This window comes from Dipodomys spectabilis, unplaced genomic scaffold (genome assembly GCF_019054845.1).
Source record: "Dipodomys spectabilis isolate Male_0828 unplaced genomic scaffold, ASM1905484v1 ptg000076l, whole genome shotgun sequence".
Lineage (NCBI taxonomy): Eukaryota > Metazoa > Chordata > Mammalia > Rodentia > Heteromyidae > Dipodomys > Dipodomys spectabilis.
The window spans coordinates 1,183,328-1,255,416 of NW_024870753.1; the positions used below are offsets into that span (position 1 = coordinate 1,183,328).

The 72,089-nt window shown below is 42.3% G+C and overlaps 1 protein-coding gene across 1 annotated transcript; it reads left to right on the forward strand.

Annotated features, from left to right (window-relative positions):
• The first annotated feature begins 25,871 nt into the window (after positions 1–25,871).
• Positions 25,872–39,085, forward strand: Fdx1 (ferredoxin 1). Its single transcript, XM_042682927.1, has 4 exons — positions 25,872–26,176; positions 29,653–29,777; positions 35,826–35,955; positions 37,983–39,085. Exons 1-4 carry the CDS (start codon positions 26,016–26,018, stop codon positions 38,095–38,097), a joined length of 531 nt encoding a protein of 176 aa, XP_042538861.1. The 5' UTR covers positions 25,872–26,015; the 3' UTR covers positions 38,098–39,085.
• The last annotated feature ends 33,004 nt before the right edge of the window (positions 39,086–72,089 follow it).

The window sequence follows — 72,089 nt, forward strand, 5'->3', positions numbered from 1 at the left end:
AGGTCTGTGTCTCCAGAGATGCCTTTTTCTCCACCAGAATGAATGGTAGGAATTCTGTCACCAAGTTGGTGAGACTTGTTGATAAGGTAGGCTTCCCTAAATTGTTTCTTTCTGAAAGAGAGTTTTAGAACTCCAGGCTCAAAGTCCAGGAATCCCAAGTTAGATTTGGCCACTTGCCCCCATATGACAAATGAGACCTGGTGCAACGCAGAGAAATGATTTATTCCTGAAAGCCATGGAGGGGGGGTGGGGGCGGAAACAGCACTTTAGTACATATTAGACATCTTCAGCAGTACAGACATTGGCTTCTGGTTAAATAGTGAGAATTGAAGACAGAGGATGGGAAGGAAATGCAGAATTAAAACAGTCTTAGGTCACAGGTATGGTAGGGTTGACCTTTAGCTCAATCTTTGTTCATAGAAGTGATCCAGAGACATTGTTATCTAACTTTATGACAGGAACAGAAAGGGACTAAGCCGCTCTTGAGTTCTGGGCTGTTTGCTTTAAGATAATAAGAAGACATGGGCCGATGGAGGGGCAGTTTGCCCTCCACACAAGATCATTATCACTGAATCTTCCCTTTCCTCCTGGAAACAAAGTGTGAAGAAATTGCAGCAAAGAATAGCTCAGATCAAAGGGCACAGCTAAAGTTGGGGGACTTTTAGTTGATTCGGAGGACCTAGCCAAAGCATATTGTAAGTCTTCTAACTTACCACGTGGACAAAATGTTTATCTGAAAGAAGAGAATGGATAGAGGCTGGGAAAGGAGGAAAGAGAACAGAGGGAAGTTGGGTAATGTGTACCAAAATCATCAGACAGAGTAGTACATGCCAGTGCGCTGTGGCACTGTAGGGTGACTGCTGTTTACAACAACCTATTTTATATTTTATGAAGAACTAAAAGAGAAGAGATCGAAGGCTCCAAATATGAAGAAATGTTAAGGAGATGGAATGCCAGTTGTCCTGATTTATACGATTGAATCATCATCCTGCTTTCATAAGTATGTACAATTTTTATACAACAATTAAAGATAAAAGAACCTGCTGCAGAGTCTCCCAGGGAGAGGCGGAGGTCAAGGTGCTTTTTGAGTTTGTATGTTTCACCTCTGAGCTTATTGTAGAGATTTAGAGTTTCTTCAGTGACTTCTCTCAGGCCACAAGACCCTGACTAGGAGCCTTCCCTGTGTGATTGCTTGCTTTCTAAAGGGCAGTAAATGTCCTGGCTTTTTGCCTGAGGGCAAAAGTCTCAGCTGCCAAGCTCTGTTTACTCAGGTCATATGAAAGGGGCCCAGCTGTCCCAAGGCACTGAATGCAGCTGAGTAATGAGGCCACGGTTAATTGCCCCACAGTGTATGATTGCATGTTGATGGGTGTGGAGACTTCCTGGGTTCCCAAGAGAAGATGCATGCTCTTTTCTTAGATCCAGACCTGTAGTTACTCCTGTTCTTGCTCATCCATCCGTCCATCTGTCTGTTTGTCCATCCATCCATCCATCAGTCCATTCATCCATCTATCTGCTTTGTATATTGCAGAAATCATTCTTTTTTTCCTTCCTTCCTTCCTTCTTTCCTTCCTTCCTTCCTTCCTTCCATCCTTCCTTCCCTCCCTCTCTCCCTCCCTCCCTCCTTCTTTCCTTCCTTCCTCTTTCTTTCTTTCTTTCTCTTTCTTTCTTTCTCTCTTACCTTTCTTTTTCCTTTCTTCCTTTCTTTCATTCCTTTCTTCCTTTCTTTTCTTTCTCTTTCTTTCCTGTCTTCCTTCTCTCCCTTTCTTCCTTCCCCTCTCTTCCTCCTTCCTTCCTTCCTTCCTTCCTTCCTTCCTTCCTTTCTTCCTTTCTTTCTTTCTTTCTTTCTTTCTTTCTTTCTTTCTTTCTTTCTTTCTTTCTTTCTTTCTTTCTTTCTTTCTTTCTTTCTTTCTTTCTTCCTTTCTCTTTCTTTCTTTCTTTTCTCATTGCTGTTATTATCTAATTATTTTTTTAAAGACTTTTCTGTCTGGGTGCCTATGGCTCCCACCTGTAATCCTAGCTACTCAAGGGGTTTGAGATCTGAGGATCAAGGTTCAAAGCCAGCCTTGGTAGGAAAGTCCATGAGATTTTTATCTCCAATTAACTTCCTCAAGAGCTGGAAATGGAGCTGTGACTCCAGATCTATCTAATTGGGCAAAAATGCTCAGGGACCATGACCAAGCCCTAGATTGAAGCTTAGGACCTGTATACAAAAAACTGTTTGGTTACATGGATCAGACTTGGAAGATGGAAAGGGAAATGCTCAAGCTCACCACTACTCTGTGTGTCTCTGTGTGTGCATTTGCATGTGCACGTGTGCATTTGAAAAGTCATAATAATGCATACAGTCAAATCCTTTTGAGACAAGATGGATTCATGCAAATTAGTAATAACCTCTCTGGCTTTCCTAGTTGGTTCTGATGTTTTGCCCAGTTCATGATTGTTTAAAAATATTAAATAATATCAGGAATTGCTATCATAAAATCTGAAAATGAAGACATTTAAAGTGATATTTAAAAATAATTTCGCAAGCTAGGTGCCAGTGGCTCATGCAGGTAATCCTAGCTACTTAGGAAGCTGAGATCTGAAGATTGCAGGAAAGTCCAGGACACTCTGAAGTCTCCAATTAACTGCCAAAATGCCAGAAGTAAAGCTGTGGCTCAAATAGTAGAGCGCTAGCCTGGAGCAAGAAAAAGCTCAGGATGAGCACCCAGACCCTGAGTTAAAGCCTCAGGACCAGCACACACACACACACACACACACACACACACACACACACACACCACACACACACACACACACACAAATTATAGAATAATCTTCCACACACACACACACACACACACACACACACACACACACCACACACACACACACACACACACACACAAATTATAGAATAATCTTCCTGAATAGGAAGGATAGTTTATTGTTGTTAGTGTTTTCTCAATCCCTTTATCTTGAGATTTGTGTGTGAGTACATCTTTTTTTTTTTTTGGTCATGGTACTTGAACTCTGGGCCTGGGCACTGTTCCTTAACTCTTCAGCTCAAGGCAAGAGCTCTACCACGTAAGCCACAGAAACACTTCCGGTTTTCTTACTGGTTTATTGGAGATAAGAGTCTCACAAACTTTCCTGCGTGGGCTGTCTTTGAACTGTTATCCTCAGATCTCAACCTCCTGAGTAGCTAGGATTATAGGCATGAGCCACTGGCGCCCAGCTCAATTCTTGAGTTACATATGAAGATTTCTTTGTGTATGTTTTGATTGAAGCATTGTTTTGTAAGGAGTATTGCTCAACTTACAGATTTTATAGCCACAAGAATGTCTTGTGTTTATTATTTATTTATTTATTTTAGTACTAGGAATTAAACCCAGAGTCTTGATCATGATCTGCACATTTTCTACTCCTCCTCTGCCACTCAGTGAAATCCCTGGGCCATTAGTCATTTAGATTCTCTTTCTTCAGATTTCTACCCTTAGAAATGCCTTCACGAACTGCTTAACTGAAGACAAAAGGAGCCATAAGATTTTTTTATTGTAAAAATATAGAACTCAATCTCTGATATGAGCATTGTATTCAAAGAAGTAACTCTTAAGGTCAAATCTGGATTCTCCTGTTCGCATGAGCAAATGTTTCAAATTCTTCTTTCTTCTCTTCTCTTCCTTCTCTTTCCTTTTTTTTTTTTTTGTGTGGTGTTTTGAATTCAAGACTGCAAGCTTGATAGTCAGGCAGTGTACCTTAATCTTTACTAAATGTTTTTAACCTCAATTTTTAAAAAACTTATGTTCTTGTCATTATTTTACCCCGTAGGACCTGATGATAATAGAAACACTTATCTCCATATAATTTTCAATTTCATCCAGATATCACTTATATCCATATCATTTTCAATTTCCTCAGGCCTAAGAAATTATCAATGACAAAGATCAGGACTGGTGTTTAAAAAGCTCATATCTGCCAGGGTGGCTCATGCCTATAATCCTAGCTACTCAGGAGGCTGAGATCTGAGGATCATGGTTCAAAGCCAGCCTTGGCAGGAAAGTCTGTGAGACTCTTATCTCCAATAAACCACCAGAAAACTGGAAGTGGTGCTGTGGCTCAAGTGGTAGAGCACTCACTTTGAGCTGAATAGCTGAGGGACAGCATCCAGGCCCAGAGTTCAACCCACGACAAAAAAAAAAAAATATTGTAGTAAATTTGGTGGCGCACAAAGAACAGTACAAATTCACCTGTTCATTGTTCCATTACCCTAGTTAACCAACAATTTGTTAAATGTTTGCCTGGTCTACTTTATAATCCCTTGAAGTTTTAATTTATTTTTCTTGTTGCTGCTTTTTGTAGAATAGCTATTTTTTTGTGAAATAATTCTGGGGAACATTTCTGGGCCAGATGTTTTGTAAATGTATACTGTTTTTTAAAAGAATGTTTTCCTTATGAAAGGAAAATTGAGGCATCCACAGGTTATTGTTGATCTGATGCTAAAGGTCAGTTAACTGAAGATTACATATATATATATATATATATATATATATATATATATGTATATGTATATATTATGCACTTGCTGCCACCTAAAGGAAGGATGCTGAAAACACTGAAATGACATTAATAAGCTGAAGTATGAAGAGAGCTTATCCTGTGCTTTTTAACAAATCTTTACCAAAGTTTACTTTTTTCTCCTTTAAAATTACTCACTTTAATACATTGATCATGCAGTTCCTAGTACACATTTTTGGTTTTGGTTTTGGCAGTACTGCAGATTGAATTCAAGGTCTAGTTTCCACCTCATGGTCTCATTCCTTATCTGCTTGGAGACGTGTTTGGCTTTTCAGGAGACTCAGATCTTTGCATTCCTTTCTCAACATTATCCCTACTGTGGCAGGTAAGTTACTTCTCATCCATTTGTTCTCCTTCTTCCAAATATATAATCCTTTGATAAAATAAAGATTTGTCAAAATGCTCTTCTCTTTATAATTTTATACCTTCTTCCTGCCTTCAGTTATTGCTTGGTAGAACATGGATCATCTGGGGAAGAGAGGTTCTCTGGGGCTATTGTGACAAAATGTCACAAAATTAGTGACTTAAAACCACAGAAAACTATTTCATCACAGTTCTAAAAGCTAGGACTTTCACATCAGTTTTGCTAGCACTAAATCAAAGTATTGGCAAAGCCATGAGTCTTCTGAAGCTCTAGAGGAAAATCCCTTACTCAACCCAGCTTCTGGTGTCTGCTAACATTCCTTCGTCTGTGGCCACATCAATTCAGTTTTTGCCTCCATGGTCACAATACTTCCTCCTCGTGTCCTGGGTCAACTCTCCTTGTGCCTCCCTCCTATAAGGAAGGATGCTGTGATTGCACCTTGACTTCACCCAGGTGATCTACCATAGCCTTTTTACCTCAAGATCCTTAACTTCATCACATCTGCAAGGTATTCCTTGTCAAATAAACACAAGAGCTGGGGATTCAGATGTAGATACAGGAAACCCTTTTTTTTTTGACAGTCTAATCACATGTAAAGAAGATAAATGTGCTGGACCACTCTGCCCTACTTACTGTCCATGTTTGAGGTTCCTTGATGTACATTTTGAATCTTTGATCCAGTTGGAACTGATTGTGAAACAGAGCATCCTTCTTACCCTAAACACCCATCCAGTAAATATCTGGCCTCCTCTTCACCAAGATGAAAGAAAGATGACTAGTGTTTAAGCAGTGAAAATGAAAAAAAATTGCTTTTTCTGCACTAAATATAAGATTTGTTTTATGTAAACAACAACAAAAAAAGAAAATAGATTTAAGTTTGAGGAGTTGCTTTGGCTCATTTTGAAGTCTGATGAGTGACATGCCCTGGATACAAAAAGAATGAAAACTACTGATGGCTGACAACACCCCAGCTCCAGGCACCAGGCTGACACATTCCAAGCACTTGACATTATTTCTACAGACAAGCAACAGTGGGTGGACTGTGTGGTTAGGAAATGATCACCTTTATACACTTTCTGGCCTTTCCCTGCCTTACAGGGAGCAACGTGACACACTCGGGCCGTCACTGTGACACATGCAGCAGTGGGTGGTAAGAAGAAAGTCCGTGATGGCCTTACTCATACTTCCCCAGGGCCCACAGGCCTAGCTGCTCCTCAGACTGAGCTTAAAGAATATGCAGTGTTCAGGTTTTCCTCATTTGTGGCATTCCCAGAGCCAATAGCTCATTGCTTTCATGAGAGTTTCTATCTATGCAGTGAATAAGGATTTTTTTTTCCATCTTATTTAAGAACTATTTAGAGTAGGTTGACGAACTTGTTTTATTTATTTATTTTTGGGTCCGGTTGTGGGGCCTGAACTCTGGGCCTGGGTGCTGTCCCTCAGCTCTTCAGCTCAAGGCTAGCGCTCTACCACTTGAGCCACAGCGTCACTTCTGGCTTTTTTTTTTCTTTTGCTTATGTGGTGCTGAGGAATCGAACCTAGGGCCTCATGCATGCAAGGCAAGCGCTCTACCACTGAGCCACCTTCCCAGCCCCGAACTTGTTTTAATGTATTACAATACAGTTTCTTGAGCTTCTGTGTCTGCCATCATTACTGTTTCAGTGCTAAGACATACAAATAGAATAATAATATTTCTGAAAACTTGAGGCTTCAGGCTGGATCTCTTATTTCTTATTTCTATTTTCTTGTTAGTTTTAGTCTTAAAAAATGTTATTGGGGGGGGCACTGGTGGCTCATGCCTTTAATCCTAGATATTCAGGAGGCTGAGCTCTGAGGATCATAATTTGAAGCCATCTAGAGCAGAGAAAAGTCTGTGCGACTCTTATCTCCAGTAAACTATTCAGAAAAGGCCAGAAGTGGTGTGTGGCTCAAGTGGTAGAGTGCTAGCCTTGAGCACAAAGAGGCTCAGAGACAGTGCCTTCTATGCCTTGAGTTCAAGCCCCAGGGCCAGAAAAAAAAATTTTTTAATTTTTTTTTATATTATCTTGCTCTGTTGCCCATGCTGGCCCCAAACTTGTGGGCTTACGGGATCCTCACGCTTCACACTTCAACTTTCCCAGGATTGGTATTTTGGCCTAGCTTAGGTTTAGTCTTAATCAAGATGATTATATCATTAAAAGAAGAAATGCAGCTTTTTAAAAACCCCTTTATTTTGTTGAACTGGAGATTGAACTTAGGCCTTACTCTACTATGTCCCCATCCCAAGAATGATGAAATTTGAGTCATATTTTATCCTCAAGCACTGACGTAACAAACTGATGTTCAATTTCATAACATAATCTATTTCTTTTATATATGGATCATTGACATTTTGGTTTTGTTTTCTTCCACCCCAACTTCCCACCTGCCAGCCACACATAAATACATATAGCTCAGACATCCTCCTCTTCATCCTCTTCCTCCTCCTCCTCCTCTGCCAGTACTGAGACTTGAATTCAGGGCCTCATACTCTTGCTTTGCTTTTTTACTTAAAACTGATGCTCTACCACTTAAGCCATACCTCGACTTCTGGCATTTTGCTGGTTAATTGAAGGTAAGTCTCATAGACTTTTCTGTCCAACCTGACTTTACTGCAATCCTCAGATCTCAGACTCCTGAGGATTACAGACATGAGCCAGCAGTGTCTGGCTTTAATTACTTTCATACTTCCTAGCATCCTTTTTTTTTTTTTTTGTTGGTTGTGGGACTTGAACTCTGGGCTTAGGAGCTGTCCCTCTGATCTTCGGCTCAAGGCAAGCACTCTACAACTTGAGCCACAGTGCCACTTCCAGTTTTCTGGTGGTTTATTGGAGATAAGAGTCTCATGGCCTTTCCTGCTGGGGCTGGCTTTGAACCGTGATCCTCAGATCTCAGCCTCCTGAGTAGCTAGAATGACAGGTGTAAGCCACTAGTGCTGGCTTAGCATCCTTTGTTAAAGTCTTACTCTCCTCTATTTGTGCAGCACCAGCTCTTTCTTCTTGTCACAGAACAATAAAGAAGAACTAAGAAAGGAGTCAGTGAGTGGAAAAGAGGTTGTGGACAAATAAGAGAAGAAGGTCTGCAGAGGAGTACTGGATCTTAAAGAAAGGTCTTACATCTTTTTCCTGTTTTAACATTTGGAGCTAACAGCAAACACCACACTTGATTTTGAATTATCTGGAGTGCCTGAGTCCATAGGAATAAATAACCAACAATAACAGAAATTAGGGCTGCCATCAATTTTCTTACATCTCTTTCTCCCTCTTTGGCTTGCTCCTTTGTAAATACCTTAGCACAACGCACACTTGATTGGTCCACAAGACACTCATTTCTGAAAGTTGCTAAGGTGAGAGGAAGGTTCTTAGAATCAGAAAGACCACATTTCAGGTCCTGGTTTGGCTAGGCAACCTTGGACACATTTTTTTTTAACTTCCTTCAGATTTAGTTGGTTTTCATAATAAACGTTGCTCTTATGAGAGGTGAGTGAGAAAATGTATACAGAAATCCCAGTCTGGTGCCTGGCACTTCAGACACACGAAATACCAGCAGGGGAGGTCAGGGGAGGCTTCAGTGTTCTCTGCAGAAAGGGGATGCCACCCGTGCCAAGAGCTGTTTAAGGCAGAGGAAATTGGGTCACTGGCTCAGAAAGAGATTGAGTTCTACTTTGCATCTGAGGCCAGCAGTGCAAGGTTCCATCGTGTCTACTTATGACCCATGTCCTTCTATAGCCCTGGCCACTGAGAAGCGGCTAGCCTGTGACAGATTTTTGCACCCGTATCTGCTTCCTCATTCAGTCAGCCTAAATTCAATGATCAATCATTATCATCACCTCCTGGAAGAGATCCTACTCATGAATAGCCCATCTCAGTGGTACTTTTTACCCACTTAGGTGAAGCCTCCAAACCCTGCCTCCCTGCAGCCTTCCACCCTCCTCCACACCTGCATCTATGGAGTATTGTGCAGAATGACTGACAACCTGCTAGACTAGTAATGTGAGGGTCTGAATGTTGGTTCCTCTCTCCATTCACTGAATTTGAATCTTTCCTAATGTGAGGGTCTGAATGTTAGTTCCTCTCTCCACTCACTGAATCTGAGTCTTTCCTACCCAGGCACTGGTGGCTCATGCCTGGAATCCTAGCTGCTCAGGAGGCTGAAATCTGAGGATCGTGGTTCAAAGCCAGCCCAGATAGGAAAGTCAGTGAGACTCTTAATTACACACACACACACACACACACACACACACACACACACACACGCATGCCAGAAGTGGAGCTGGGTCTTAAGTATAGTGGAACACTAGCTTTGAGCCAAAAAGCTCAGTGACAGTACCCAAACAGTGCTCCAGGACTGACACAGAAAAATAAAAAGAAAACATAAGAAAGAAAAAGATGCCATATATGAGGATGCCAAGCGTGCTGGTGCCCTGATCTGAGATTCTAACTTCCAAGACTATGAGACATAAAGCTGTAATTATTTATAAAGCACCCAACCTAAGGTATTTTTATTATAGTAGCCTGAATGCACTAAAGGTGCTGGTTTCATTCACTGCAAAGTCAGGGAAGTCCTCATGCTGCTCAGCCACTTTTGAAGTCTCTAGGTCTGTCTCTTCCTCACTCTCCCAGATCCAGGGTGACAGAGAGGGGACGGTGACCTCAGCTTCCCTGGGCTTCTCTGTGCCCTTCCATCACACTCCATGCTTCAAAGCTCGGGAAAAGTTCCCTTAGTCCAACTCCCAAAGCCTACTTGAAAAGTAAAGGGCACAAATGAGACTGGGTGGCTTCAAGAGCTTACCACAAAGGAGTGAGGGTACTTAAGACATGACCATTGTTTTTTGTTTGTTTGTTTTTGTTGGTCGTGGGGGCTGAACTCTGGGCCTGGGCGCTGTCCCTCAGCTCTTCAGCTCAAGGCTAGCACTCTACCACTTGAGCCACAGTGCCACTTCCAGTTTTTTTCTGCTTATGGGATGCTGAGGAATCGAACCCAGGGCCTCAGGCATGCAAGGCAAGTGCTCTACCACTGAGCCACCTTCCCAGCCTAGACATGACCAGTTTTTATTGGTGGATGGGCAAACCATTAATTTCTGTGTCTGACATTTGCTCTGATCAAGATGTGTGTGAGGACCTTTTGAAGTAGCAGAGCAGAAGATACATCTAGGACCTGTGATCCAACAGATTAATTCAAGAAAATGTTATTAGTGTCACAATGATTAAATGAGCCACAGAATTTAAGTACTCCCATGTATCTGATTATTAATAAGTCACAGTTATCTGGTGACATTAATGGGCATTCTCTCCGCATCTCCCCCCCTCCCCGCTTAAGGCCAGTGCTCTACTGCTTGAGCCACACTTTCAGTTCTGGTTCCCCTCCCCACCCCAGGTTAATTAGAGATAAGAGTCTCAAGGATTTCTCTGTTCTCACCGGCCTCAAACAGCAATCCTCAGATCTCAGCCTCCTGAGTAGCTAGGATTGCAGGTGTGAGCCACTGGCAATCAGTATTCTTTTAAACATTTTTTTCTCTCCTTCAAATATCTGCCATAAAATCACACATCCTTACAACTTCAGTTAATTAGTCTTTTATTTCTAATCCAGAGAGTATCACAAATCCATCTTCAACCCATGTTCTTTTCTTCCTTTCTTTTTGTTTTTCTTTGGTGGTAGTTGGGCTGGAACTCATGATCTTAAACTTGCTAGGCAAATAGTCTGTTACTTGAGCCATCTCCCCAAACCCTATTTTTTTTATTTTTATTGTGAACATACTGTACAGAGGGGTTCCCCAAACCCTATTTATCGTTCATTCTTTTTTTTTCCTTCAGGTAGGTCTTGTCCCTGGGGAGGGTCTTAGACCACGATCCTCCTATTTATGGCCTCTTGAGAAGCTGGGATTACCAGTGTCCATCCTCTGATTTATTTTCTAAGGTTCAAAGTTTTATACATCAGCAAAAACAAATCCTTTGACTTCAGATCAAGATCCAGTTTTGTGTTCTTTCGGTTGTACATTGCTTCACCCTGTTGTTTGCTTTATTAGTTCACTTCAGGCTAATTCTCCTCTCCTTATTCAAATCAGCTGGGAAGGTCTCTGGCAGGCTGCTTACCGGACTCTCAGGATTTAGAATCCATCCTGTGTAGCATTCATTCCTAGTTGTGTAAATTTGCCATCGTCCAGTGGCAATTTTTCTCTCTACTTTGGCTCCATCTAGTGGACCACACTAGCCAGTGCCACCTCAATTTCATGGCTTACTAATACGTTTTTCCTTAAAATTATTGTCTCAATCTGTTCAGGCTGCTATTACAGAATACCATGAACTAGTTGGCTTATAAGCAATAGAGTTTTATTTCTTTCCCACAGCTATAGGTGCTGGCATGTCCAAGATAAGATATCAACAAATTTGGTATTTGGAAAAGGTCACTTTTTTTTTTTTTTTAATAGATGACTTCTTGTTCTGTTCTCATATGGTGGGATAGGCAACTGAGGTACTTTGGATCTTTCTTCTTTCTCCCTCCCTCTCCCTCTCTCTCTTTCTCTCTTTCTTTGGGGGGGGTTGTATGAGGAGGGGGAGGTTCAAACTCAGAGCAATTACACTTGCTGGTCAAGGGCTCTATCACTCCAGTCCCACTTTTACATGGGTTAGTATAGTCATGTGTCACTTTGTGCCCTGGGCCAGCCTGGGCTGCAGTCTTCCCCCTGGTATATCTTTGCATTACTGTGCACCTAGCCGTGGGGCAGGGGTGGGAGGGAGAGGGAGAGGGGGCAGAGATATGCACTCTTCAGCTCAAGGCGAGCACTCTACTGCTTGAGCCATAGCACACTTCCAGTTTTCTAGTGGTTTATTAGAGATAAGAATCTCACAGAGTTTCCTGCGTGGGCTGGCTTTGAACTGTAATCCTCAGATCTCAGCCTCCTGAGTAGCTAGGATGACAGGCATGAGCCACCGGCACCCAGCCACATTTTCTTTCTTGAAGAACAATTCTAGAGTTCCTTAACAGTATTTACTCCTGCTAGTAGGGCCTTTCAGAAGCTATGCCCTTCCGTTCATGTCACTGATCCTTAAATGGCTGTTTTCAATGTGCAAAGAAAAAAAGAAAATGCTTCCCCATGGGGTATTTGTTACCTTTCATAGGAACACCTGGACTGACCTGGCGCTTGGGTGTTGGTGAACACATCATTTACACAGCTTCCCAAATCCGGTTCCATGGTCATAGAAATGTGGTCCACAAGGGAATGTACAAATCCCAAATACTTGGAATGAATTCTATTTCTAATGGTTTCCCTTTGCTTTGACTCTCAAGTCCAGGGATGATTTTCCTCCATTCATTCATTATTCATAGCAAACTGGTATTGGCTGAGCATCTACCTCCTATGGGCTAATTTAGGAATTGTGAGTTTATTAACGCAGCTACTCTCCTGGAGCAAATATCTGGGGGCGGGGCGGGGGGGGCGGGGAGGAAGGGCAAGGTTGCTATGAGAACATAAATCAGATAAGCAAAGCCTCAGTATGTGAGAAGGCTGGTTAGGTGTTATGAGAACAGGAAAGCAGGGAGGGGTCATTAGTTGCTTTTTTTATGCTTTGCAAGCAATTCATGAATGACATGACATTTGAAAAGGTACCCAAAGAAAGTGGGGGAGTGAGGCCTGTCTATGAATATCAGGTGGAGCTATCCCCAAAATAAAACTGACAGGGCTTGCTGAGGGGTTCATTAGATAGGAGACCATAGGAAAAGAGTTCTCAAGCATGACTGCTAGATTTTTTTTTTGTGGGGGGAGGGGAAGCTTAGAAGGGGAATGGATGGGTGAGGCCTTGGGTTCAATATCTGACACCAAGACAACAACAATAACAGCAACAACAATAACAACGCCATCAAAGAAACAAAGTAAGACCCAGAAGATAGAGCCATTAATTGAAGTAGAAACAACTATGGTAAAAGATAATGAAGAAATGAGTCCTTCTGTTCATTTGCATATGTTAATTTGAAGTGCCTGGTTAGGTATCCAGGTGTACAGTTGTTGAATGGGTAGTGGGAAAATCAGATGCGGTAGACAGAGTCCTGAGCTAGTGATACAAATTTATGCTTTCATAACATACAAATCCTTAGGTGTGTTTTATAGCCAGAAACCAGTCTGAGATTCCTCAATAGGAATAAGGAATAAACAGAAAGTTAGGATGGGTCCCCGGGGACATTCCAGTGGTCAGAGCTGGGGATGGGAAGACAGGCGGATGAAAGGAGCAGAAGAACCGGAAGTGCAGTCTGTGAACACAAGGTAAGGAGTGTGATGTTTGTATGTGACATGACAAATGCTCTGCTGATGTGAGACAAAGATGGGAAACTGACCGTGACATTTAGCTGCGGGGGAGTCATCACTGACCTTAACTGGCTGATTTCAGTGAAGAATGACGTGCAAGTCTCAAAGGAATGGCTTAAAGGTGTAATGGGAGGAGAGAAAGGGAAGACAGAGTTAATATAACCCTTGACTTTTTCCATAAAGAAGGACAGAAAATGGAACAATAGTTGGAGGGCTTTGTAATATCAAGAAAGTGTGTGTGTGTGTGTGTGTGTGTGTGTGTGTGTGTGTGTGTGTGTGTGTGTGTGTGTGTGTTGAAAGCCAACTTTACCAGGTACTGGTAGCTGATGACTGCAATCCTAATCACTTAGGAGGCTGAGATCTGAGTTTCCTGGTTCAAAGCCAGCCTGGGCAGAAAAGACCATGAGATCCTTATCTCCAATTAACTACCAAAAATGCCAGAAGTGGAGCTGTGGCTCAAGTAGTTGAGCACCACCTATAAGCAAAAAAAGCCAAGTGGGAATGTGAGGTACTGAGTTCAAGCCCTACAACCCACACAAAATGAATAAGCAAATGCCAAGTTCATTGATGTTTAATTCACATAGATTAAATGCTCACAGTTTAAGTGTACTCATACAAGTTTTTGGTTTTTTTTTTTTCTGTCAGTTGTGGGGCTTGAACTTACAGCCTGTGCACTATCCCTAAGCTTTTTTGCTCAATGCTAGCACTCTATCACTTTGAGCTATAGTGCCACTTCCGGTTTTCTGGGGGTTAATTGGAGATAAGAGTCTCAGGAACCCTCCTGCTTGCGCTGGCTTTGAACTGTGATCCTCAGATCTCAGCCTCTGGAGTAGCTAGGATTACAAGCATGAGCCACCAGTGCCTGGTCTCATATATAAGTTTTAACAAATGTATACCCTAGTGACCACTACTCTAGTCTCTACACAGAACATTTCCTTTTCTAGAGTACTCTCTTACTATTTTTCTGTCATTATTTCATCACTCATAATTCCAGATAACCACAAGTTAGATTTTGCTTCTTTTAGCTCTAGACTTAGCATATTGGAATTGTGCAGCATGCATTTTTTTCTACTCTCTAGCTTCTTTTGCTTGGCATAATGGTTTTCATATTCATTCTGGCCATATTTGTTAGTCTTTCGTTCCTTTTTTTTATTGCTGACTTGTATTCTATAGTTTGGACAAAGGTATTCCTATATGGACATTAAGAAGAACCATGTACAAAACTGTGAGGATTGCATTTCATTTCCATTGGGTATATAAATGTGTATATTAAGAATATATTCAAATTGATACTATGTATCTTTAAAGTAAGTGTTTTAAGAGAAATGGAATATTGCCTTATCAGTCTTTAATTTTAGCCAGTGTTGTGTAGTATATCATTGTAGTTTTGAATTCCCTGATGAATACTACTATTGATCATCTTTTCAAGTACTCAGTTTTGTGTGTGTGGTGGGGAGGGGTACTGGACTGTTACTCAGGACCTTGAACTCTTCTTTACCTTTTCTATTCCAGGTTTGTGCTACCACTTGAGCTGTATCTCCACATCCAGGATGTTGCTGGTTGATTGGAGATAAGAGTCTCACCGACTTTCCTACCTTGTCTGGCTTTGAATCAGAATTCTCCTATCTCAGCCTCCTCAGAAGCTAGGAGTATAGGCATGAACCACCAGCACACAGCCCAGAGTTTCTTTGTTGTTTGATGAACTTGACAGCTTTAAGAGTACTAACCTACAGAAGGTTTCTCAACTGAGGTTCCACTGTGGTGATTTTCATGATTAGTGCTGTACTTGGGGTGTGTTTTGAGTATGCACCCTAAAGATTTGTGCAATGGCCACCTGGTCTCAGCATGGTGGTGATGTGAGGCAGAGGAATCTCTAAGAGTGGGGACCAAGTGGGAGGTTATGAGGTTATTGGGAATGCAATGGAAGGAAAGGGTCAATGCTGGACTCTCACAGTGAGTTAGCTCCTGAATCAGCCGTTGAGGAAGGATAAGTCTGGGCCCCAAGGCCCTCTGATTTCCTGTCTGACTGGGATCTCTTCCACTACCTGCCTCTGGTATTGTTATGTCATCCACCATGAAACCCTCATTAGAGGCCAGGTGGATACCATTACCTGACCTTCAGCTCCCAGCCACCCAAAGTATCAGCTAAATAAACACTTCCTTGTAAGAACCCAGCTTCAGGTACGTTGTTACAGCAATAGAAAGGGAGCTAATGTAGTCAGTCTGGGGTTAGGAGACTTAGGAAGAAGATTACAGAATTGATATGTCATTCCTCTCACATCATATTCATGGTATACATATCAACAGGATCTCACTATTGGTGCTGGAGTAGGTTCCTTGACTGAGGTTGTATTTCTCAGGACTCTCCTGTAAAGCTATGTCCTTTGTGTCCCCTTCTCACCTGTACTCTTGGGAACAAACCCATTATGAACAGATGTCTCTGAGAGGTGAGAATTGAGCCTCTTCTCTTGAGGGCAAAGTATCTTTATAAAATGACTTGGAATTCTCCACAGGTGAGATTTGTCTAGTTTCTACTCTATGTTTAATTACTTATTTTGACCAGTATGGATATCTATTTTATGCTTTAGGTTAAAATCCATTGTTTATTTTACTGTTGAAATTGTTCTAGTGAAGAGAAAAGAGGAGAGGAGAAAAAAAGGAGATGTGAAGAAGAACAAGAGGAGGAGGAGAGGAGAGGAGTGAGGAGAATAGAGGAAAGGGGAGGAGAGTTCAGGAAATTGTTGATTTCCCCATTGGTAACTTTCTTGGTTGGCTCCTGTGACACATTTACATCATTGTGTGTGTGTGTGTATGTGTGTGTGTGTGTGTGTGTGTTAGAACTTGCTCAATTTCAGGTACTACAAGTTATTTATCTTTTGTGTATTCCCTCCCTACTCCTCAGGGCAGGCATTTCTTCAAGGATCCCTGGTTCTTTTTAAATTAGAGAACGATACTGGAGATCATGTAGGTATTTTACTTATTTTATGATGGGCTGCATTACCGGTGTCAGGAATAAGAGAATATTGCTATAGGTTCTACAAACAAAGGATAGTGGAATATTATAGACAGGTGTGAACCAGTTAACTTTAATAACATGGATACAAACATACAAGTCCCCAAACATACAAGTTTCAATTGAAGAAGCAATTGAAAGTATGAATACATATATATTGATGTATATAAATTGTTATAAAAAACCCTTTCCACAAAGAAAACTCCAGGCCCATATGATTTCACTGGTTAATTAAACATTAAAGAAGAAATAACATGAATATTACACCAGCCTTGTCAAGAAACAGAGGAGTGAACACTGCCTCAGGCAGTTTATGATGTTGTAAGTCTAACACCATACCTGACAAAAATGTAAAGTATCTTTTCTCTCTCTAAATACATACATATAAAATATAAATATATAACTAGAACATGTAATGTATACATTATATAAATATAAATATATTTGAGAAATTCTTTTTCAAATACTGGCAAGTAAAATCCAGGAATAGAATAAGAGGATAGTATATCATGACCAAATGGATATTATTACAAGCATGTGAGGTTCACCCACATCCAAAGACATATGTCAATATATCAATGCATCTTTTCTCTGGAGCCACAATTTCATCTGTGGTTGCTCAATGCCTGGAAAGAATTACTTTTCTTTGGGTCCAGATGTGTAGTGATGGCAAAGGGGCAAATTAGGCCAACGCCCTTTTCTCTATAACTGCCAGAAATGAAAACTCTGGAATTGGCTCCTTGAAAATGGACCATTTTCATGTGAGTACATTGATGGAAATGACTCAGTAGACAGTGAAAGATGGAAGGGGATGGAAATGTTAATTTTGTGAACAACCCAGACTTTCCCATCTCCTTTCCCCGCACCCCCCCCTTTTCATACCTTGTTTGGGCAATTGGCCATTTGTAACTTTAGGCTCTTGGGAAATAGAGATTTTTCCTGTTCACGCTCCAGCTACTGCCCTCTACCTTCTGGGACTTGGTTTCTTGTTCCATATTATGGAACGCTTGTGAGAGTCAGCCTCCTTTGGCTATAAGGGCACACCTTGGCCATCTCACCAAAACACATGAAAGGAAGAAAATCTTTAGAGCTGACAGCAACGATCTTCTGATTTAAGATCAGTGACCATAGATAGCCTAAGCCATGAGCTCATCACTCCTTTCCTTTTCTGATTTACTTTCTGAACTTTGAACCTGGTAGGGCCATAGCACCATCTAGGTATGATCTATCATTTTTTTTTTTCAGATGTTTTCCACATCTGGAACTTCCTCCTTTTATCTTCATGCGATACTGAGCTTGAGGACCTTACTCTTTGACTTCTTAGGCAATATAATCTGGTGCTTTGCCAACTGCAATCTTCTTGGAGCTGGAGAATTTTGCTAGTATTGATTGCTTAGATATCTACTTAGTTCCTTTCCTAACTCACCTCATAGTTACAGGCAGGGTAATAGATCATATCCCCCAGGCTATTGCTGGTCATTATATCCTGAAATCAAAATGATTCTGGATATCACAGTTCCAGATTATGCTTTCATGGTACACATTTTTTATGTTAAGGCTAAGCTGTATTTGATATTGCAATCTTGAAGTGTCATCAATTACAAAGCAACTGTCTTTGCATTCCAACTAGGGGACGGAAAGCACAGAATTTGCCAAGCGATTCCCTCTTACCTCATCTCATCTGTACCAGAGTGGCTTGCTGCCTCTATTGTAGAACACATGGAAATCTGGCATGATTTTCTTTTAAAATGTTGCGCCTCATCAAACAACCAAGTTTTACATTGGAATATGAATCATGGCAATGATTCTTCAATGTTGCATAAAGAAGAATTTATAAATAATATGATACACATTTATCATCGATATAGGAACAAGATCAAAGCTTTCAGAGCAGAGAAATGGCATTGCTCTTTCTTAATAGCCAGTTGAGAAGCAACAAAAGGGGTAGAAATAGAATTGGCAAAATGAAGGCATTAAAAACACAAGATTAGGGGCTGGGAGTTTAGCCCAGTGGAAGGGCGCCCACCCGGCGCATGCAAGGCCCTGGGTTCGGTCCTCAGCCCTGGAAAAAATAAATAAATAAAAACAAAAAATAAAAACACAAGGTTAGTGCTAGAGGCTCAAGCCAACCTGAGCAGGAAATTATCTGAGACTCTTACCTCTAATTAAGCACAGCAAACCTAGATGTGGAACTGTGGCTTTTGTAGTAGAGCATTAACTTATTAGTGGGGACAGCACCCAGGTCCTGAGTTCAAGCCCTAGACAAAAATAATAATAATAGAGAAATACATACTGAGATCATTAGTTATGGTTATGGGATTGTGATAAGCAATTTAACATTTTGGGCTTCAGTTTCTTTTCTTTAGATTTGGACTATCTTTTTTTTTTTGTTTTGTTTTTGGGGGGGAGGAGTCCAGTTATGGGGCCTGAACTCTGGGCCTGGGCGCTATCCCTCAGCTCTTCAGCTCAAGGCAAGCACTCTACCACTGAGCCACCTTCCCAGCCCTGGAGTATCTTTTTAAAAAATCTAAAATAGTAATCATCTGAATTTATAAAACAAATGAACACAAGGATTTGGGGACAGATTACATTTTCTTCCTGGGGTGCATACAGATTAGTTATACTGAACTGGCCCTCCATGTTTCAAGGAGTAATTGCAACTTTAAAATATTATTAAAACATTCAACAGGTGATGTATTCCCTTAGCAGTGTACCATGGTATGTCATGATAATGACTTTAACTATTGTTAAGAAAAATACAGACTTCTAAGGGAAAGGATAAAAAAGGTTTCAATCATTTTAAGTGGTAAGAATAATGCTAAAGCATAGTCTTCAGGGTTTTAACTTAGCTTGTTATTTTTTGATGCGCAAACATAACTCCTTCACATAACATACCTTAGTGTTCCACAGCTAGCCACCCATCTGCACAGAAAGCTCTTCTTCCCTCCTCTTTCCCCACCCCCTCTCTTTTTCCCTTTAGCTTCATATTACTCAATTGTGGGGTGTAACCACAGTTTACTGAGCTAATCTTCTAATCAAGGACAACTGAATTGTTTAACCTAACATTTTGCAATTACAGAACATTTTGCAAATGCCTAAGTCTATGCAGGTATCATTTTGTCCTACTTAACTTCTATATGGCTATTTAGAAGATAAATTCCTGGGGCGGGGGTAGGGATGGGACTCCTGGGTTAGAGGGTAAATTAATTTTTAATTAAGAAAAATATTATGGTATTTCCCTCAATAGACATTGCACCATTTCTCCTACTGACTAATCATATACAAGATTGCCTCACCAGCATAATGAGCTGTCAAACGCTGGGCTCATAAATCACTGGGAAGATACAATGGTATGCTTTGATTTTATTTTGTAGGAGGATAACTTTGAAAAAAAAGAGTTGGAAATTTAAAATGTCCATCACATTGAAAGTAAACCACCCTGCAAAATGGGTTTTTCAAGGTAGCTTCTAAATCTAAAGCTTTGCCGTGGATAATCTCATAAATTACAAGTGAGATTGAAAGAGAATAAACTCTTTAACGCTCAGCTTTAAGGAAACCTGATAGTTAATTGCTCTCTGGTAACTCAGTCTTAAAGCAGATAGTGCAATGTTGCATTCCTGAGGACTGGCCTTTGATTTTTTTTTTTCTTCTTCTCCCTTCCTTTCCCTTCTCTTTTTTCTTTCCTCCCTTCCTTCCTTCTTTCTTTCTTTTTTTTATATTTTTGGGGACAGGGTCTTTTTACGTAGCCCAGGCTGGTTTTGAACTCTTGATTCTTCGGCCTTTGCCTCCTAAGTACTGGGATTACAAGTGTGCACCTAATTTTGCTGAATTCCTAAATCTGGTCTTTATTTTAATAACAAATAACTGCATATTAATGAACAAAGACTATACCTAATGTCATGAACAGATATCCTAGAATAAAATGTCAGAAACAAGATGACAACTGAACAAGAGGACATACTTTATAATACTGGGTTAAAGTCCCCCCAACACACACACACACACACACACACACACACACAGAAGTATTTCTTTAAATTCAAAGAAATGGAAAGGGAAATAGGAAGTGTAGATTCTACTCTATTGTTTCTTAACTCTGAAAGTGAATGAATCTATTTTGTACAGTGCTACACAAAATATGCATATGTGTTTTCATTTGTGCTTGTATGTTACCAAAACTATTGTGCCCAAAGCCATCTAAAATCATTGTTTTTAAGCAACACCTGAAACCTCATTTAACTTAAGTTTACACAGTGCTGAAGTTTATTCATTGGGGAAGTGGTGAGGATGTTATTATCTATCATATAGAGTTGTTGGGTTTCTTTTCAGTGTTAAAGATTAAAAATCAAACCATCAGAAGCATCTGAAAGTGTGCTTGGCACAGAGCAAGCTTCTGATAAATGTTGGAAATTTTTTATGACTCTAGACTCCTCAGATTTGGCACTGGTAAAACACATGGGAGGCACATTACACCTTATCTCTTCACATTGAGGGAAGGTTGGAAACCTTTCATTAATGTTCATAGCCAGAAGCATCTCAGAAAGTAAGACGGTGGAAAATGAATCGCTAATGGTTTGTGTTGATGCTGAGCTTGCTTGATATTTAAACTCAAATGTAGAAGGAGAAAAGAGTGGCTCTTCATATCCATCTAGCTTTGGATCTCGGAGCACGTGCATCCAGGACTTTACCTGGCAAAAGGCCTTTTGCAGATATAGTGAAAGGTGGAACCTAGAAATGGGGAAATGCCCTGGGCTGTCAGCAGGGGTCCAAATGAGTCACAGGAGTCTTTAGAAGCAGAAAAGCTTTTCTGTGTGGTGGGAGGACAATGAAAAGGGCAAGAGAGATGCCCGGAGAGGACTCACCAGCTGTGGCCAGCTTTCAGACAAAGAATTGAGCCACCAGGTATAATTGATCTCTGGAGTCTGTAGAAGACTTGGAAACATATTCTATCCTAGAGCTTCTGAAAAGGAGAGAGAGACCCTGTGGACACCTTGACTTGAGCCTTGAGCTTGTGGCAGATTTCCACTCTAAGGACTGTAGCATAATAAATCACTGACTCCTATCAGACTTCTGACCTAAGAAGGGAAAAATAATGTGTTATTATAGCAGCAGCAACAGAACAGCCAAGATAGTGATCTTTCACAAAGACAAACTTAAACCTAATGATTGAATATTTGTAATAAAAATTAGAACATGTCAAGATTGATATGGATAGATATATGCATATATATGTATATATATCACTATATATACTATATTCTATTGGAAAGAAGACAAGCCTGCAGGCAGGGAAGATCAGTAAGACTAATAGGGAAATTTAGTTAAATAAGTAGGTTGCATCTTTAATTTGAATGTAAGAAACTGAGCAATCCTTTTCCTTCTGTCTTGCATTTGAAACCAACAACAGCTAGATTTGAATGGTGAACCTACTACTCACAAACAGTATGATTCCTAAGGAAGTCACAACCACAGTGAGCCTTGGTTTCCTCATCTGTAAAACAAGAGGACAAAGATTGTTTTGTGCACTACTGTACCTCCAGCCCAAGCTTCCAGTGTTGTTAATAATCAAATGAGCTAGAAATGGTGAAAGTCTAATATAGTTCCTGACACAGCCCACTACTGAATGTCTTCTGCGCAGAGTCCTGGTTTTGACCAGCAGATTCCGGGGAAACAGATGAAGACATGCCCATGCAGTGATATATCTCAGAATATTGTTTATTAAATAATTAATATTCAAATTACCACCATGGGGCAAGAAAGGAGTTTAACTATGAAACACAGTGCTTCACAATTAAGCTCAAACTTTCTTTCAACCTCTGATACTATCGGTTCAAATTAGCACAACGAAAACTTTAAGGAGTTACAGGAAAACAGGCAAAAGGACACATTCCGAGGGGAATGACAAAAAGTCAAGAAGTTCTTTAGCACATTTTGGTAAGGGATCCAAGAACTTCCACTAAGATAAGTACATGCAAGGGTGATACCATTTTTTTTTTTTCTCAGTCGTGAGGCCTGAACTCTGGGCCTGGGCGCTGTCCCTTAGCTCTTCAGCTCAAAGTTAGCTCTCTACCACTTGAGCCACAGCACCACTTCCGGGTTTTTCTGCTTATGTGGTACTGAGAAATTGAACCCAGGGCCTCATGCATGCAAGGTAAGCACTCTACCACTGAGCCGCCTTCCCAACTCCAGGTGATGTCTTTTGACAGGAATTAATACAAAAGGTCAAACATTCATAACCCTGTGTGTTTTAGACACCAGAGTAAAAACAATCATTCAGACAGTGTTTTTCTTCCATTGTACGGTCAGATCTTCTGCAGCCAGTCACAATCCCCACAGGACTCTGGGGTTTCCAACAGCAGGGTACTATGCCACGTACTGAGGAGAGGATAACAAAGATAGCATCCCTACTCTTTGGAACTCCAGTGGAGAGATACAAATTATGTGTGATAGAACAAAGTTCCATGAAGCTTAGACTAGGTCCTTAATAAACATTGGAACTTTATGGCCGATCTCTATATACTACAAGGCAATTCCTATAAACATCATTCCATGTGAAACTATGGACACAGCACAGTTTATGAGAATACATGCAGGGGGTAGGCCTTTAGCTGACAATGAGATGATCTGTTGGGATGAGTAGGTATGGCTTCATGGGAAAGGTAGCATTTGGAGAAAGGGGAGATGGTTTGAATGTTTGCCTTGCCCCTAAGATCCAAGTTGAATTTTAATTCTCAATCTAGCGGTATTAAGGGGTGGGGTCCACCACCCAAAAAATGAAGGAGGAGAAGAAAGAAGAAGAGGAGGAGGAGGAAGAGAAGGAAGAAGAAGAAAAAATGAAGGAAGAAGAGGAAGAAGAGGAGGAAGGGGAAATGATAATGTTTGAGGATATAGATATGTTTAAGTTGATTTAAGCACTTACCTAGTCTTCGTCATTTTGTGATAGCAACAAGAACTTCAAAATATGGATTTAATAGAAGAGAAAGATGGGGCCAGTGGGCATTTTATGAACAAGGAATCTTTAAGCAAATACACAAAAGCACACACTCAATGATGCCCTGTTGCCTGGTCTGTGTTTATAAACTCTTATGTTCACTAATCCCTCTGGAATTCTGTAATCTTTAGTTAACAGTTGCTTCCCTTTAAAAATCTGGACAACATGTTTCCATCCTCGATCTCCATGATCACGCTGAATAATTCTGATGCTTACTAAGGAATATTGGAATGTGCAAGCTTCTTTATCTGAGATCTCTGGGGCTACTAAGGCAAATATACAGTCATTTTGTGTATATAGAGCATTGTCCTCAAAACAGAATGCTGTTTTTCACCCAAGTCAAAGCTGGATCTGGATTTTCTAGAAGAGGGCTGGGCAGAGACGGAATGTGTGTCTGTGTTCCTTTCATTCTTATTAAACCATCTGACCTTGAAGATTTGATCGTGTGAAAAACCATAACCAAAACCAAAAACCCAAAAGCAACTATTCTTTTACAGCTTCCTTTTCAAGATTGTCTGAATTTTGTGGTATCCTTTCCAACTCGAATGATTGTTCTTTACTCAAGCCATCTCCACCAATAAATGTAATATGATCCATACATGGTCTGGACTTCGCCCAATCTATACTGTTTTCCTATGAATTTTGTGTGTCTGAGTGTGTGTGCGTGTGCAAGCATTGAGGTTTGAACTCAGGGCCTGGGCACTGTCCCTTAACTTTTTTTAAGGCTGGCACTCTACCACTTGAGCCACAGCTCCACTTCTGGCCTTTTGGTACTTCATTGGAGATAAGATTCTCATGGACTTTTCTGCCTTCATTGGCTTTGAACTTCAATTCTTAGATCTCAGCCTCCTATATAGCTAGATTATAAGCATGAGCTACCGGAGCCTGGCTTGGATATTCTTTAAAGCATCTTATATTGTATTTAGAGCATTTATTTATACTTTGTGTCTTTAGCTGTTTTATGGGAAAGATGTACTGAGCATGGTTTGTGACACTCTGGACATTGTGTGTCCGTTTGTCTAACCCTGGGAGTGGCCCTGACATGCCATATCTTATCCATGAGTTGTGGAAACACTGATCCTTGGAGAGAAAAATTTATCCAAGGTCTTGGATTGCTTATGTGGTAGACCTTGGGTTTGAACATTGCCTTTTTTTTTCTGATCTCAAAGCCTCTCTTTTCATTACATACTAAATACAATGAAGTATATTTTACAATTCATTTTTCTGGTTTTAGAAATTTCATTCGAACAAAAGAAAATTTCCTCCCAATTCTCATTTTGTGTACGCAGCATTTGTCTGACCTACCTTCTCTAGCAGCCCTAACTCTATTCATGATTGTAACAATCTATAATTTTATAGTCATAATTGTAAAATAATTATGCATAACTTCTATTGGCATTTGGAAACTTTCCAAAATCTCTTACCGTCCTTATTTGATATGCCCAGAATAGCTGTTGCTGTACACTGTTTTGTTTTTCTAGGGAGTGGGGAGTGAGAGAGAGAGATTTAGTTATTAACCAGAGATTGTTTTTACTGGGTATTTGCCTCCAGATATTCTATTTGGCTTTATCTTTTGAAATGAATCGTTCCTGCTAGGCACATTTTAAAAGACTAAGACGAAGAAACCAAGATACATGTCATAATCATGATGGAGGACCTTTAAAAGCATTCTTCTACAGCTTAGGCATTGAGGATATTTAAGTGTTGTTTCAAATAATTTCTTCAAAGTATATATTACCTCATCATTTTACTTTGTGTAGTTTTTATCAGTTGTAGAGAATATTTTAATGGTGATCAAACTTGAAAACTTGAATATAAGATATGCCCACCTTTCCATGTAAATACTACATTTTTTGTTAAGAAATGCTGATGTTGTGGTTTAATCAAGATGTTTCTTATTTATAATAACATTTTCAAAACAAGGCCTATTATGACATTTTAAAGAAGCGACTTTTTCAAATTTGGGTAGTTTTGACTCATATAATCACTAGAAGGTGCATTTATATTCGTAAGGGCTATAATTCCTTATGTGTTTTGCAGATTTTCCTAGGACATATTGAATTTATGTTTTTTAAAATCATTACATCTCGGGGCTGGGAAGGTGGCTCAGTGGTAGAGTGCTTGCCTTGCATGCATGAGGCCCTGGGTTCAATTCCTCAGCACCACATAAGCAAAAAAAAAAAAAAAAAAGTAAATAAATAAAAAAAAATAAAATCATTACATCTAGACAAGGCTAAGTGCTATTTCTTAGCTGGTGCAAACTAGCCATTTTACCAAGTGCTTTATCTTTTTATAAAATACAGAAGCACACTGACTAGGTTTAAAATTGAGTAAATAAAAATCACTGAAAAGGTAGATTATTTAAGTCATTTAACTATTCCACGTTTTGAAATATTTGACGTGTCTATGGTTGCTTCACAAAGGTGACATTATTTTGTTTTAATAAATGAAATTTTTGTACTTGAAGCCCAAAGGTTAAAGCAAAACCGGCCGTTCCCACGTCGCCCCGCCCCTAAGGAAAGGGAGTGGGCGGGGCCTGGAAGAGAGGGGCGGGGTCTTCCGCGGGAGGGGCGGGGCCGACCTCGGAGCGGGCCGGTTTATAGGTCACGCCGAAGGTCGGCGGCGCGCTGGGCGTCCGCTCGGAGCAGCAACACGCGCGGCCCGTCCGGCGCCCCTTAGCGTCAGCGCGGCGACCCCCGTCTCCCCGCCCTCTGGGGACCGCCGCCCGGTGGTCCGCCTCGCTTCCGGCAGCTCCCACACACCCGGGGCCATGGCCGCCGCTGGGGGCGCCCGGGTCCTGCGCGCCGCCGCCTCCACGGCCTTCCGCGGCCCGGCCCACCGCTGGCTGTTCGTCGCCGGAGCCCGCGCGAGGGCGCGCGTCGTGCCCGGGGGAAGCCGGCCGCTGAGCGTGTCGGCGCAGACGTGGAGCAGGTGAGGCCGGGGCGCGTGCGGGGCGGGTGGGCCTCTCGCTCGGCGGCCGCGTCGCGCTTCCCCGGCCTGCCGCTGGGGGCGTCGCCTCCCCCGCGCCTGGCCGCTAATTCCTTCCGGAGCCATTCCCTGCGGACGGGCCGTGGAGACCCGGGGGTGCCCCGCTCCCGGCCCCGCGCCTCCGGGTGCCCCAGGTTCCCCCCGCCCTGTGGGTCTGAGCTACGGTTGACCTTGTGGTGACCTTGCCAGATTCCCCCTGCTGGGACCGGAGCCGGGTCGCGCACTTGACCCCCGGGACAGACCCGGCCCGGAGTACGCGGGCGACACCCGGAACTTGCCTTTGGCCCACGGGGGCCGAGTTGCCTAGCCGGGTCAGAGGCTCTGTGCCCGGGGGTTTTCGCCGTTTTGGATCGAGGTCACACGGTGGAGGTTTACACGCCGAAGGCCTCCGCCGGCTCTTTGACTGCGGCGTGTAGGTGTCGCTGGAAGGAGAGTCTGCGATTTGTCTGCTGTCCATTTTCTCCTTGGGAAGACTTAGGCCTGGTTACCCCCCTACTGAGCCGGCTCGGCGGGTGTCGTTTCATACACCGTGCGGGAGATCCTGGGGAAGGCGAGCAGGATTTTATTTGGCCCCCGTTTCCTGGCTTTCCCCACCTTCTTTTTTTTTTTTTTTTTTTGTCGGTCGTGCGGCTTGAACTCTGGGCCTGGGCGCTGTCCCTCAGCTCTTCAGCTCAAGGCGAGCGCTCTACCACTTGAGCTACAGCGCCACTTCCGGTTTTCTGGTGGTTTATTGGAGATAGTCTCACGGTCTCTCCTGCCCGGGCTGGCTTTGAACCGCGATCCTTAGATCTCAGCCTCCTGAGTAGCTAGGATTACAGGCTTGAGCCACCAGCGCCCGGCTGGCTTTCCCCACCTTCTGCGGCCTGTGAGCCAAAGGGCACTAGCCTTTGAGGGCTGTACTTCCTGCTTGGTAAGCTTTGTAAGAACTGGGATTCTATCTACCTTAACTAGTAAGGGAACATGTATGCTTTTGTAAGTGGGAGGTGTCTCCTCTGAATATATTATTTGGAATACACACATGTAAGTGAAGAACCGTCTGTACCTTTGCTTGCTAAAAACTCTGCTAAAACCTTGAGGAGTGGAGTGAAAGAGGCAGAAAACTGGATTGCCCTCATCAAAGTAGGCAAGCACCCCTGAATGAATTTATTAAAAGGCATGGAGTACCATTAATGCTTAATGTAATAGAAATTAGAAGTTATGATTACTAACTGCTCATTTTTGCTTCTGTACGAATTGCTTTGTGCTAGATGATTTTATGGTTTTTGTATGATTTTAACTGTGACTGGTTTTAGTTACTCAGTAGTGGAATGTCAGCCTGGGAGCCTAGAGTTGCTTAGTAAAAGACTTCAAGGGGAGCTGGGAAGGTGGCTCAGTGGTAGAGTGCTTGCCTTGCATGCATGAGACCCTGGGTTCGATTCCTCAGCACCACATATGCAGAAAAAGCCGCAAGTGGCGCTGTGGCTCAAGTGGTAGAGCGCTAGCCTTGAGCTGAAGAGCTGAGGGACAGCGTTCAGGCCCTACAACCGGCAAAAAAAAAAAAAAAAGACTTAAAGGGCTGGGAAGGTGGCTCAGTGGTAGAGCCCTTGCCTTGCATGCCTGAGGCCCTGGGTTCGATTCCTCAGCACCACATAAGCAAAAAGAAAAAAGCCGGAAGTGGCGCTGTGGCTCAAGTGGTAGAGTGCTAGCCTTGAGCTGAAGAGCTGAGGGACAGCGCCCAGGCCCAGAGTTCAGGCCCCACAACCGGACCCCCCCCTCAAAAAAAAAAAAAAAAAAAAAGACTTCAAAGAGTTTACAGCCTTGACCAAGCTTGCAAAGTCCTCAGAATTATCCCCACAGCTGCAACGCTCTTCCGGGAGGCCGGGGCAGTAAGGCCCTAGGGAAGAAATATAGTGTTTTAAGAAACCTAAGCAACTCCATTTTTGTTTAACACTCCATCTTAGTTCTGCGACTTGACTCGTGATCCACTTTAGCCCCAATGTTAGGAATTTATGACAGAAAGCCATGCACAATTCTTGGAGCCATAGATGGCGTTTGCTTAAGGCAGGTGTTAGCCCCCAAGTGGTGTTGCCCCCCCAGCCACCTAGGACTAAGAGTTTCTGACCAACCCGTACTTCAGAGCCCAGGGCGAGATATGCCATGCATTCTGTTGGTCCAGGTGTGACTCGTAACCGTTTTTCAGTCAAACTATGGTCCAAGGACATTTTTCTGTAAAGGTCAACCAATCATTATTTGCCCAGCTTAGCTTGCTTTAAATGTAAATGTTAACCAATGTAATTTCTTATGTACACGTTCCTTGAAGTTGTTTGTTCAATACTATAAAAACTGTGCTGATTCTATGCTCAGGGCCTCTTAGTGCCGGTTACCGGTTACCATGTGCGCGGTTACCATGTGCGCGGAGGACCAAGCTCGAGCTTGCAATAAACCAGCTCTTTGTTGCTTACATTGATCGTGGTCTCTGGTGGTCTTCTGGGGGTCCCCGAATTCCGGTATAACATAAGAATGCATGTCCACATATACATATACAAATATATGCGTAGGTATGCATATGTACACAGATATGTTCATGTATATGCACATAAATGTATATGTGTGTGTATATATATTTGGTGGTAATGGTGAGTTCACTCAGTTCAATACAAGGAGTTGCACTTCTTCAGCCTTGTCTGCAAGTCCTTTTGTCTTGTTTTTCTTCTACTTTAAAAAAATTTAGGCTATGCTGTGGTTTGGCCTTGATTTGCTAGATTAGTGTTTTACTACTTGAGCCACACCCCTAAGCGCACACCCCCCCCCTTTTTTTGCTTTAGTTATTTTTCCGATAGGGTCACAAACTATTTACCTATGTCATCCATTCCACATAGCTGGGTTAGAGGTATTTGCCACCACATCCCTCTTGGTTGAGATGAGGTCTTGCTAACTTTCTGCCTGGGTTATCTTGAATGGGATCTTTTGACAATCCACCTCTTTAGGATTGTGGGCTCTGGTTTTACCATGCTTCTCAGTAGAGTCTCCTGCTAACTGAGAAATACTCCTACCCCATGTCTGTCCACCCGCTCATCTCTTCCCACCCTCCCCCCTCTAGGGTTGTCTGCAGATGCAGCGCTCCCCACATTAGAGCCTGCTGAGACCTGTAGGACAGCACACCCCTCTCAGCTTGGTTGAAATCTCCTCTGTGTGCAGCAGAATTAAATGTAAAAGTAAACAATGGGTGAAGGATAACACACACACACACACACACACACACACACACACACACACACACACACACACACACACTCTCTCTCTCTCTCTCTCTCTCTCTCTCTCTCTCTCCTCTCTCTCTCTCTCTCTCTCTCTCTCTCTCTCTCTCTCTCTCTCTCTCTCTCTCTCTCTCTCATCGTTTAAAGTTCCTAGAAATACTAAGCAACTGCTTTCTTTTCCAGCTCCGAAGATAAAATAACAATCCACTTTATAAACCGTGACGGTGAAACATTAACAACCAAAGGAAAAATTGGTGACTCTTTGCTAGATGTTGTGATTGAAAATAATCTGGATATTGATGGTTTCGGTGAGTATAGAACGCTCCTTCAAATTCATAAGTGAAGCCAGTGAATAGGTTTCAGCTGGTGTTTTTGAGAAATTCTAACCTGAAGCCAGTGAATAGGTTTCAGCTGGTGTTTTTGAGAAATTCTAACCTGTTGATTACTAAATAAAATACTGAAATTCAGGATGTGTTGGAGTTTTCATTTGTAAGGAATAGGAAAGTGATACTATTGTAATCTTTATAAGTGACCAAGTGACCAGAAATCTCCTATGGCTTCATTTGTTACCTAATTGTTTCCTGCAGACTGAGGGCAGGGTCTCTCGCTCAGTAGCTCAGGCTGGCCTCAAACTTGAGATCCTCTTACTCAGCCTCCCAAGTGCTGGGATTATAGGCATGTGCTTCCATGTCTGGCTTGGCTACACTTTTAACTGAAAATGTTTACTGAATTATTTTTTCACAATTAAAGGAGATAGAATTATGTACATAATATATAGAAAGGTAATATGTATCACTTTTAAGTCAGACAGACTATGGTACACAAGCCATCATTGTCACTAGCCATGAAATGTTTATCTTCTTTATATCTCAGTTTTCTCTTCTGTAGGTTTGGGTAATAGTTCTAGTCTCACAGAGTTCTTAAAAATTGGGAAGTGAAAGATGGGAGCTGGTGGCTCATGCCTATAATCCTAGCTACTCAAGAGGTTGAGATCTGAGGATCCCAGTTCAAAGCCAGCCTGGGCAGGAAAGTCTGTATAACTCTTATCTCCAATGAACCACCACAAAACTGTAAGTGGAACTATGGTCCAAAGTGGTAGAGTGCTAGCCTTGAGCAAAAGACAGCATCCAGGCCCTGAATTCAAGCCTCATGACCACCACCACCAACAACAAAAAAAAATTGGGAAGTGAAGGACTTAGCAGAGGACCCACCACTGTGTTAACTGTGGTTAAGCGCTGTAGTATTTGTGGCTTGGCTGTGAAATTCAGCAGCCTTGTGGTCACCGGGGAAGCAAAGCAGGCTTGAATTCCTCAGAATTCCTCCCCAAGTACTGTCACTATTTGACCTGCCTGCAAATCTTCCTGGAAAAGTTCCATGTGCTTTAAAAAACATAGTAGCATTTAGTGCAAATATGAATTGCATGAAGTGAAAACAATATAAAATATTAAAACAATATATACTAGCTTCTAAAGTGTTGTGAATCTTTTCACATTTATTACATGTCAGGGAGATTTGCTTAGTTTTAAAGTTCACTGTCGTTGTGGTTGTGAATTTTGAGCTCATTACATATGGCAGAGCTGCTTGGGCTGACAGAAGTATCTCCTAGCTTTGACAGAAGTGCATGAATCGTGCTGCTGTGTTGTAGTTGAGAAGTTTTCATCTGAATTTTAATAACAGTGTTAATTGAACCTCCATTTAGTGGTGGTGTGATGTGGAAGCACACCCCAAAGCAGTTATGGAAGGAGGCTGCACGTGGTCTCACATGATGAAGAAATTTAATCACTGTGAAACCCTGCTGTTCATTTAGGAGGAGGTACTAAGTTAGCAAAGAGGTTAGAAAGTATGCTTTCAAAGGCATTAAAGAAACAGTCTTGATTATTTTAATAAACACTTGAAGACAGTGATGTAGTTTTAGGCTTGCTCATGTGTAATGTGCCTCAGCCTTCAGTGGCACACACACAAAACTTACTGGGTTTAGACATTAGCAACCCCCCCCCCCCCCATACATTTGCCACTTAACAAACAATGCCATTAAATACTCTTTTGTGACCATCATTTTAAATAACTACATACTTTTATCTAGACATGCCATGATTTACTTACTGCATCCTTTTCTCTAAACATTTAGGTGGCTTCCAGCTTTCAGTTATGATAAGAAATATTAAAGAGAGCATCTTGAGTACTTTTCTAAGTTCATGTTCTAGAATTTTCTTGCAGTAAATTCCTGGGGATAGAGTTACTGAGGAAAATTTGTTTTATGAATTAAATGCTCAGGGTTATTTTTTTGCAGCTTTTTTCATGGGTTCTTGTTTGTATTGGTTAGTAGATGTTCATTATATGTATCAAAATATGAAAACTAGTTTTGCTAGGCACTAGCGTCTCACACCTATAATCTCAGCTCTCAGAGGCTGAGACCTGGAGGATCACAGATCAAGGTCAGTCTATGCAGAAAACTTTGCTAGACTCTTATTTCCAAAACAACTAGCAAAAAGTAGGGTTGGAGGTGTGGTTCAAGCGTAGAATGCCAGCTGAGTAAACAAGATGTCTAAGCAAGTGCCAGGCCCTGAATTTAAACCCTGTGCCACACACACACATACATCAGTTTAAGCGCATTGATTTAAAGTCTTTCACTTTCTATTTTCTGCTTGAGTAATGAGCACTGCTTGGCAACTGAAGCCTGAAATCTGAGCATCTTCTAATCTCTCCCCCAGCAACCAGCAGCCTCCTCCTGTCAGTCATGTCTCCAAGACATTGTGTTTCCAGTATATTCTATTGGCTCTATCCAGACACTTGTCAATCATTGCAGGCCTGGAGCTGCTACCTGCTGCTGCTTTTGAGCCCAGTGGCTAGGTGATTGGTCATGATGCACATCACCAGGGAAGTCATAGCTCTCATTTTAAATGACTGCCTGTAGCATTTAAAGTCAAATACATGTTTCTTATTCTGGCCTAAATGACTTATACAATCCATGCCATTTAGTATTATTATTCTCCCCAACCTTGCCATACTAGCCTCTTCTTAGCTTAAACTCAGACCAGATTTTTTTCATTCTGTGCATTTTAGACATATTTTACCCTCTGTTCAGATAGTTCATTGTCTTCCTATCTACAAATGTGTGTTTGCTGCTTTTCATCCATTAACTCTCAGTTTACATGATACCTCCTTGAATGGAACAGGGGAAAGATAAAATTTCTAGACTGACCAGTGCCGTGGAAGAGATGGGCAGGACGCTGTGATGGAGGATCACCCATTCCTGAGGGAGGCTTCTCTCCTTAGCCTGGGCCCATGTAAACTTGTTTTGAGTAGCCCAGCACCACTAAACTGGCTACCTGGTGTTTGTCCTCCCTCCACTGTCCTCCTGTCTGCCTTAGTCTGTCTTCTCTCGACCGGCCACAGTCCCTGTGACCAACGAGGGATAACGCCACTCTCACTGTACTCCTCATTGCATAGAAGTAATGAGTGAATAAATAAATGAAGATGGATAGTTGTGAATGCTGCAAGCTATACAAATTTGTAAGGATTCTTACTGCAGATGCCTTATGTGATCTTTTCAGCATGTATTGCAGTATTCTGTCACTAGAGGGCAGCTGCACATCTGTGATTCAATTTACCTTGCTTTAGGATAGGATCTCAGATTGAGATTTTTCTTCTGTATTACGTCTTCCCTTCATCTGTCTGCTTTGGGGGAAGGTATGTAAATTGAGAGGTCCTGATAATGTTTATATACAGCTGTGTTGATTCCCATCATGGTTATTAATGTATTTCTGACTGTGCTAGGTCAATCTTTGCTTTGGAAAATTAGATGTTGTGTTTTTGCATAACTCTACATACAATACTCTCAAGCAGCTGTGTTCTAGGCCTGTGTTAGGGAAGGGGTCAGGTGTGGGGGTGGGCACCCTGTCTTGTCAGCATCATGATCTTGACATAAGATGCGCACACACGAAACCACCTCTTCCTGTCATCAGGCACTCACATTATATGACAGGAAAAGTACACAGTCTGCAGATACCTAATTTTCCCTGAGAAATAATTTATGATAGGAATTTCAGAGGGTTGCTCCAACTTGTATTATTTTTATTCCTTTTTTTAAAAATAAAACTAAGGTGACATTTTATTAGCCATCAGTCTTTAGAGTAGTATGCAACTATACCTTAAGATTCTAGTGTAATTTTAAAATTACCTAGGCTTAAAATTGTGTAGGTTAACAAGATTATTACTCTAGCAAAATCACAGTCTTGTCACAAAACTTGTCAAGAGTCCTGTAATTTTGGCTGAACATGATGGCTCTCACCCATAATCCCAGCTATTCAGGATGCAGAGATCAGGAGAATTGTGGTTTGAGGTGAACTCTAGTAGAGTTAATGGGACCCACTTTTCATTAAACATATAAGGCATAGCATCGATGAGGCATCCCAGCCTAAGCTGGGAGACTTGGGTGTGAGGATTATGGTCCAAGACTGGTGGTCCAAAAAGTGTGCATCTATCTGCAACATAAGTAAAGCAAAGAAGGGTAGCAGGTGTGGCTCCACAGGTAGAGTACCTGCCTAATGAAGCTAAGGTCCCAAATTCAGGCCTCAGTACAGTGAAAACCAAATAAAAGCAAAGTCCTATAATTTTAAGCTGTCAGGCCAGGTGAATTGTAAGCATTGGGAGTTCAAAAGAGTACAAAGTAGCAAGCTAAAGCTCTGAATTAATTTAGGAGAATTAATTTAAGACAGAGAGCTCCAAATATTAGTCAGAATGCCAACAGAATAAGAGCCCTACTAAAGTACATATTCCTTTAAGATATGAAGACAGTATAAACAAGTTGGATGGCAGATGAAACACTAACATCAAGGAGGGGCTTGTGGTTGTGTGGCTACAATGGGTCCCTAAGGTTGTGCTAAGTCATGTGATATTATTCATTGTCAGTCATGATGTATGTATTTATGGGTTACGATGTGATGTTTGATGTATGTATGCAATGCGGAATGGCTCACTTACTTGGTGGGGAGACATTGAGATCATATTGAAATGTACATTGTATTAACTATAGTCACCATGCTGTGCTGTGCAAGGGGTTTGGAAATGTGCTCCTGTGCAGCTGAGTCTACCATCTCAACAGCAGCATTTCCTCCTCTTCTCTCCCATTCTCTGGCACTAACATTGTGTTCTCTGAGGCCTGAAGCAATTTTGATTATTTGAAAGGTAGGTATAGAGCTATAAGAAACTTAAATGTCTGTTCTGCCTAAGCCTGTTTTACTGGGCCTCACACTTGCTAGACAGACTCTCTCTCCTGAGCCATGACTCTAACTAGTTTTGCAAGTCTTTAGGAAGCCCCTTCCATAATATGTGATCACTAGAAGTTCACATGTGTGTCTATGTCTGTATACACATGAATACATGACAATTATGAGTCCCTTCACCATACTTACATTCCCACTGAGATTCTGTAGCAAGGCCAAAGAAAGTAAAAAAAAAAAGAAAAGGCACATAGGCACATAGATTGAAAAGGAGATAGAAAAGGATCACAAATGGTGTCATGTTTTTCCTTAAATAGCTTCTGGTTATAAGTTCAGGCTTCATTTACAACCATATCTTTATTATTTAAAAAAATTGTTTTCCTCTTAATGTTCCCCCTCCCCCAATGTATGTCTTTACTATTCTCTAGAATTCTCAATTAAAAAAACAAAGCATACAGGTAAAATCTCAGAAGACAAACTCTCGAAGTACCATTAGCTTGCTGTCTTATTATAGAGTTGTCAGGAGACTGCATTTCCTGCAGCCACTGCTTGTCTGACTGGCATCTTGTGACTGCTGCAGACTCAATTCTGTAATGATGCTTGTAACACAGCCTGACCCCAGTTGCTCTGGGTTAGGATCAGCCCTCTTATGCTGGCTGTGCAGATTTTACACTGAGTCTTACAGTGTGTTGTATTTCAGGTTCCTCTAGTATAGAAAAATAAGGAAAGTATAATTTGTTGACTTTTATAGGAGAACATAAAAAAGGGTCATAAAGAGGGACCAGGAACATGGCACATTTATTTAAATAATAAATATGCACTGGATGCTGGTGGCTCATGCCTGTAATTCTAGCTACTCATCAGACTGAGAGCTGAGGATCATGGTTCAGAATCATCCTGGGTGGGAAAGTCCTGGAGACTTTTATCTCCAATTAACCACCAGAAAACTAGAAGTGGCTCTATGGAGCAAAGGTAGAATGTTGGCCTTGAGCAAAAGAGTTCAGGGACAGCACCCAGCCCCTGAGTTCAAGCCCCAGTCCTGGCACACACAAAAAAGTTAAAGTAAATTAACACAGTAGTCCAGGTTCCAGTGGTATGACACTGAGAGTATGCTCGTGTCTGTTGCTTTTGTAGGTGCCTGTGAAGGAACCTTGGCTTGCTCTACCTGCCACCTCATCTTTGAGGATCACATTTATGAGAAATTAGATCCAATCACCGATGAGGAGAATGACATGCTGGATCTAGCTTATGGACTAACAGACAGGTAAGACGAGGAGTGGTCCTTATTATGATTGTCTTTTTCAGGCCCAGGCCATTGGAATAGAAAGTGTTTGTGTGTATCTGCCCCAAGTTGCATGTACTGCAATTGAGTTTCCTCTTGTCTTTGGAGGGAAGAGATGAAAAATATTTGTATTCAAAAACATATTTAGGCTGTCTCTGTTACATGCTAGGCTATGGCTTAGATCCTGGGCATAGAGTGAGCAAAAAAAAGACAAAAGTACTAAAAGAAAAGACAGCGTCAGTCATACTGGTGAGCTGGAAAGATGCACCTTTTATTACTTTGTGTTTATTTACCTTCCCACCTGTGAGGGTGCTCTCCCAGGGGAGGGAGCAGTGGCAGGTGTACCCATCCATGCATGGCATTTCTCTCCACTGTCCCAAGTGGAACCCTTGCCAAAGGTTCCCTTTTAAAAAGTAGAAGGATTGTAAGTTCTACATCTTAATGCATCTTCTTCGTCTATTTTTACTCCAGGAATTAATATTTATCACAATTGGGCAGGATGGAATTCAATGTAATGCTTTTTATAGTATTCTTGAAGGACAGATATAATAATTGAACAAAATTACAGTGGAAAATTTTACCTGTTTGAGAGAACAGACTTTTCAAAGACACTTAATATATAATAGTGATAATGTTAAGATGTCTGGTTCTTTTTCTTAGTGTACATTACAGTAAATTAATCAGCTTATTTTTTATTATTAATAGGTAGAGTTACTCTTAAACATGGTAAGATTTATACTGCAGGTGATGTTGAGTGATACTTACTATTTTTTAATTATCCATTCTTGGTTGCAGTCAAGGAAGATTTCTGGTTGCTTCACTCTTTCAGGGAGGGCTTGGTACTTAGGGTGGGCTTTATTTAACTGTAACTTTGTGAGGCTAATGAAATTTAATAGTAGCTTTATTAATATCATGTGTATGATGTAGCTACAGATGAGATTTCATTGAGTCCTCACCAAACTACAGTCATTTGCAAAGAGTCATTCTTCTCAGAGTTTATTTCCCTCTTTTGTTGTGTGCTCAGGGTAGAACAACACATGCTTTGCATGTGCTAGGCCAGTGCTCTGCCACTGAGCTGTGTCCCCAGCTCTTATTTTCCACTTGATAGAGTGAAGACAGATAGAGAGGAGAAGACTGGGAACATACTGAATACCAAAGCACCTTCAGTGACACATTCTCTGTCAACACCTTTTTTCTCTCCTAAAGAATAATGTAGAAAATACTTCCAATGACTGTATTATTTTGAGAATTGTGTTTCTTAATAAGAGGGTTCCTTTGTAGCTAACTGCTTGCCTTTTATTTAGTTAACATTTGTAGGTATTTGTATGAATAGATAATATTCTAAGTGAAAAGAAAAAGCAAATAAAGGAAAAAGTTGTGTTAGGAGAGTCATGGAATGTAAAAAGTTAAAAAGGATCTAAGTAAATGTAGACTAGCCATAGAGACACCTTTATGGTATTGTAACCAGGCTCACAAGTCTGAAATGACTTACAGCAGAGATTGTAAGATGCTTAAAGATGCAGCTTGATCTCAGAGATAACTACAGATAGGGGAAATTATGCCCTTCAAATTGATGGTTTATGTCTATGCGTTTGTTCTAAATTTCTTACCTAAAAGCTTTAAAAAGTGTACTTTCTATAGTCATTTTGATGATCTGGGGTTGATTAATTATTTTCTGTTCTCTTATGTCCTCTGCTTATTTCATTGCTCGTCAGCTTTCTCACGAGAAGGTAATAGTTCTGTTGAATCAATTTGTAGATAGAAAATAAAGGCTAACATGAAGCCTGGCCATACCAGACTGTTTCGTATTTATGGTCTGTTACCCTCTAGTTTATAACTAGATAAAAACAGTCTGGTTATATCTGTTTTGATCTCATGAAAATCTAAAAGGTTAATAAATTCCCTAACTGCTGTGGGTAAGGAAACACAAGAATGTCCTGAACTACTGTTTACCGCCTTGTGACTGATGAACGTGAATACTAAAGCGAACCTTCACCCTCTTCTCACAGGTCACGGCTGGGCTGCCAAGTCTGTTTGACCAAAGCTATGGACAATATGACTGTTCGAGTGCCTGATGCAGTGGCCGATGCCCGGCAATCTGTTGACATGGGCAAGAACTCCTAACCTACAGTAAAAAAAAAATTTCATGAACATTTCCTATTTTTATAATTATTTTCAGTATAATTAAATGAGAACCAATGTGGATGCATTTATTATTCAGACTAGCTTTACTATTGTAATTTGCCTTGTATAACTACTGAATTTTGGTAGTACTGATAGTATATAGTAAATTATAAAGTGTCACCTAAATAGTAAAAGAGAGCTATGTGTCAAGAACCTCCTGTATCTGACTTTATGTGTGTTTAGTGATTTTAGCACAATGTGACCACATCTGTCTGCTTCCCTAGAAGGAGAAATTACGAAAAGGTATTATTACTTCTGTTTGGTGTGGGTGAAAGAAGATACCTAAATGGTTGAAGTAGGACATTTAACTAATTAAAACAATCCACTGGAACCCGAATCTTGTACTTGTGAGTTTTATGTTCATGCTGAAACTGGAGAACTTATGATCTTAAAGGTATAGCAGTGGTTAAACATAAATCTGTATGGAAAGATTTAATTGCACAGTAAAATGCTTTTAAGGCGTTTACTAACTTTCAAATATGTATTTCAAAACTTTGATTCAGTAATAAGTCTGAACACAGGCATTGTAACACTGTCAAAGTTGATGTCTGTTCTGACTAAATCAAGGGAAAAATTAAAATTAGATGTCTTTATTCTTATCTAAGAGGTACATAGTTTTACCCTTGTAATCTTTTGAAAGTAATGCTGATTTGTAAATTACTGGCTATACAGAATGGAAATGTTAATGATTTGGGTCTCTGTGTCCTGAGCCAGAGGATATGGTTAGCTGCCATGCTACATGGCCTGGGCTGGACACTCTCCCTCCCCATGGGCCAGGGCTGCCTGCCCTTCTCCTTTGTGGCCTGTGCGACCTCATAATGATGTCGCAGTCCCAGAGGAGGAGGGAACTCTGTGCCACATGTCAACATTTTTGTATGGAAGACACTTGAATCCTTATCGGTACTATAAATAAATTTGTAAAACATAACAGGGCTACACGGTGTGTTCTTTGGGAATATAATTGTTTAAAAAATTAATCTGGACTAATTGTGAGGAAGAGCAGAAAAAAATTAGGTAAAAAAAAGTGGATAGGGCTGGGAAGGTGGCTCAGTGGTAGAGTGCTTGCCTCACATGCATGAGGCCCTGGGTTCCATTCCTCAGCACTACATAAACAGAAAAGGCCAGAAATGGCACTATGGCTCAAGTGGTAGAGCGCTAGCCTTGAGCTGAATTGCTGAGGGACAGCGTCCAGGCCTAGAGTTCAAGCCCCATGACTGACAAAAAAAAAAGAATAGGTAGATGAAATAGGTAGATGCATAAAGAACTTACATGAATCAAACTGATTTATTTGCCAAGTAGGATTTTAAATTAAACAGTATGTAGATAGGGGTTAGGAAGAACTTGAAGGGAGTAGTGAATACTCCAATATGGAGAAGGCTGTGCTTTTAAAGGTCTTAAAGCAATTTATTCATTTCATTAGCTTCCATGTTCTCTCTTTTTGTACTGGTACTGAGGCTTAAACTCAGGGCCTTGAACTCAGCTCTTGCTCTGCTTTTTTACTCACAGCTGAGGCTTTACCGCTTGAGCCACACCTCCACTTCTGGAGAGGTTTTGCTAGTTAATTGTAGATAAGAGTCTCTGGGATTTATCTGTCCTAGCTGGCTTCCAGTCTTGATCCTCAGACAGGATCCATCAGTTCCCGACTTTCATATTCTTTTTTTTTTGGATCCGGTCGTGGGGGCTGAACTCTGGGCCTGGGCGATGTCCCTCAGCTCTTTATCTCAAGGCTATTGCTTTACCACTTGAGCCACAGCGCCACTTCCGGCTTTTTTCTGCTTATGTGGTGCTGAGAAATCGAACCCAGGGCCTCATGCATATGAGGCAAGCACTCTACCATTGAGCCAACTTCCCAGCCCCCGACTTTCATATTCTTGTCTCTTTGTATGGATCACCCAAATTCCTTTCCAGAGCACCTTGAATGATGGTACTCAGCCAAAACACTCCAAAGTTTTCAGTCTAAATTATTTTGAATTAAGAATAGTTCAAATTAGCGGAGTCTGAACTTATTAGTGGAAGATATAGTGTACAATTGGTTTAGCTAAGGGTTATTTTTCCAGTTTGAATAAAAAAAGATCCTTTTGTATTTGTGCATTCTAGGTAACTATTGATTTATCTGTTGCTGTCAAACAAATTACTCTAAAATTTGTGTGGCTTCAACAACAGTTTTGTTATTTCAAACAGTTCTTATGGGCAGAAATTCAGAGCACAGGGCAGGATAGCTAGACTGAGAGTACAGGCACTGAGATGGGGACTCCAGGCTTAGCCCTCCTGAGACTGGCGGATGACTGCTGCGGTTGGGAAGGGGTTATTGGCTGAACACCCAGGCACAGCCTCAACCTCTGTGTCTTGACTAACTTGTAAGGGTAGGTACCTGAAAGGGAGCAAAACCTGTTCCTGTTTTATGTAAGGTACATAGTGTCATTTCTACCTGACCTTTTTTTTTTTTTTTCCTTTTCGTGTCCTGAGTCTTGAACTCAAGTCCTGGGCACTGTCTGTGAGCTTTTTTTTGCTCATGGTCAACTCTATCACTTGAGCCACAGCTCCACTTGCATCTTTTTTTTTTTTTTGGTGGTTTTAGAGTCTCATGGGCTTTTTGGCCTGAGCTGGCTTCAAACTTGGATCCTCAAGTCTGAGTCTTCTGAGTAGCTAAGGATTAGAGGTGTGAGCCACTAGCACCCCGTTGCACATAAAATTTAAAGCCACAAGCAGTGACAGTATTCTTCAGCTTTCTAAGCTTTTTAAGAGCTTAGTTTTTCATGTTATATTCTATCTTTGCTTTCTGTATTGTGGTACAGTAGTTTGTTTTATTCTGTAACTCCCAACATTTTTGAGTCAAAGGGAAAAAACAGTGGGTTACTTTTCAATGTGCAGTGTTAGTTTCCCTTTCTTAGTCATTCTGCATCAAGAAAGGCATCTTCCTTTGAGCAGTACTCTGTAATTGTCAGTTATGTGCTAATACCTAATATTATATTTGGCTTTCACAGATAAAACCACAACATGTAATTTGTGGGGGTTTTTGTTTATTTTTATTAGCTAATATTAGTTATGGGGGGAGACCTTCCCACACGTGTTTACAGTGTATTCCATTCGATCTCACCCCTCTATCATTCTCCCTGCCTCCTAAGTTAGCTTTTTAAGTGGACCATTCTAGGAATTTCTAAAGCTTTTTGACAACTGTCATTGTGAAAATATTATCTCCCAGACAACTTTGCTATTTTTTTTTGTGATAGCTATTTAAGTATTACATGGGCCATCTCTCTAATGATTATTCAGCATTTATGAGAACAGTTATATTTCACTTGAAAAGTTGCCTTCTAAGGGAGATTTGGATTCTGTTTCCCCATCTTGTATTTCCTTTTATAACTCTTGATTGCTTCTCCTTCCTTAATAAACTACCTGAGATTCTGTGGTAATCCCAATTCTGGATCAGAATTTGTTAGATGCCTATTAAACTTACAAGCTTATACTATAAAAACAATAATATGTGTTGCATGCCATTTTCCTAAAAATAGTATATAAAACTAAATGTAGAGCACAGTGAAACATTGGAACTTTACATATCAACTTTGTTTCCTATTCAAGAAATATTGTTGAAACATGATCTTGGTAAAGCAGCAATAGGAATTCTTTAATGTGTCAGCACATCACATATCAAGTTATTTTTATCAGATTTTCTTCTGTTTATAAGTTTCTAGAAACTGAAAAGTTAGAAGAACAGCTGGCAGGAAGAAGGTATGGTTTCTAGCAGACACAAATAAATGTGGCTGTAACAGAATAGAATTGGTGAGTTAGAAGATAATCTATCAGAAACAATTTCCCAGAGGAGTCGATGGGGGAGAGATACCATTTTTGCTTGTAACCAACACACTGCTGTCATTCCTTTCCCTTTCATTCATTTGCTTATCTAAGTATTATTTGCTATGTGATTTTTCGACTCGATTTGATACTATACAAAAAGGAGGCGGGTTGTGCCTTTCTTTGCTCTACTGGCCAATTCTGAAAGCATCAACACTCAGCTTGTTTGTCTCAGTGCTTGCTGAGAGTTGAATGTGTCTCCCAAAGTTCAGTCCCCGGCGCAACAGTGTTGAGATGGCCTTTATGAGGCAATTAGGTTATGACAGCTATGTCTTATGAAGGGATGAATGCCTTTATCCTGGAAGTGGGCCCCTAAGGAAAGGTTAACTTTGGGTCTCTTAGAATAAGCACTGTGCTGTGCTCAGTTTTGTAACTGCAATGACTGTTATAGTAGGTGCTCACAGTTCATCTACAATAAATATTTGTCATAATCTGAGTCTACAAGGAATATTGTATTAAGCTTTGGCTCAGTAATGGTCACCTATTATGGATGGGCAATTTGAACTCAATATAGTGAGTCTACAGCCTGCAGGAGGGTCTTGTAGTCAGGGTGCTATGTTTTCTAGGGAGGTCACAGAATCTCCACTGTATTAAAATGAATCAACTTCTTAACTCAAAAATATTTATGTGTGAGTCAGGTTTTAAATGAGATTAATGCAGATCCCTCTGGTTTTGATTTTTTAGGTTCTAAAGTATCAGTTTCAAATGTCCTTTCAGTGTTTCGTGGGCTCTGCCCTCTGTAGTCATGTGATAATCTGCACGATCTTGTCTCTAAGATAGGTACTCTTTCATCACTTAGACATGTCTGGCTCCATGGACTTCTGCTAGTCCTCAGTGATTTCTCATCAGCGTTAGGCTTCCCGTTGGTTCTGATGAGCATCTCAAAGCAATTGGGGAAGGTACTGATGGATTATAGATCATTTGCCTTTGTTTAACAGAACACATGTAATTTTTATCTGAACTCTAAAGACTGAGTAAGCCTTACAGATTTCCTTAGTGGTGAAGGAAGTATGAAATTGATCATTTGAAGGGTTGTATACTGTTTAAAAGTTATCTGAAACTTGGAAACTAAGCAAATCATTACTTCTCATATTCAGAGTTGTGCATAGAGACTTGTCAACTGCATCACCTCAGATACTCTAGAATGTAGGTCAGCAGATTGGGTCCTGTGGGTCCAATCTAGTTACTGTTTTGTTTTTATTCATTTATTTATCTTATGGAAATATAGGCTTGTTCATTCATCACATATTACCATAGCTGCTTTCATACTATAAAGTTAGATGGATCTGATCAAAATCATATGGCTCAGAAAGCTTCAAATATTTGCTATCTGGCCCTCTGTAGAAAAAGTTTGTTGGTCTCTGCTGTAGGCGAAAGTAACTTTGACTTGCTATGAACTATTGATTTGTACTCAAATCCTCTGAAGTCAGATGTTAACTTAGGAAAGATCAACAAGTTCCACATATTTTGTTTGGTAGAAAAGGTAACTGCAAGAATTAGCATTGTCTTACCTCATAGGGCATTCTTTTCTTCTGCTGATTTTGTGTATCAGCTTCTCTCTGTCTTTTGTGGAGGGGAGGAGAGGGCTGGCACTCACCATAGGCACATCCCCAGGCTTCTTCATGCCCTTTGAACCAGCCTTGTCATTCTGCTCATTCTCTTATTAGCAAGTTAAACAAACCTTTGGCACATGCTCACTGTATATTTGTGAGGCTTTTATTTTTCTTTTAGAAAATTATGCAATGACTGAGGCCTGCCAGGTTTCCTTAGGATTGTGCTGCTTAGCCCTATGAGCCTCAGTATTTCAGCCAAATTGCCTTTTCACCCATGTAATATTATCTACATGACACAGATTTGTAGTCATTTAAAATTTGTTATGTGCAAATACTTTCCTCACTGCAGAGCACAATATGAACTGTTGGATATTACTTCTTGACAAAACTTGACCTAAAACTTACATGTTAAATCATGTGTATAATCTTGTGATGTGTGAATTTCAAACGAAGGCTCAATGCTTTGACATCTGTATTCAGTAGGTTTGTTTTGTGTGTGTGTGTGTGTGTGTGTGTGTATGCACGCACACCTGAGCTTGAATTCAGGGTCTGAGTGATAGCCCTGAGCTTTGTCTACTCAAGGCTAGCACTCTACCACATGAGCCACCACTCCACTTCCGGCTTTTGGGTGGCTAATTGGAGATAAGAAAGAGTCTTATGGACTTCTTGGCCAGGCTGGCTTCAAACTTGGATCCTCAGATCGCAGCCTCTTGAGTAGTGCCTGGCCAGAATAGTTATTTTTACAAGACAAATTTATAAAGGATTATCTTACATTCATTTGATAAATGCTATTGACAGTGGATATGCTTTATAAAAAGGATTTTATGCTAGATAACCACTTATAATCCTCAAGGACTCGTTATGCTATGAAATTTTCTAGTCTATAATTAGAAAAGGGAGCAAATAACAGAATATAGCTTTATATTGTTTGAAAGTGGCCAGGAAATAATTCATGGCCTTTTGGTTAAAGAAAAAGTAAGGAAAGGGATTAATATGCAGAATATATGAAGAGATCAGATAATTAAACACCAGATGAAGAAATAGCCTAGTTAATAAATGGAAAAATGAATTACACAGTTTTCCAAAGAAGTAGCAAATACCTGAAAAAACATTCAACATCCTCAGCCATAAAGGAAATGCAAATCAAAACTACATTGAGATTCCACCTCCAGTCAGAATGGTTATCAAACAAAACAACAAATATTGTTTGATGAGGATAGTAGGGTTGGAGGGAAAAAAAACCCAGTGTTGGTTTATGTAAATTAAGGGCAGCCACTATGGAAATCAGTATGGAGATCTGACAATGTAAGTCAGGACACAAAGATATTCATACACACCCATGTTTATCACCCCACTTCACAGTAGCCAAGTTTTGGAGTCAGCCTAGGTAACCATCAACAGCTGAATGGATAAAGAAACTGTAATTATGACATGTCACATATATATGTAGATATATATATGTGAATGCATACATATGTATGACATGTTATTTGCAGGAAAATGGATAGAACTAGATTATCATGCTGAGTAAAATGAGCCAAACTCAAAGATAATAACTACAGGTTTCCTCTCATATATCTAGAGCTCTAAATCTAAACAAAAAGACATGAACTTAAACTAAAGATTATCTGTGGGGGAAGGAAGTAGGGAGACAGGAAGGAGGGCAAGAGAGAGTGCAAGGGGGTGATTAAGATATAAGTATATTTTATGTATGTGCAGAAATGTCATAAAGAAACCTATTACTGTGCACAATAAGTTACAAGTGTGATTATGTTACATGTACCAGCTAAACACCAACAAAAAGACAACCAAAAATGTTACACCATCAATAGCTTTTGGTTGTTGCTTTTATGAGGATAATGAGACAAATGTCCATGTGGTCTTAAGTCTTTATTGCTGTAGCTGGGTAGCTGAGCTTGGAAGAGTACATGGATTACCTTTAAGAACACTGCCACAATTGACAAAACTAAAAAATGCACAGCAGAGTAGTAGGAACATGCTGTGACCTGGCACCCACCTAGTCTAGCTGTTGCCCTGTGTCCTGGTGCATTGCCAAAGTGGCTATACCTTGAGGATACAGAGGTTTCTTTTATTGTAGAGGACAAAGAGAAGGTTGCTCGAGAGGAAGCAGACCTTCCCAGCATTCTCTTCCTCCCCCAGGGACTAAAAAAGCTTTGTCCAACTGCTGTCCCTGTTCTGGGCCAATTGGCAGGTTACTTTTGTGCAGTAATCAGGCAATCTTGGACCGCTTTCTATAGCCTCAGTGAAATGTTGATCTTTAGCAAATCTTGATGTAAATAATGGGCCTTAAAATATCCACCCTCAAGCCTTAGGATTCATAGGGAGCAGCAGGACAACAGGAAAAACCACAAGGCATTAGATGATGAAAGCACCTGTTGGCATGCTCAGGTCTCTTCCGTTCCTTAACTTTAGATGCCACAAGCCCACTTCTGTGGACTGACTACAGCTTTCCAAGCCAAACTATATTTGGAGAGAAAGCAAAGGAAAAACGAAACAGGAAATAATAAGCCAGCAGTCATCACCTAATGCCACTGCGTAGAGAAAGTTGAAAAATATTTTAAGTGTTTTCAAAATGTTTGTCGATATCAAAGAGCCAAACCATCTGGGCAAAGCATTCCATCACCCTTATTTCTTTCATTGGGGCATTAATTTTGAGCTGGAAAAAGCTCACCCCTGCCCAAGTTAACATACTTTGCACTTAACACCTCATTCAAAATTCCCAAGAATGTTAAGTCTAATTAGTAATAAAACTTAGATGTGCATAGCTATTCATGTTTTTCTTTTTAATATTTGTCCATAAAGCTTGAAAAGGAGAGAAATCATTTGTCATAACCCTATTTCTTGCCAAGATATGAGTCTCCTAGCTCCTCCTCCAGCCCCCAGCCTCCCCTCCACCCCTATCATGTTGCTCTTTTCTGAAAGCTCAGCTGCTTCAGGTCAGATTCTCTGGGTTACCCTGCCTAGCCCTATTCCTCACCTGGCCCTACTGTTTCTCTACTCTCTCCCAAGGGTTCCTCCATACCCCGCTAAATACCCACACCCAGAGTTAATAGCAGGGGGAACATTCTGGCAAAATTTCTTAGTCTTGAAAGAAAATTTCAGTTTAATCACCTGATATATCCAGACTGGGAAATTGTGGGGAGAAGAGCACCTAACAATATTTAGGGTCAGTTTCTGAAAACTTTTAGCAGCCACTGGAAACGCCCTGACTGAGATCCTGCCTTACCTGGGTGGAAACGAGACAGATGGAAGAATTTCTTCCCAGCCTGCTCTGCCAGATCTGAAGGCAGACCACTTGACTTTATTCTAAGACAAGTAGGAGTCTACATTTTGATCTGGAATCTCCAGGTTCTTACACATATGGATGCATGATTTTTTTGTTTTGTTATGTTTTGTCCATCATGGGGCTTGAACTCTGGGCCTGGGTGCTGTCTCTCAGCTCTTCAGCTCAAGGCTAGTGCTCTACCACTTGAGCCACAGTGCCACTTCCTGTTTTCTAAGTGGTTTATTGGAGATAAGAGTCTCACGGTCTTTCCTTCCTGGGCTGGCTTTGAACTGTGATCCTCAGATCTCAGCCTCCTGAGTAGCTAGGATTACAGGCGAGAGTCACTGGCACCCGGCTGGATGCATGATTTTAAGTTTAGTGTTTAGTTCGTTTTTGATGGATCCCTGCAGAAAAACCAGCCATGGGCAGATCTGGTGGGCTGCCCACTTATACCATCTGGTCCGGAACATGGTTTAGGATAAACAGGTCATCCTTGCCTGGTGGGAGGTCAGTCACGAGGAAGTTGTATTGATCCTTAGAAGTAGTGTCAGCCCTCATCATAAAGATGTTATCCATCAGTCCTGCCCTTCCTGGAGTCCCCACATGATTTTGCAAAGTGACTGCAGAGAAAAATGGCTTACAGCAGAGACACAAAGTGGAAGCTGAGGTGCAAAGCTTTCCTCCTGCTTTAAGTTCATTTGTGGGTCCAGCAAAAGGAACTTTTAGTACCTCTGATAGAATAGCTCCTAACAATTGTAAAGATCCAGTCATGTCAACTGCAAGTCCTAGCAAAGGGCTTTAGAGACTCAAGGGAAGTTACTTTGCTTGTTTTGTTTCAAGGTCACTGACATGCAATAGCAAAGTCAACTGTAGATCAGCTCTATCTTTGGGTTGCCCAATGGAGGCACTTTGATGTATCTCATGGACTTTCCTTTTCCATCCCGCCTCTCCTTTCTCTGGCTTCAGTTTCCTTCTCTGTATTCTGAGCCTGTTGGCTTCCTCTCCATGCCACTTCCTGGTGTAAACTTCCTTAATGATTCTGCAGGGCTTTTAACTGTTGGCTGCGCAGATTTTGTACACAGGGGAAGGGGAAACTTTATCAGGTCTTGATGAATGATTTGAGTGGTGAGATGATAGAATGACAGGTTCAGTGCCAACGCCCTGTTCAAATTCGGTTGAGACAGGGGGCTTGCCAAAGGGGCAAGTCTTAGAATTTTTGCAAATGAATACAAAATAGCAAATGTCACTGCTTTCCAAGCTGCACTGGAGTGATCGCGCCTCCCCTATGTCAGAAGGAGTAATTATAAAATTACCTTCTGACCTTTACTGACTCTGACAGTTGTGAGTCTTTAAAAAAAGGATTCTAGAATATTACCATTATGCAGTTGCCTAGAAACAGGGCCTAAAATACATCTGGCTTTAATAGAAGAGCTAAAATGAGTTTTCATTTTTTTTGGCATTGTCTCTATCCTCTCTCTCCCCTTTCCTTCCCTTCTCTTTTATTGTATTATTATTATTTTTTATATATCAACCATGAATTGCAATTGAATTTTTTACTAATCCTTTCTGAACTGTCTGAAGCCAAGATAGCCAACCTGGAGAGCATTTTTCCATCCTGGGAAGCTTTAGCCCGCCTGGCTTGGTATTATGAACCCTAATCCCTGGTCCATTCACGCAGCATGTACAGAATCCGAGTTGTCAAATCACTCAGCACTCCAGGGCAGTTTTTCTCTTAGGAATGTTTAGAAGATTCCATTGGTCTCTTCATCGAGGTGTGTTCTAATATGGACTGCCAAGTGGCTGGCTACAAGCATGATTTTTCTGACCCATAAACATTTCTATCCACCACTCTAATCTGTCTTCCCCGCTCTGTTCTCTCTCTTCCGCCCATTTTACCACTGTGCTGATCATAGCTAGTACTTGTTGCAAACGCAAGCCTTTATCACCTAGTGAAAAGGAGATAGAGGACAAACAGAATGTTGCATTTCTCCCATGGCTGCTGTTCTGCAGGAATAGGATGTTTGTGGAGATGCTTTTTGTGGCAACTTTCTCACACAGCTCGCTTTGCTCCTTGAGCAGTTAGTTCTGAAGAAATGTGTTCAGCATTACTTTCTAATAAGAGCAATCTTTATGTGAGAGACAATATTGTTAATACAACTTCCTAATTCTCTCTGCAGACCCTATTGGCTTCCCTTGGAGGAACCACCAGTCCCAACACAATTATCTGTTGAAATAGTGTGTGTGTGTGTGTGTGTGTGTGTGTGTGTGTGTGTGTGTGTGTGTGTATGTGTGTGCGCGCGGTCCTGAGGTTTGAACTCAGGACCTGCTTTGTCCTTGAGCTTTTTTTCTTCAAGTGTGCTCTACCGCTTGAGCCACAGCTCCACTTCCAGTTTTTTGGTTGTTAATTGGATATAAGAATCTCATGGACATTCCTACCCAGGTTGGCTTTGAACTACAATCCGCAGCTCTCAGCCTCCTGAGTAGCTAGGATTACAGACGTGAGCCACCAGTTGCAGTGTCTTGTCAATTTTTTTGTGATAGCTTTAAGCTCTAAGTAAATATAGGGAAGCTTGGGGCGGGAGGGAGAGAAGGAGGGAAAGGGAGAGGAAAGAAGGGAAAGGCAGGAGGGAGGTGAGAAGAGGGAAAGGGAGGGAAGGGAGAGAAGGGGAGAGCAGAGTGCAGTCTGTGTTTATTTTGTGGGTACTGCCAGTATTCCTATTATAGTGTGGTTTCTGAGGTTTCTGGATATTATGTAACTGGTGCATCCGATGAAAACCACCTGTCTCTCTGTGGAAGGCAGGCTTCTCTGGTAACAAGTGTAGACTAGGAGCCCTGAGCAGGAAAGCAAGCGCCTCCCAGTTTTTCCTGTTTTGATGGTCAGCGCTGGCATGGATGGGACTCCAGTAGCTTGCTGGAAGGAAAGCCTGCAACCTGGGTCCTGCTTAAGGGCAAGCAGAGGTGTCTACATGTCTCATCTGCAACCTAAAGCCCAGCAAACAAGCAGGTGATACAGCTCTTTTTTTTTTTTTTTTTTAAACCAGGGTGATGAAATTCTTGCTGCAAGGTTTTCTATTATGCAGACTGCTTCTACTGTCTTTAGTTATGGCTTTCTGCATGGTGTCTATGAGCTCAGTTTTACTGCTTGGACAAAAAGGTCAAAGGCAAGAAGCTAGCCAGCCCTTGAGCTATCTGTGTTTTAGCTACAGAACTTGATGAAAACACCACTCATTCTTACTTGGCATTGTACACAAGACTACTTCTCAACTTCAGTGAGAAGCTTGATATGTGTATTGATGTCATACACAGTGACTTCCCAGCCAGATAAAACCTGCAGCCCTAGCGACTTCATACAGAAAGGTTTACTTCTTAGTTACACATGGTCCAGAGTGTATCCCGTCTGCCTCAGACTTACAGCAAAGTCCCTGCCTGATACAGGTCCTTAAAGTCTGCCCAAAAGGAAAAACAAGAGCCGGGTGCTGGTGGCTCACACCTGTAATCCTAGCTACTTAGGATGCTTGAGATCTGAGGATCTCGGTTCAAAGCCAGCCCAGGCAGAAAAGTCTGGGAGACTCTATCTCCAATAAACCACTCAGAAAACCAGAAGTGGCGCTGTGGCTCAAGTGGTCAAGCACTAACCTTGAGCTGAAGAACTGAGGGACAGGGCCCAGGCTCAGAGTTCAAGCCCCTCAACTGACCAAAAAAAAAAAAAAAAAGGTAAAACAAGATGGAGGAGACCCTGACTTAGAGACCATTGGCCAGAATCAGTCACATGACTCTACCCTAAGCTTCAGCGGAGACTCCAAAATATTGGTTGAGAAATATGAAATATTTGGTGGATATTGAATTTTCTCTGCCATGTTAACGATTACAATTACAATTCCATGATTTTCTGTGTTTTCTAGCAAGTTACTGTTAAAAAGTTTTGTAGAGGTTAAAGGCAGGAAAGGCAGAATATGCCATGCAGTATCTTTACAAATGTGTTTTGGTTCAGAGAGAAGACTTCGGATCCTGGCAGGATGACTGACAAAGAATGCATACCCTAATTCCAAAGGGATGTCTTCTACAGAGGAATATGTTCTTTTCACTATAACTACACTAACCAAAAGAGGATTTAAACTTAAAAAGAAGGAAATAAAGAGAGAAGATTAGGGAGGAGGGAGAGAGGAAGAAGGAGAGGAAGAAAAAAGAAAACAGTTAAGCATGGTGGTATACATAAATCCCAGCTCTTGGGAGGCTAAGGGCAAGAAGTTTGAGTTTGAGGCCAGCCTGGACTATATAACAAGACTCATCTCAGGGAAAAAAAAAATAAAAAAGCTACGAAGAAAAATGGAAGGGGTAAAGAATGATGACAGAAAAGCCAGGTACTGGTGGCTCACACCTGTAATCCTAGCTACTCAGGAGTCTGAGATCTGAGGATCATTTCAAAACCAGCCTGGGCAGGAGCGTGTAAATCTCTAATCTCCAATTAATCACCAAAAAGCCAGAATTGGAACTGTGGCTCAAGTGGTAGTGTGTTAGCCCTGAGCAAAAAAAACTCAGGGATAGTGCCTAGGACCTGGATTCAAGCCCCAGGACTGGTACACAAACACACACACACACACACACACACACACACACACACACACACACACACACACACACACACACACACACACACACACACACACACACACACACACACACACACACACACACACTGATAAATCTCTCACGTAGCTAGCAATCAACCTTCCAAATCTGTGGGTAATCAGAAGGTGGTCAAGGACAATGTTATCAGTGGAGCAGGGGTGAGCAGATTTTCTGGAGGACAATGGCTGGACCTCTTCTTATCACTTTGGAGGAACTGGCCAGATGTGCAGTGTGTTGTTGGAGAGGTTCCTGTTTTCTGAGAAGGGCCGATCATCCATGACCTAGATGTTACCAGAAGCCCTTCTGGACCCTGAAGCCAAGTTAACTACCTTTCCCGAACCTGCAGTTTTTCTGCTTGTGGGGTTATTCATGGAGACTGGCCTCCCCGAGAGCCCTCTGCGCTGGCTCCACACATGTCTGTTACTCCCAAGATCCAGCTTTTGAGATTCTGAGCCATACAATATACAGAGAAGGACATTTGCATGTCGTTTGGGGTTTTCTTTCTGTAACGAAAGAAACTGAGCATTTCCCTATGTGCTGTGTTTTTAACCAAATATATGGGCTCCCTCCATGTTTCTTCCTTTATTATTATTATTATTATTAAGGATTGAGGTTTTTACATTTAGGTTTCTGGAGTTTATTTTGGCCTGGATCTAGCTGATGGAATTTCTTCCACCCTGGCTGGTCTAGTGGCCTAACGCTCATATGTTGTGACCCACTGGGCTCTGGTTTTATCTACAAAATGAGAGGCTCAGGCTAAAGTGTTTTTTTAGCCCTTCTCTCTTTAGAGTCCCCTAGGACACGCTGTAACAAGCAGAGTTGCTCAAGCTCCCCTTGAGAGTTTGGTTCTGATTAATCTGGATTGGGAACTTCTGGTCTTTTAGGTTTTAGTGCACAGCCAAGGTGAGCATGCCTGAAGAACAGGACAGCTGAAGCCATTTCCTTTCCATAATCCCAGTGGAAGCAAAGGCACTCGACACAAGGGTGGACCTGTTGCTCTCCAGGTAGCACCTCTGATTGGTGATGGCAGATTGAGTGGTGTGGTGGTAGGGACAAGGGAGGGTCCATTTTTGCTTTGTACCTTCTAGAACTTCCTACTCCACTAACTCAGATGATAGAGGACACCACCTCTGCTTGCCTGCCAAGATTTTACAAGGGGAGAAAAACTCCATGATGCCCCAGACTCCAGTGTCTACAGAACTGCCAAAAAGAAATCAGTAGCAGAATGAAGCAACCATGTGTTTCCTTTAAGGAAATCAGCCTCTGGTTTATTTGGCAGGCTGTTTCCTGGCTGGCCACCAGCCTTTGCCCACCTCTGGTAATCCAAGGTTCGTCTCCACCCAGCATTTCTGGCAGCCCTCATGCTTTACTCAGCTGGAATCTGCACCTTCATTCTCTACAATCTGATACAGTCTTTGCATGTTGAATCCCCAGAGCCAGCTCCCAGGGCAATGTCTGGTCCTCTTGGGGGCAACTTTAGAAAAATGGAAAGGTACTGGCTCCTACCCCAGCGGTTCGGAGTTAAGTCTCAGGTAGTCTGGACTCATCCACACTTAAATATTCCCCCAGGTGATTCAAGTGTGTACCCAGATTGGAGAAGGGCCTGGCTGGCCCCGTGACTGGCAAGGGAGCTTCCTGAGACGTGAGGGCAGACATCACCACGGTGACCAGTGCTTATTAGTAAGTTCTGGAACAGTTAGTCATTGGTGGTGGGTGTTAACTAACATCCTCTGCACTGTGTGTGTGTGTGTGTGTAGTTGTCAGTTGTTGTATTCAAATAAGAGGGGTCTTTATTTGGGGAACTGCAGGATGGTCTCTGCAAGACTACTTTTCTCAATCTTTGGGGCCCACAGACCACCTCAGTGTCTTCCCCCTGTCTCCCCAGTCCCTCCTTCCTGCCACCCACTCAGCATCTGCCTGAGGCTCCTGAAAGCAGCTCTCTCGGTCTGCCTGTGGAGTAGGTCAAACAGAAGCCCAAACCTTAAAAGAGGCAAGTACCCCCCGCCCCACATACACCCCAAAACACATTCAAAGCTTTCCTAGTGCTTTTGTAATTATTTGCATCTTAGCCAAACACTTGCAGGATTGCTTTTCCAACTTGGAAGAGGATTTCCTCAATTTTAGAAAAGCTGGAAGGAGCGATTGCCCAGGCAACCAGTGGAATCCATCATCTGTGGCTTCAACCACTTAAAGCTGCCAGAGTGAGCTTGAGGGGCAGGGGAGGAGGCTGAATCTTCCCGTCCTGCGTGGCCACTCTCCTGCCCTTCAGGTAAATGCACTTTATCACATCTGGCAGACAGTTCTGCACACAGGACGTTGCTGGTTTCATCCAAGGACGGAGCTATTCCCTTAACGAATGATGCTTCCCCATCCAGAGAAAGGGAGTTGGAAAGCCAGCTTTCTGGAAGTTCTGAGATATCAGCGACCCACTCCTAACTGCCCTCCCTGCTTCCATTCTTAAGCTCCTGCAAGCCAGGCTCTTCACAGCTTAGTCAGAGTGATCTTTTTAAAACCATAATCCTGTCATGTCACGCCCCCGCTTAATTTCCTTCAGTATTTCCTCCCCCCCCCCCTTCATCTCTATCAGAATAAAATCTAAGCTTCTTAAGAAGGAGGCTCAGGATGACTCGGGACTTCAGGCCCACATAACCATGCAACTCCTCCCACACTTTCCAGTGTCCTAGCCACCTCCCTCTCCATCCTCCTTCCTCTCCCCCCCACCTCTTTTTCTCTCTCTCCCTCCCCTTCCCTCCCCCCCTCCTTTTTCCTTTTCAGCTCTGGGATTAAAATTCAATGGCTCATACTAGACAAAGACCTTACTACTGGGTCCCTAGGCCCATCCATTCCCTTTTATTGCCTAATTGATCTACTTAGAACTTTGAATGAAGTGTGTTGTAGGAGCAGTGAAACAGGCATCCTGTCTCATTCTTGAAGTGAGAGGAAAAGCTTTTGGTCTTTCACAGTTGATTATGATAAGTTAACTGTGTGATAGTCATACAAACTCTACATTACATTGAGGGAATCTCCTTTTCCTAGCTTATTTATTATTATTATCATTGTTATCATTATTGATGTCAGTCCATGGGCTTGAACTCAGGGTCTGGGCACTGTGCCTGAGCTTTTTGCTCAAGGCTAGCGTTTTACCATTTGAGCACAACTCCACTTCTGGCTTTTGGGTGGTTAATTGAAGGTAAGTCTCATGGATTTTCCTACCTAGGCTGGCTTTTGAACCATGATCCTTAGATCTTACCCTTCTGAGTAGCTAGGATTACTGGTGTGAACCACTAGTGTCAGCTTACTCCTAGCTTATTGAATTTTTGTTTTTTAACCATGTCACAATGTTGAATTGTGCCAAATGTTGGACTGTATCAATTGAAGAGATCATTTATCATTTTTTCCCTTTGTTTTGCTTGTTTCTGGTGCACTAGAACCATTCTTACATGTCAGGAATAAATGCCACTTGGTCATGATGAATCATCTTTTTAATTTCATGTGAATTTTGCTTTTCCAAAATGTGTTGGACTATTGCAATAATATGCACGAGGAATATTGATGTACACCTTTTACTGGCTTTAGGGTCTCATAGAATGAATTGAGAAGTATTTTCTCTTCTTTCATGTTTTGGGGAAATCTGAAAATGTTTGGTGCTAATTATTCTTGAAATGGTTTTTGGAGATCAGTAGGGAAGTCATATGGCCCAAAGTTTTTCATTGTTGGGAGATTTTTGATTCCTAGTTCAGTCTTTTTAATACCTGTAGACCTAGGTTATCCATTTGTTAGTGTATAATTTTTCAGAGCATTCTCTTACCATCAATCCTTTCATTCTATAGAAACAGTAATGTGTTCCCTTTCATTACTGATTTAGTAATTTGGGTCTGTCAGTTGAACTCTGGGCATGGGCACTGTCTCTGTACTCCTTTGGCTCAAGGCTAGTACTCTGCCACTCAAGCCACAGTGGCAATTCTAGATTTTTGTCAAAATCTTGCAGATTTTCCTGCCTGGGCTGGCTTTGAACCGTGAGCCTCAGATCTTGGCTTCCTGAGTAGCTAGGATTACAGGTGTGAGTCATCGGTGACCGACTTTACTGCTTTTTCTAGAGGGTTAGAGCTGGAGGTTAAGGTACCATGTATAAAAGGCAAAATTGCAGTAAACATGGTGACTGCATTGACCACTCCCAAGGTCATTTGTCTAGAACAGCACCGTGCAGGTCATATGCATCACATGCCGTGATGCATCACAGGTCCCGTGCCTCACTTCCTGAAATCCTCCTGAGCACCTCGTGAGATAGAGGATAGCTCTCATATTCCCACTGAGAAAACTGAGGCTTAGAAACAGTATAGAGTAGCTTGTGCACAGCTTCATAGCCAGCAAGACAAAACAGAGACTTGAAGACCAACTTTCCTACTTGAAATTCCAGCTTCTCATACAAGGAAGTTCAGCTAACAGAGTCCTCCTCCTGTCAGCTGGGCTAGGGCCAGCCTTGTACATCTCTATCTTAGGCATTCTTTTCTGAAGTTCAAAATACAGAATACCTGGCCTGGCCATGTCTTCTGTGTGGGAGACTCCTGGAATTGAGGGGGGGGAGGGCAGCGCGGGGGAGGGGTTGGTTGGGGAAGAGAACTGCTCAGTGGAAAAGCTATGACCACTAGGTGGCAGTATGACACATACCACACTGGCTTTCTTTGTGTGACAGGTCCCATAGGGCAGTGTCCCTTTGGGAGAGTTTACTGTGTAGGGTCCACCAGCCATAGGGACAGAAGGGTAGAGGGCTGACCTGTGTAGGTGATGGCCTCAGCTGCCAGCTGGGTATCTGCACTGCAGAGCTGAGCAGGTAGTGGTGGCTTGGGGTCTTTTTTGTTTGTTTGCTTGGTTCTGGCTCTGGGGCTTGAACTCAGCATCATGTATGCTCTTGTTTGGCTATTTTGTTCAAGGCTGGCGCTCTTCCACTCGAACCACACCATCAATTCCCGCCTTTTCCTGCTTAATGGGAGAGAAGAGTCTCATGCATTTATCAGGTTGGCTTCAAACCAGACTCCTCAGGTCTCAGCCTCCTGAGCAGCTAGATTTACAGGTGTGAGCCACTGGTCTCTGGCAGCTTGGGTCTCCATGGCCACAGGTTCTAATTTATCAATTACTAGCGAGGTTGGATGGAGCTTCCTGGTGTATGTGAAGCAGACAGGCTCAGGTGGCTAAAGCCTGCTTATTTGGGTTTGTTTAAAACAATTAGACATATAAAACTTTGCGTTTGATGCCAGCCACACATGCGTTAACCAGCATTAGTCTGCTGGGAAGAAGGAAATAGCTCAGAGGCCAATATGCAGAAGCCATCTTTGGCTCATTTGTATTATCCTCAGGGAATATTTAATCTCTAAGAGAGAATGGGCCAACATAACAGGATACAGAAACCTACCCATAGCTGCATCAGCATTGTTTTCAGGGGTCCTTGGGAAAGGAAATACATCTCCTTCAGAGACCACTAAAAACATAGAAATTAGACCGTTCTGAATAGACTTGCCAAGAAACTTAAGTAATAGCTTTTGGTCAGGGCCCTGCCAATGAAAAGTAAATAGGTAAACTAGTAATAACTTAGCTCAGGAGATTATTTCTCTCTCTCTCTCTCTCTCTCTCTCTCTCTCTCTCTCTCCCCTAGTGCTTTTATTTGATGGGATTTTATAAGTAGCCAACACTTCCGTTCTACATATTCAAAGGACAAACTTACTTTAGCTAATGCCCTCACATAAAGAAGAATGAAATCGTATTTGTAGGAAAATGGATGGAACTGGAGATCATGCTAGGCTAGATGCCAGATTCAGAAAGGAAAATGCCACAGATACAGAATCTAGATTAAAGAAAAAACATGCCATGAGGACTGGAGGCATGGCTCAGTGGTAAAGCAGGCCTGAGTTTAAAACCTTCATACCACCCAAGACAAAAGATGAAAGAAACCATGACTGAAGCCACGAAAGTAAAAGGTATTATTTGGGAAAAGGAAGAGGACTAGTTGGAGGGAGGAAAAGAGAGTATAATGGAGGATGAATAACAGATGCATGAATAACAATTACGAATACTTGTAAAGATGTGTGTGTGAAACTGTCACAATGAAACCTATTATTTTGTACGATTAATACGTGCTAAATCAATAAATAGGTCTCTTAGTTCAGGGAGCTTGAGAAATGCTAGTCAGTGATATTCTAGATTGCAGATGAGGAAAGGGAAGTGTAGAATGAGGGGTAACCTGCCCTAGGTGACACAATGAACACATAGGTGCTGGGATTTTGGACTCAGATGACCTGACTTCAGGTTCTGGTGACTGGGAGCATGCCATGGCCCCTAAGATGTTGTACCTCACCCCATCCACAGGCTTTTTTGGCCTGTGGCCCTAGTAGCTTTTGGTAGAGCCTTTGCATTGAACAACTCAACAGCTGAAGGATGGGAAAGCCCGGGGCAGAGGTGTTTGAGCTCACTCTGTCACAACGCCCATGATCCCAGCCCAGGAGAGGAGAGTCTCAGCACACTGCACTAATGACCGTGGTTTCACAGCTGTGATCAATTCACATTTTCTCACTTTGCATTCAGGCCTGGTCTGCAGGGACTAATGTGAAGAGGTGTAAAAATAAGTTCTATTTCCAGCCAGATTAATTACAGGCTCTGCTGAGGCCCCATTGCGGGCTGTCTGGGATTACAAGATCGATTGGCTCATGCCCCAGGCCCTGTGGAAAGCTAGCGGCACTGGCTGGCCCATGGCTGCCTGGGAGTGGGAGGTGGGAGGGGTGAGAGGCAGCCCGTCCTGCCCAGCACCCAGCGCCTGCTCTTCTTGATGACCTGCCATCCCTTTGCCACTCACCCAGCTCAGAGATGGGAAGATTCAAATGAAATCATCCTGGGACAGATGGTAGGAGATGGCTGGGACATCATTAGTACTGATGTGCTTCACTGTGGTGGTGGTGGTTATTTATTCCCATTGCATCGAACTCTTTCTAAAGTTCTTTGGGAACTGGGACTTTTCTTATTTGCTTTCCTTCCTGGGACCCAGCCTTGTGCTATGTGTACTGCAGACACTGTAAATGCTGGCTGAACTGATCAGGTAGTTGGTTACAGGGACTCCTAATATAGGAATCCATTTCACTTGGTACCCTTGTCCTTCACCGTCAGATCCATCTTTTTTTCAACAAGTTACTATCTGTAAGTGGTTGGACAACAGAGTTGCCATTGAACAAAGCAGTTGGTGAAAACAATATATCTTGATCAATGTCACCCCTTTGAATATTCTTCCCCATCCTTCCCCTTCCCCCCTTCCCTCACTCATCTTAATTTTATAGGATATACCTTGGATTATTGTCTCATTTTCCTCCTTTTCATTCCTATACCTCTTTCCCCTTGGCTCTGCCCCACCCCTTTCGAATATTTGTTTCCTGATATTTTATTCTGCTGAACTTTGGTTTTGGCTTTCTAAGGAATTACACTGTTTGAGATCAAACAAGGTTCATCCCAGGGATGCAAAACTGGTTTCACCTACCTAAATCAATAAATGTAATACAGCATGTCAGCCAAAGTAAGGTCAAGAACCACATGATCATCTCAATAGATGTAGAAAAAGCATATGACAAGATCCAATAACCCCTTTATGATGAAAAAAAGTCTCTAGAGAAGCTAGGAATACATGGAATATTTCTCAATATAATAAAGGCTGTGTTATGGCAAACCTACAAATCCATCTTCTGTCAGTAGTGGTAGTATTCTGGTGAAGCAGGACCTCATTCAGTTCAATGTCCCATTCCTTCCCTATGTATTCATTCCCACACTTGAATTCAACCAACAAGGATTGAGATCCTATCTGGATCAGAAGCTAAATTCATAGGTGGAGCTATGGTTGAGAAGGACCCAGTCCCTGTTTGCAGGTTGTGGTTTGGCTGAGGTGAGCACATCAGAGTGACTGAAACCCAATCTTGAGAGGTTGGGGAAAGGCCTAGAGAAAGAATGGCCTAGCTGAGCACACGGACCCCTGGATGAACTTAGAAGAGATGAGGGGTAAGGTGGAGGAAGGCAGCATCTAGAAAACAGGCCTTCGTGAGTCATGATAAAGGAGTTGGAATTTTAGTCTAGGATAGTGGGAAGGCCTGGATTGTGTGTGTGTGTGTGTGTGTGTGTGCGCGCGCGCGTGCGCGCGTGTGTGTGTAGGGAAGTGGAAATCAGTATATGAGGACGAGTTGAGATTTGCTATGCAGTCTTGATGGACTGGACATAGAAAAAACTTTCAAGGTCAGATTTTGGTGGGCTGGGATTGCTTACGCAAAAGACTGAAAAGCCAGCATCCTCTTTTGTTTCTGTGGCCAGATAGAGTTATAATGGATTGTGTAGGCTGATGCCATCCACAAGTTGTTTAGATAAATTGTATTTGTCAGTTCTCCAAAGACAAACAATCTGGCGGGATGTGTTTCACATGGCGATGAGGGAGGGAGGTGCGGGGATCTGTGTTGTGCGAGTGAGTTTGTGTAGGAAGTGAGATGTCTGCTTATGTGCAGAAGTAGAAAAGTCTTTGTGGAGTGAGTAGAATTTGCTGGTTAGGATCTGGAGAGAGGCGGGCAGGAGTTGGAGGTGTAGAGAGAGTGTGGTTCAGTCAGGCCAAGAAAGGAGACCTGGACACCAGAGCTTTCTAAGTAAGAGCCAAGTATCTGCAAGATAGAGGGTGACAGACTTGACAGGCGCAGTCGGGGGTGGGGGGTGAGTGGGGGGGGCATGTGTGTCTGTGTGGGTCTGTGCTGGGGCGGAGAAGTCAATGGGTATAGACATGTGACTTCCCACGCTGCTAAATGAATTACCAAGTGAAGAAATGACACCTCAGAAACAGCTCACTCTGCCTGGGGACAACAGAAAGCACAGGTGGCCGGCCGGGCAGGGCAGAAGCCCAGGATGTTCACAAGTGCCCTGGATGAAGACATGGGTTCTGGTGACGATGGATGTAAACGATGTGCTCCATTTTACCAACAGGAGGAGATGCATGAAGTGAGACTGCGATTGTGGAGAATGGCATGTTCCTGCCAAGGAGAAGGTGTTGCTAGGAATTTGTGGGGCCTCCCAGGAGCAAGGGCGGGGATGGAGAGACTCATGTCATCCGTGTCCCCCCCGTTGTTGCTGGAATGGAATCATGTGGTCCTAAGTGGTCGCGGTGATGCAACCTGGGCGCTCCACAGCCTGCTGAGAAAGAGCAGCCGCAGGCACACAGAGGACTTCTGCACCCAACTCTGAGTCAACCAGAAATCCAAGCACTAACCATCTGCCAAGCACTAAGCAACTGCCCTACATTACTGAATTCATTCCTTGTGCCCCCGTCTTGTGGTAAATGCTAGTCATGCCTCCATTTTTATAAACAAGGAAACTAGGTCACTAAAGGAACTCCATTTGGGGATTTTGTAATGCTCAACCCGATCTCCTCTTCCTCACAGCAGTTGTATTTTTTTCCTTGGGAGGAATGCTCTTACCTGCTTTCACAGATTTTTTTGCCCCCTTCCCAGAGCTAGAGATTGAACCCATGGCCTTGTGCATATCAAGCATTCTACCATATTCACATATTCATAGCCCTTCTGTTTGTACTTTGTATTGTTAGTTTTGAGACAGGGTCTCATTACTAACTTATCCAGGCTGGCCTGGAACTCACAATCCCTCCTGCTTCCATCTCTTGAGTAGCTCAGATTACAGGCATGTACTACCATGCCCATTTTGGTGGCTGAATTTCCCAAGTCTAGGATGCAAAGTAAGCTGCCAAAGTCAAGAGAAGCAAATTCTCCTTCCTGGGGCTTTAACGAGAGAGACACTGAAGAGGGGAATTGGTAGCCGTGAACTTAAGAGCAGCAGCTGCGGGACTACCTCGTGTGGGAGCTCCAGCTCCAGCCATCATGTGTCATTCAAGCCTATGACTTTCCTAGTTCCTTCACCACTATCTAGCACCCACCTAATACATTTCCATTGGGGTAGGTCAACCAGGACTGATTTCTGTCTCTTGTGACCATTGAGCCATCGAAGGCTGGCAAGCAGAGGCTCTGGGACTTGAATCCAGGCAGCCTGACTCCACAGCTTGCCTTCCCAATCCTAGGAGGCCATAACAAGGAACAGTGGTCCCTACACAGTTGCACGTAGTGAAGCATGCACTGGGACTTTGGGAGAGCAGGGTGGGGTGGGGTCACTAAGTTGAGTAATGAGAACTACTGCTTCGCTTCAATAGATGCTATAAGGAAAGAGTCCAGGTCTTGGATCTGTCTTCCCCATACCCCCTGTGCCTTCTTTGCCCCCTCCTTCCTCCTCCTAGAAGAGCCTACTACCAGCCTGATTAGCTGTGACGTGATTCTATCCTTGGTTAGCAGCTTCCTCTTCTGCCATTCTGCCAGGAAGGAGAGGCCTAGTTTCCAAGAGAAGAGCATAAAGTTTTGGGAAGCAGGAGAGAGATAGTGGCTGGGGCAGTAGCCTGACCTGTGTGAGAGAGGACAGGTGGCCTGTACTTTATTTATGGTAGCCTCCTCTTACGTTGGCTTTCTTAATCCCTCAACGTTTATTCCCCTCCCCCCCCCCCCCCCCCCAATTAGATCTTCTGTATAAACAAGTCAATTTGGTCAGGAAAATGCCAGCCTGATCATTTTCCAATCTGGTCAGTATTTTTCTTGCCCAACCTGAGATTCAACCATTTGATGTGAATTTTTTCCTATTTTTCCTGGCTTATTACATGGTTTCTTGGCTCCTCTCTTCCGTCAGACCTTCTGGAGACCTCTATTCAGAGCCATTGAAAAGAGGCCCAAGATAGAAGATACAGCTTTAAACAACAACAACAACAACAAAAAACCTACTTAGGAGAGAAAAAAGGCAAAGCATGTGTGATTCTGTGAACTCATTTCAGCAATATGGAAGAGATTAGTTTCCAATTACTTTAAACTTGAAAAGCAAAATAAACACTAATAGACTGAATTCATTAATCTTGTGCTCTTTCTTGTCACTTTGTACAGGGTATAATTAATTACATTCTATTTATTTTCCTTATTATAATTTTTTTGTGCCAGTCCTGGGGCTTGAACTCAGGGCCTAGATACTGTCCCTGACCCTTTTTAGCTCAAGGCTAGTGCCCTTCCTCTTGAGCCATAACTTCACTTCTGGCTTTTTGTGGTTAATTGGTGATAACAATCTCATATACTTTCCTTCCTGGACTGGCTTCGAACCAAGATCCTCAGATCCTTCTGAGTTGCTAGGATTACAGACATGAGCCACTGGTGTCCAGTTTAATTTTTGAAAAGATGATATATGCACATGGTTCACAAAACAGTTAATATATCATAATTGTTCAAGCCCGTTGTGCTAGTTACTTGGGATGTGAAGATTATGTGATCTTGCTTCGAGCTCAGCCTGAGCAAAACAATCTTTGAGACTCCATCTCAACCAATGACTTGGTACCATGGCACATGCCTGTCATCCCGGAGATTTGGGAAAGCACAAGTAGGAGGATCACAGTCTAGACCAGCCTGGACATAAAGCAAGATTCTATTTCAAATTATCAGCACAAAAAAGGTTTGCAGGGTGGATCAAGTGGTAGAACTCCTGTCTAGGGCATGTAAGGCTCTGAGCGCCAGCCTTAGTACTGTCAAAAAAAAAAAAAAAATCCAAACTCACAAAACACAGAAACAAAATCCCTAAAAAAAAAAAAAAAAGAAACAAAATCCCTGTGTCTCTCATCTATCCTGCCCTGCCCTGTAAACAATCACAATTTCAGTACTTTAATGATGAAATCTTTTTTTTTTTTTTTGGGTCCAGTCGTGGGCCTGAACTCTGGGCCTGGGCGCTGTCCCTCAGCTCTTCAGCTCAAGGCTAGCGCTCTACCACTTGAGCCATAGCACCACCTCTGGCTTTTTTTCCCTGCTTATGTGGTGCTGAGGAATCGAACCCAGGGCCTCATGCTTGCAAGGCAAGTGCTCTACCACGGAGCCACCTTCCCAGCCCAATGATGAAATCTTTTAAACCAATATTTTTGCCTCCTGTAGGTTTATTTTAAACTTAATTTTGTATTTTCTCACATTAGTTTCATTGATCACTGCTTTAAAATTAAAAAAAGACATGCGATATATCACCGACGCTATGCTGCCATTTCCCAAATTTGTGTCTTTAGTGTTTCCACTGTCCCTCAGATGAACCTCAGAATCCCAAAAATAATTCGCTGAGTTTCATTGTGCATCTCAAGGATCATGTAAGCAATGATAAATATCATGAAAAAAAAAAAGATCCAATCGCAATCAGATGTTAAAAGCCACAAGAAGCCATTCCGGCTACTCCTATCAAACTGCCAGATGACTGTGTTCTTCTAGATCAAACTAAAGAAACAGCAGGGGCTAGCGGTGCTCTTCTGGAATTGGTTTTAACTCAGATCAACAACCACGTACCAAGTCAGTGCCAGATCCCGAGCAGAGAAAAATAAAATGCTTTTAAGGCAGTTCTAAACCAGAATGCTTTGGCTTGCATGATGTTGAAAAAAGGAGGGAGAGAAAGAATATGCTAGAACAATAGAGAGAGCAATAGAATAGTCTGCTAGCCACATGTTAAAATCACCTAGGAGAGCTTTAAAAAACAATTGGTCCCTGAGATTCTAGATTCTGGTATAGTTGACCTGGAGCGAAGCCCAAGGATGACTGAGCTTTCTGGTAATTCTGCTGCGGTGTGGCCGGGTGAACTCCAAGGTTGTTAGAATCTAAAACAGTCGCCCAGAATTCATTGAGAGGCGAAAGCATAGGCCTACACTTAGTTTAGGCATCGTATTATAACTATTATTTTGCTTTCAGAGAATATGCTGAACAATAAAACAGGCCTGCTGTGGTTATCTGGAAAAATCCCTTTACTGTCTGCATGAAATGGACCATCTACTAAAACAAGCAGGGCAGAACTAGTTCCCCTGAGAGTTTGGATACATTTATGGCTTTGTGTCTTACCATAAATGTATACATCCTTGTTTTTCTCTGTAAAGTGATCATTACTTTTTTCTTTCTACTTTAAAACAAAGCCCAGAGCTCTCAGCAGCTTAGAGAGAACACTACTTAACTAAATTGATCTCCAAGTCATATTATGCCAGGGGAATATTAATGTACATATGTGTGCGTGTATATGTGTGTGTGTATACAAGGGGACAAAGTATGTGACTTTTTAAAAATCTTTCTGTGGTATTGGTGTTTGAACTCAGGGCCTCATACTTGCTGGGCAGATACTGTAGCCACTCTACTAACCCCTGCTTGCATTGATGACTTTTGAGATAGGGTGTTACTATTTGCCCAGGATGACCTGGACTGTGATCCTCCTATTTGTGCTTCCCTTTGTTGCTGGAAGGTCTACTGGATACCACTAGGCTGAAACATGGAGCTGCCCCCATAGCTCGGGGGTTGACTGGCACATGCCACAGATTGAGCACAGCCATTGATTGAGCTGAAGTCTTGAGGGTTTTTGTTCCTAAGCTGGCCTCAAATTTCTGAGCTCTGATCTCAGCCTCTTGAAGAGCTAGATTATAGGCTTGAGCCACAACTCCCAGCATCAAGATATGTAATACTTCAAATCTAGTGTTTCCTAAACATTTTTGAGCACAGAACACTTTTTGAATCCACAGGAATTAATAAATGCTGTCAAATTAAGCCATGTGGTTTGTGGAGACTTGTTATTTGGCAACAGGCAATTAATGCACCTGAGTGTTTTTTCCCTGTGGGTCTTGGTTTCCTCCTCTGTAAACTGAGCCACTACATTACCTTCTTCATAAGGCTATTGTAAGAAATTGGAAAGGAGAGACTGCCAGACATATAGTTTGTGTTCAATGATCAATAGTTGCTCGTGGATTAGTATCTCTTTATTCTGACTGTTCTTTTGAGTTTCCACCCTCTTAAAACTTCCTTATACCTTTCATGTTCACTATTTATGCCTCTTTTTTTAACCAACTAGATGGGAAGTTCCTAGCCTTTCTGTTGTCTCATATGAGTATTCTAGTCTCGAAATATAAGCAATGATAGGTTGCCCATCAAAGATCTGGTTTGTCGTATCTCCTCTGGGGACCTTGCAGACTAATAATCCTACAGCCAAATGGAGCCAGTCTACTTATTTATGAGCACCGTTTGGGGCCATAGGACACCCTGCTTCTTATTCAAGTCTTGTGGATCTCATCTTATGGGTTAAGGGCAGGTGGATGTCCCAGAAGATAGTGATAACTTGGTTCTTTAGGACCCTTCCTACTTGTATTAGTCCAACTTTGTATTGCTTTAACAAAATACCTTCCATAAACAACTTAAAGAGCACAATGATTTATTTTGGCCTGCTCAGGCCATCCTCATGGGGAGAGTGTGGAAGAGCAGAGTAGCTCACATCAAAGTGGCCAGGAAGCAAGGAAAAGGAATATGGAGAGGCCATAGTAATAGCTAGCCTTGAAGGACTTGCACCCAATAGGCTAGGCCAAGTGATCTACCTAGCCACAAGCACCTCTCATCAGATACCTCTTAAAGAAAGACTCAGTTCAACACAGAGGCCTGCAGAAACCTTCCCTGACCACTACCAATCCTCCCTCCTTCGGGTGAGTGTCTCCATGGTGGATGTTCCACATTTCAGCCACTATTGGCTGAATGGGGTAGGAGTGGGTTATGGGGCTTAGGAGCTAGGAAGTGCTATGAAAAAAATCTGCCCAGCAGGAGAATCATAGAACATGGACTAGGTCCTCTCCCTCTCTAGCTGTAAACCTTCCCAGGACCACAGGAAGACCATCTGCTGACACTGTTGTAGCTCTGTGTTCTTCATCGATGGTCAAAAGACAGTCTGCAGCCTCTGCTCTGACTAAGTAGGAATGGCCATGTATGCTCTATCATTTCCAAGGAATTACAATAGTCTGGATGCAAGTTATATGATAATTATATTAAGCATCGATATAAAATAATACGTTAACAGCATACTGAATAGAGTATCTTTGGTCACTCAGAAAACATAATCCTATCCTATTACCCAGGGTAATAGGAGAATATGTAAAATTGACAACTTATAGATCCTCACTTTAGAGTTAAATAAGAAATTTGTATATTTTTAAATAAACTGCTCAGCGGAAACCATCGGCGGCAGGGAAGCTAATTCCAGATTTGCTCTACTTTAAATCTGGTACCAACACTTGGATCCTTAATCTACATAGAACTAATAAGAAGCTGAACAAGGCTGCTGGCTCAAAGAAATTAGTCTGAGGGATAGCACTTCTAGAACCTCCTCCCAGCCTTCCCTGCCTCTTGCTTTAGTGACAATCTTGAGGAAATTTTGAGTATGTGTTGGGGAGGGGAGGCAGTAGAGAGAAAGATTCTTTAGCATAGATGGCCAGAGGCTGGAGGGAAGGAAGGAGAGGGAGGGCCAGGACTCTGGATTGAAGAGAAAAGAGAATATCACCCGTTTAAAAAACTCTACTACCCTACTTGTCATTAGCCTTGCTTTCCCCTGAGCTACCAATCTAGAATCCTGCTTCCAGATTGTCTAGGAAGGCAAGAAAGTGGGGGTAAGGATGGAAGTGTGGGTACACCCATCTCTTCCTGCCTTTAGCCATCTAGTCAACACAGTTGATCACAGAGACACATTTTCCCACCTCAGGCACCTCCCATTTCACCTGAAAACAGTGTGTAATTGAGCCCAGATGTGAAGCCCGTGGTGCTGGGCACCTGTGGTGCTGACTGGGAGGGAATCCAGTGCTGGCCAGGGTCAAGATGCCCAGCTCACTCACCCCTGCACATGCCCCTGCACTGTCTGCAGGGATGCGCTCCCAAATCCTGCATTGTGCTTTTTAACCAATCCAAAAAGGAGTTAACTTCTCCCAAAGAGTTTTTGCATAATTGAAAACACGCGTGCTGGCAAGGACAGATGGAGAAATTCTTGGTACAACTCCAGTGAAAAGGCCAATCTATCAAGGTTGTGAGACCAACAGAGGCTGGTCTGCTGAAGCCTGTGCATTTGGACAGGAGATGGAATATTGCACAGGGCCCCGTCTGTGGGTATGTAGCTAGCTGACTGAGTGCTGTATAGATCTGAACAGAAAGGAGTTTAAAAAAAAAAAACAGGAGAAGCAGGCAGGACCAGAAGAAACGAAATTGTTCCCTCTAAATGTACAGCACACTGTATTCTCCCAGGAGAAAGGTACCTCGGGTGATCTGTCAGCAGCTCACAAATGATTTAATCTTATGCTCAGGTATGGAGGTGATGAATGTGGACACGGCATGTCGTGGGGGCTGGAAGGGTAGGTTCTCTGTGCTATTTAGTAACATATTTCTTAGGGTTGGGAGGTTTGTCTCCTGATAGCTAGAGCTATCATTGTGGTTTAGGAAATTCTTACAAAAGATAAACATCACTTACAGTGTATGCCTCGTGTAGTCTCTAGCACTTTACATTAAGGATGACCTAACAAGAAAGCTGGTTTTGATCTAACTTCCTCCTATCATGGAAATTGCATTGGCCACTTAATGCAGGAAGAGGCCTTTGCCACCAGGCTTCATAGTCAGGGTTTCAGGGCTCTCTTGTTCAATAACCTCTGTGGCTCCCGCTGGTCATGTGCTTCCAGTGGCCTTCCATGCTCTGTGGGGGAGTCCCATGATGCCTTGCTTGACTGTGTTCTTCCAGGCCCCTGACCTCACCCTCAGATCTCTGACTGGGCCTCTCCTCCCACCTCCCCAATGCTGTCCTCTGACCCAAACCAGATTGCTCTCTCTTCCAAATCACTCTGGGTATCTTTAGTCACTAAATGTTTCTGCCTCCTCCCTTCTGGATTTGCAAGATATTTCCAGGAATCATTGCAGTGACTCAATTTCTATTGAAGTGCAAAATCCTCTAGTAGCAGCCAGCCTTTCCCAACATGACTTCATTTCTGAATTAGACAGGCAACCCTCCCCCCCCCCCCCCCCCCCCCGCTCCTTTTTTTTTTTTAGTGGTGAAGAGATAGGTTTTATTATATTGAAGTTTGAGTTCAAATTCTGGTTTGGTTACTAACCAGCTTTATAACTTTGGACAAGTTACTTCTGTTCCTACAGCTGTAAAATTAGGACAACAAAACCTGACAGTGATATTATAAGAATTAATTAGGATCTAGTATTGGGAAATGTTCAATGAGTAGGAGTTAAAAAATGATATGCCTTTTGGTATCTGTAATTATGTGCATGTATATACAAACACCTGTATTGTTCCACCTCTCCTCTGACATTCAGCGGTATCCCTGGCTCACAGAACTCTAGCACATACTGAGCCATGTTCTTGTTTCTCTGGCTTCTCATTAGCTGAGTGACTCTAGTTAAGCCACCCCCATTTCTGTTCTCTGGGCACTTCCATGCAGTCTGAGCCTAAAGCAGTCACTTGCCATAATCCAAGACAAAGGGAACCCTGTGCTGGGGACCGAGGGAGCCAGAAGAAAGACTCCTGTAGAACCAATAAGGAAAACAGTGTAGAGGGTTCTCCAAACATTATTGAAAGGGGTGACATGGATCAAGTTGCATTGCATTCATAAACTGCCTTGTTCAATGGCAACTCCTTTGTATAATACTTAACATAATAATAAAAAAAGACAGACAAGAAATAGAACTATTGACCATAGTATCCAGCAATTCCACTGTTAAGTATACATCCAAAGCAAAGGGACTCAGCATGTTATGCTCTCCTCCTGCTTACTGTGACGCTATTCACAATAGCCAAAAACATGAAATCCTCTTTGGTATCCATTGATGGATGAACGTGATGCAATGAAATACTATTCACCCTTGAAAAGAGTGCCATTCTATCCTTTGCAGCAACACATGGTAGCAGAGGAGGACCTTATATTAAGTAAATAAGTCAGGCACACAGCAGAAATACTTCCTATCTGTACTAACATGGGGAAGTCAAGAAAGTTGGTCTTAACAGAAGTAGACAGTGGTGGTCACTAGAGGCTGGAAGGGTAGGAGGGAGATAGGATGGGCACAGGGGGGTGCTGTTAGATAGGAGGAACAACACAGTACTATCTTACTACTCCACAGTAGGATAATTATGGGTGATAAAATTAATGAGATATTTCAAAGTGACTAGGAAAGAGGGTTTTGAATATTCTCAATACAGACAAATGATAAGTGTTTCAAGTGATGCCTCTAACAATATGGAAGGAAAGATCACACTGTACCCCATAAACACTCACAATTAAAAACAGAAAGAGAGCTGGGTGTTGGTGGCTCACGCCTCTAATCCTTGCTACTCAGGAGGCTGAGATCTGAGAATCATGGTTTGAAGCCAGCTGGGGACGAAAAGACCCCCTGAGACATGCTGTGGCTCAAAGCGGTAGAGTGTTAGCCTTGAGCAAAAAGAGCTCAGGGACAGCACCCAGGTCCTGAGTTCAAGCCTCACAACTGACCAAACAAAGAAAAGATAGTGAACTGTGGGAAAGAATGAGAGAATGCTACCTTTTGGCTCTTTGATTCCCCACCATCTTTGGTCATAGCGACCATGTGGATGATGGGAAAGAGACCTTCCAGTCTCCCTTTCTCCCTCTCAGAACCCAAGGCTGCTGCCAGTTGGAGCCTGCTTGCTTCTGCAGAGCCCTTGACTCTTGCCCATATAGCAGATAAAAGTCGGGACCTCTGGAGCCAAGGGCCCCATTTGAATCAAGCTCTTGGTACCACACTTACCTTGCTTAAAAACCCAGGCCTTGGAAAATATAAAAACCCATACCCTGGCAAAGCAAGAATACGATATAATTGACCTACTGAGATAAAGAGACAACAAGATCCAGAATATGAACTGGATGTGTATGTGTGCGTACATGCACGTGCATGCTATCTGCCTCCTGACATCGCACAAAGATTCTAGTACATCACTGAGGTTCTAAAACCACCCTCCAATGCAGCACTATGACAAGTCCCAATTTAGAGGTAAAGAAGTTAAGGCTGAGTTAAGTGTCCCAAGGTCACCAGACTAGTGAGTCTTGGGATGAGGTTGGAGCTAGGTCTTTCTGACCCCACAGATGAACAGGGCACACGAGACAGCCATGAGAAATTCAGTTCTCTTGTTGGCTTGATGAGGTTTAAGTGCTGTGAGCCTCTTTTTTGCTATTATAGGAACTAAGACTCATTTCCCAACGATGAGGATTTCCCCAGCAGGGATTTGAACCTGGATCCCATCTCCCAGCCAAGCCTCCATCTGATGCAGATAGTGTGGTGTTGGTGAGGCTTACATCAGGTCAGGGTGTGCGTGTGCATAAGGACATCTTATAGAAAAAGTTCAAAATTGTATTTTTTTTTTTTTTTTTGGGTCGGTCATGGGGCTTGAACTCTGGGCCTGGGCACTGTCCCTCAGCTCTTCAGCTCAAGATGAGCCCTCTACTACTTGAGCCACAGCGTCACTCAAAATATTATTTCTGTTGGGTGCCGGTAGCTCATGCCTGTAATCCTAGCTACACAGGAGGCTGAGATCTGAGGATCAAGCCGACCTGGGTAGGAAAGTCTTTGAGACTCTTATCTCCAATAAACTACTAGAAAACCAGAAGTGGTGCTATGGCTTAAGTAGAGTGCTCTCCTTGAGCTGAAGAGCACAGGAACAGCGCCCAAACCCAGAGTTCAAGCCCCATGACTGGCCAAAAAAAAAAAAGTATTTTTTAGCGGGCATGACAGTCTGATGACAACCACACAACCACACAGATTTGTGAATAACTCCACCACCTTCAAATGGAAGCCTTGGCCAAAGACCCTCTTTTCTGGTCCTTGCATGGCTAAAAACATCTCAACATCTTCAACCCCACTGACCACTTGTGTGTGTTTTAGGAAAGGAAATTGGACATCAAACAGAGGCAAAGGATCGGTGAAGGGTTTGTTGGATCTGTGATTGTGTGGGGCACCCAGCTTCAACTCACTGTAAGTATGACAAGCGTCCTACATTTAAGCAAACAAATGTCTCAAGAGTCCCCTGGTAATTATACAACCCCAGATTTATAGCTCCGAAGTCTTGTTGGATGAAACGTGTAGTAGAACAACAAACTTGTTACATTATGACATATTCAAAGAGGAATGTGAAATATTCATTACAGCAACAGCTCTGATGAAGGAGACAGCTTCAGGCGTGATATTTGAGGAGAAGAATAGAACATTGAACAACCACCAGACTTGGGTTTTTTTTCCCTCCTCTTTTGTGATGTTCATTAATATCTGTTATAAAAGATCGATGGACCCAGAACATTATCCTCTACTCCCAAAATAAGATTAACCACTGAATGGAAGTAAGTGGGGGGAAGTGGGGAAAGAGTGGAGGAGATAGAAAACCCGGCCTGGGGGAGGTGTGAAATTTCCTCAGAATGCCTGGATGTTGTTTTCCTTATGTGTGAGCAAGGAGCTTCAAGTCCAGGGACAGATGCCTGCCCCACACACCACCAGCATGGAGGTCCTGTGTCATTCTATACCCTCATCATCTATGAAATACCATTTTGTACCTTCTCTTAAAGTGACTAAGTTCCATCTTGTCTGCTTTGAACTCACCCATGCTTAATACATGAGCACTCAGATGAGATCAGATGTAGATGAATCCTAGAAGTTTGGGTAAGAGGCTTAGTCTGATAAATACCCCCCATTAGCTCTTCAAGCCTCCTC

Bases quoted from the DNA above. Each gene is read 5' to 3' on its own strand.
- Fdx1 (XM_042682927.1), top strand. From the start codon at position 26,016: ATGGCCGCCGCTGGGGGCGCCCGGGTCCTGCGCGCCGCCGCCTCCACG. The intron at 26,177-29,652 runs GTGAGGCCGGGG...TTTCTTTTCCAG, and splicing joins TCGGCGCAGACGTGGAGCAG to CTCCGAAGATAAAATAACAA. The intron at 29,778-35,825 runs GTGAGTATAGAA...TTGCTTTTGTAG, and splicing joins TCTGGATATTGATGGTTTCG to GTGCCTGTGAAGGAACCTTG.